We start from the raw sequence: 71,610 nt of genomic DNA on the forward strand, positions 1-71,610 counted from the left end.
AAGAGAACACTGCCACTATTTGACTTTAATAATATGAATCACTGCACCATTAATATTCATAGTGGTAATATTAAAATGAATTGACCCATTTCCTTTTTTGTGTACATAACCTCATCTGCTTTGCTCATACTGTGAAAGTTGGTCATGTCTGAAGGTTTTAAGGCTGGGAAAAGTTTGCAAAAAATAACCTAATCCTTAAGAGCAATCTTAGCATTTCTGTGAGCAGTGCTTTAGCATGCTAACATTCTTACAATGATGATACCATGCTGACGTAGCAAGTATAATTTTTAACCTGTTCTCCTTCTAAATTTAGCGTTTTCGTGTGCTAACATTTGCTGATGATGGGAATGCACTTAGTTCTGCAAATATTTGGACATAAATGACAATTTTGGACTGATGATGGTGCTAAATAAAAATGGTGCTAAATAAAAAAAGTTAAGGAATTAGTACAAAATTCATCCTGAAGGGGGACATACAGTACATGTGTGTACAAAATGTCATGGCAATCCATCCAATAGTGTCAAGCCATCTCACTTAAAACCATAAATCAACCTCATGTTTGCACTCGAGGAAAATTCAGGGGATCACCAAAGTCACCAGGATACATTGTCTGAAAATCATGAATGTCTGTACAAACATTTGTGGCATCTCAGATGTTGAGATATTTCACTGGCTAAGGGAACATTCAGATCTGACTGGAAGCACTAGAGGAAAAGTCAGAGGATCTCCACTGCAAATTTCATGGCAGTCCATCCAATAGTTGTTGAGATTTTTCACTAAAAACTACAAAGGGTACAAGCGGCCGAAATGGGTTTCCTCACCCTTAGAAATAGGGTGAGAAGCTCGGTCATCCGTGAGGAGCTCCAAGTGGAGCTGCTGCAGCTCCTTTGCGTCAAAAGGAGCCAGTTGAGGTGGTTCGGGCATCTGGTAAGGATACCCCTGGGCGTCTCCCTAGGGAGGTGTTCTAGGCACGTCCAGCTGGGAGGAGGCCTCGGGGTAGACCCAGGACTAGGTGGAGGGATTATATCTCCAACCTGGCCTGGGAACGCCTCGGGATCTCCTAGGCGGAGCTGGTTAATGTGGCTCGGGAAAGGGAAGTTTAGGGTCCCCTGCTGTAGCTGCTGGCCCCGTGACCCAACCCCGGATAAGCAGACGAAGATGGATGGATGGATAAAAATGTCAACATCATAGTGGCTCAAGAGAAAATGCCTGGGATCTTAAAAGCAGACATGCTCTGGCCAAGTGTCTCCAAGTTCCCTTAATTTCAGCTGAGTAAGTACAACATTAAGTAGTTCTTACTGGTTTTAGACAAGTCATTGATTTGTCTTAAATCAAGACTTGATGTGTCATTGGAATGGATAGGAAATGCCAATAACAAATATGTTAATGTTTTGGCAAAGAGGCAATTACAACAGCGCCAACAGTCTGTACCAAACAGCTGCTATACACAAATCAAATTAAGCCAGACACATTTACTCACATTGGCACTATTGGTTTATTTAGATCAAACTACAATAAATCATGTACTCTTACACACACCTTTTAGCAATCCAAGTCAATCATCTTCTACATCTGATTTGCAGGTGAAGCACGATTATGCATAATCAATATAATAGATTTCAGACTTATTCATTTTCTCACCTTGTTCTGTAGGATTACAGTAAACAGCTGATTTGTAATTGTGAAAGTGTTGAATACATGATGTATCAAGTAGAAATATCAAGGATGGAAGATTAATTCAAGTGCAATTCTTACTCATAAGCTCTGTCTCATGTAGTTTTCTTTTCAATACGGTTATCCATTGAACAGGTCCTTTCCTCTAGCGCCACCAGCAGGTCAAAGTTTTTATGTATCCTGTAGAAATATGTACAGACGTATATATTTTCCAGAGGATAAATCCTATTGACGTTGGCGATCATCGGACTTTACCTCTAGCGCCACCATGAGGTTGACATTTGTGGTTTTGAGTGAAATGTCTCAACAACTGTTGGATGGATTGCAAGTATTTGTGTCAACATGTGACAGTAGCAACATAGTAACTTAAAACTAAACCTGAGCGCATGCCACATAACCGCAATGTCATCAGTTCAATTCCAGCTGGTGTGATGACCTTTTCTCACTTTGTCATACCCCTCTCTCTCCCCCCTGTTTCCAGTCTGCCTTTCTCAACTACCCAATAAAGGTGAAAATGCCCCCCCCAAAAGAAACTTTTTCCATCAAATACATTTCCTGAGCAATATCAAGCCATTACTGTTTCTCTGGAGGACCAGCTAAACACTAATTTGTTGTTACAGCTTTTTTGCTGTCTCTCCCTTGTATAGCCACCTCAATTTTTTCCATTCGCACCTAACAGCAACATTGTTTAGAATGTATCCCATAATGTCTTACAAAGCAGTATTTTCCCAGAAAGGCTTCATATGAAGCCATCACCCACGTCTGGTTGATTCTACAATCAGTAGAAACATTATAGTAACACTGATTGGTGCAGTTAAAGATTGTTTGACCTGAAAAATGGCTACTTTAGCTTCCCTTCATTATTCAGCATGAATAAACATAAAAAAAAAAAACTTATTTGAATCTCACTAGTACATCCCACTTTACGTGAAAGTATAATCACGTACCGTCCCGGATCTGCTTCTATCAGTCTCTGGGTAGATATAGGGATTCAAAAGGCTGTCGATGCAGGGACCTTTTTACACTTCTTTATTGCTCATACACACTTATCCCTATTCATATAGTATGTGAATGTGTGTTAGAGAGAGAGAGAGTTGTCATGTGGCGTCTCAGAGCATGGACTGATTTGATCCTCCTCCGTGCAGTTACAGATAAAAGTCTATGAGTCACTGACTGGGATCTTTTAATGATCTCACCCGCTCCACCTATTTCCACCTCCCTGTCTTTTGTATCAGTAATAAAATGTGCACTATGACTGAATCTTCTTGTTCTTAACATATAAGCTGAACATTGACAAAATGATGTAGTTCCCAGTGACAGCTGGCAGCTGCAGAGCCCAAATGACACTCACACAGAGACACAAAACCATGACATGGAATCTTTCACCGTGACACACAACAGTCTAATTCATAGGTGACATGTTTAGAATGTTTATCCATCAAACATCCTGTGCTGCTCTTTTACTTCGTTCACTATGAGTTCTTGCACCTCATCAATTAGCTCTCATCCACTGTTCCTGACGTCTCCCCTTTGCAAACCCAAACACAAGAGTGGGAAGCAATGGAAAATAGTCAAGGATCGAGTGCATTTGGCTGCTAAGGGACGTCAGAATGGGTCTGGGTCAAGAGTGTTTTTAGAGCTTCCTGTCCTAGTTATAGGCAGGGCTTAAGTGTGAGGTAGAGTCTAAGCAGTGAATTATTCAGTGCAGCTTCCTTTAGGCATGCTCACACTCAGGGGCTTTTACACACACACACACATGCACACACACACACACACACACACACACACACACACACACACACACACACACACACACACACACACACACACACACAAACACGTCTTTAAAGACATTGATGCAGGGTCACAGGGACAGCAGAGACATTGCCAGATCGATATTGAGCAGTTTACCAACTTGCACCACTGACAGCGATCTGCTTTCCTCTGATGGATTATCTGTTTGTGTAAAATGGCTCCTCAGGAGTAAAACACAAGTGACATGCAGAATGACATAATAAAGATAAAGGACATCAGGGACAATTTCTGTTGACCAGCTGCTTCCACGAAGTGAGTTGGACAGCTCTTAGTTTTAAAAGTGCTGTGAAACTCGATGTGAAGCTCTCAATTGCCACTTCAGGTTTCAAAACCAATTCCTGCTTTTGGTAGAACGACCTAACAGACAAGAGTCAAGAGACACTCAACAGTGTTTTCTGCACCTTGTGAATGAGCCTGAAACTTATACCAGTACAATTTGAACTGTGATGACTTTGGGAAAGTCAAAGACAGGATATGTAAGGGTGATGTGAAACTGAAAGCTATCAGGACTGTGACCCAGGTCAGTCAGAGTATCAGTCAGTCAGCTGGGAGTTAGGTCTCAATCCCTTAACAAACCACAGCTGACAGGAAACGCTGAACACAACAGCTAGAGTTTGTTCACGGCAGTGTATATAGGACATTTCTCCCATAGCCTAGTGAATTAAAGCACAACAATAGTTGAAGTTGTGTATTTGCCTAGTCATCATAAGACTGTGGGACATGTTTGTGTTAATGTCATTCAAAATGTCTGTGTTTCTGCTGTCATTTGGATAAATTCAGTCACAGTGGGCCGCCAACTCAGTTTTTATTTATTTCCACAGCAATCCCTGACCTCATACTTCACATAAAAATTAGTTATACGCAGTGCGTATTTTAAATATGAGAGACTCTGATAGACTTTAAAGTGAAGTTACATTATTATTATTTTTTTAATCTCCCTAAACTGCCCTTCATTCTCATATAAAATCTGCAACTCCCTAATGTCCATATCTTCGTTATCAACCCCACATGCCCACCCAGCTGGGCAAAAAAGAGAAACGTAATACTCAAATAGGGGGATTCATTTTGAATTTTTGAAGAGTGTAGCACATCCAAGAATAAAAAAAAAAGAATCTCAAAAATAATTGTGGATAATATTTCCTGTTCATTGAGTGCAACACCTTAACACACTGTACACACCTATGCAAAATAACAGGTAAAGAACTGCATGCATGACCTTGAAGGAAAAATCTTGTCTTTAAAACTTTGGTAATCCATACATTGTCTGTGCTAATTTCAGATTAAATTAAATACATTAAAGATTTTAAAATGTATTATTATTCAAATTCAAATGTATTGACAATAAAGCCATAAACCAAAACCCAGGAGCATAAACACTAAAAATAGGAAGGCTGTATTACAAAGTGCAATCTGGGGACCCTCAGGAAGATTTAATTGCACGAAGTCAACGTGGTCGCGAGATCAAATTAAGGATTAGTTCGTTTCATTATAATTTAATTCTCCTGAAAATACTCCAAAGAGTGTTAATGGGCTAAACAACACTCTCCCACCTTCACTGCATTGATCTCATCAAATCTGTCACAGAGTCCATTTATAGCTCAGAGTTTGCCTGCATGCTGCCAGGTTAGTGCCTTCGTCCAGTCACTTCCATGCGGAGCTTCCTTTGCCCAGGAGGGACCACCGCCACGGGGGGGGTCGGGGAGGACAGCCGGGCACATCTGCCTTGGGACAGGGGCTGGTGGGTGGTGGGAGGTGATCGTGATGCTGATGGATGTGTGACGTTGGCGAATTGCAGCAATTGCCAGACTGTGCGTGAGGAGAGACCAGCCAGGACGCACTGGATACAGCAGATTTGGGGAGGGAAGGCAAGTGGAGGAAGGGGGTGGGGGAATACGACGGAGGTAGAAAAAAAAGCATCAAGAGGGAGTTGCATGGATGCGAGGGGACAGAGAGCAGGAGACCGGCTCTAGAAACATCAAGGGTCCCATCAAGTGGTCTGGTGTCTGCACCAAATCAGCTTCAGGGATGTAGTCGAAGCGGTTTAGAGCTCAGCCCATCCGAGCTCACCATCATGAAGAAACACTCCGCTAGGGTTGCCCCGCTGTCCGCGTGCAACAGTCCGGTGCTCACCCTCACCAAAGTGGAAGGTAGGGAGAGTTCATATCTATTTACAGCGCCTGCAATCCTGTAAACTGGAGCTGGTGTGTGTGTGTGTGTGTGTGTGTGTGTGTGTGTGTGTGTCTGAGTGAGTGAGTGTGTGTGTGTTGGGCAGCCTGTTATGTCTTTTCACAGAATAACCTACTCTACATTTAGAAGCATCCCTCTGTTAATCTGAGAGAAAGGATTTCAGCTGAAATATTTCTCCCAAGGCTACTCCCGTAGGCTATCTCATTCAAGAGGCAACTTTAGAACTGCGAGCAAGATAAAACAACACGGGGATCAATCAAGCGCGCAACTTATAATAGGCTATAGTTAAATATATGATACAACATTTATGCAAACAATTTGACATCAGACAGCATCCTGATTAATTCCATGCAGGTCGTCACTATTCGCATTATTTATTTATGGTTTTCTTTCATCGTGTGATGTTGCTGAAAACCCCAAAATGTAGCCTAAAATAGACCTGCATTGCCATGTTATTGACGCATTAAATGCACTGCTCCATTGGTAGGATCTTAAGTTGTTATTGCAGCAGGGATTCCCCCTCACACTCTACACCCTCCACCCATCACTGGCTGCAAGAGTCACAGCTAGTGTGTGTGTGTGTGTGTGTGTGGTTCTGTGTGTGTTGCTGCATCACCTGCCCTGCCATCTTGAACAAGTATAGTCTCATATCATGTCTTCCCGACTCTACAATGTTCTCCTAATGACTCACGCTTGTGCAAAGGAGGGGTGTTATGCATTCTTTAATCCGCCTTCAGCTCAGAGGACTAGTGCATGTCTCAGTGTTTGGCATGAGACCAGAGAAAACTAAATTGGCTGCTGATTTCACAGCATTTTAGTGCCTTGCATCTGAAGTAATTCCCCACACACCTAAAAAATAGACTTACTTACTTACAAACATACACTTATGTCTTCAACTTTCATTGTTTTATTAATGTTTGCATGATTAAAACACATATAAACATGTCATGGTGCATGAAAAGAGTCCTCAGAGGTTGTGATGACTTACCTATATAATTACTTTTTGATCAGCTTAATGTTACACTGCTGGTAGCTGTAGTTTGTGCAGTGCAGTAATGTAGTGCTTGACTAAACAGTGCAGCAAGTGGAGGTAATTTGCCAAAATGTCAGTGTAGCCTCTAAAACAAGGTTCAGTACAAAAGTTAATTATGAAGACAATAATATAAATAATTGTGGAATTGTGTACCTCTCATATTCTGTTGTAAAAACCTGAGCTGCAGAGCTTGCTGACTCAAACTTGTCAGTGAAGCTTAACCTATTCCTCCTATTGTTTGGGAGTTCACAACAGTTTTATTAATGTGGAAATATATGAAAATACTTATAATATTATATATACTTACATAATTTAGGACAAGACCAGCAGCTAGAATATAAATGAGGTATTTTCATGCAGTTTCATATGTACACTGCAGAAATCAAATTAACTAACCAGATGCTATTGCTGTTTAAACTGTGTTGCATATATTCGGTAACTGTAAGGCATTCTGGGTAACCTCAGAATCACTGCTGCTGGATTACCAACGATTTTTAAGCTTATTAGTGTGAATGTCAGCTCAAAATATTTTATTCTCAGAATAGCTGAGATGGTGGGCTGTTATTTGAAAAGCTTATATATACAGAATTAACTAAAGCTATGCTGTGGATGGAAAGGGATGTAAATGTGTGTGTTGAGGGTGATACAGGATTGTACATTTTTTAAGGAAGTCAAAGCTATAGCGTTTATCACTTGAACGTTCGGCTTCCCATTTCAGCAGCTGCTTTGAAGGAAAAGGGAATCACAGGGGGCAACAGCGGATTGACACACCGCTTTTCTCCACTCCTTATGTAACCGCAACTCCAAAATCTCTGTTCTCCCCACTAACAACCTGCACCCAACTGTCAAAGAGTTATTTTTTTTCAGTTTGGGATATTCAGTTGTCTTGTTTTTTTTGTGTGTGTCCAGTAAACATCCACGGTGCCATGGAGTATTAGTGGGGCAATGCCCAGTCTTCAAACAGCAATTACAAGACCTGAAACCAAATTCAGAAGTCTAATTTGATTTATTTCGTATTTCAACATTAAATTCTAGTTATTTTTACATTTTGTACTTAACGTCTTTTCTGGAATTATCAAGTCGGAAGCAGTGATGCTTCTTGCTTTGATGCTTCTCGCTTTGATGGAACCAATCAATTTTGACATCAGACATAGTATTGGTTTCATCATCACGAGAGGCTAGGCACCTCTTCCTATATGTGTTCTTGTGACAAATCAACCCAACTAATGGCCCATGGATGATAATTATTGATTTTTCTTCAAATGTGTTTCTAATGGTGATGTCTTTGGGGAATGTCTGTGTTGTGTCATCAGAGGCAGGGCTAAGAAGTTCATAAAAATCCCTTTAATCTCTGTAATTCCATCACACACTTTGAAACAGAACAGGCGTATTTGAAAAGTGATTCAGATACATCCCCGAGGACACTGGCCATATTTCACCAGCTGCTATTATCAGCACACTGAACCTTTTCTCCAGGGCTCCGTGCACCTTGGCCACAGGCTACTGTACATCAATCGATTCATAGCAAATTATAATGAAGTAGAGGTTTAAATGTACAGATAATGAACTCATTTAACACAGTATAGGATCTTCAGTGTTTCCCGGTGAGATGGATTTAGCGTATCCTGTCCGCTTCAAGATTTTAAAGATGTATTAAAGAAGTATTATACTAATTACTTTGTGTGGATATTGCCTGAAGTGATTGATGAAAAAAACCTGAATCATCATCAATGTTAAAGACAAAAATAACAGGATGTGTTTCCTTCAAGCGCACTCACAAAGGACATAAATAGAATCTTGCATCTCATACTTGTTTGCCTCTGTCTTATTTGTATGCAAATGTACATTCAGGCCTGTGTGACTAGCAATAACCTCAGCATGGAGATGAGGCTACATCTGCCGAAACAAAAGTATACATATACGTGTGCATGTTTAACCTTCACCAGATGTGTTAAAAGATCACCAGAAGCAGCTGTGACGATCATTTTGGAGTTTTCCTTTCCAAGCTCCATTAAAAAGGCACATCTCACTTTGATCCTTTGAAAGTAATTGGAGTTGACTTTAAAGGTAGTCAGAGGAGTAATGCTTTCAAATACAAAAAGCAAAAGCAAGTAAATCAGGCCTTTCTCACTTGATAGGTGTGTTATGAATACACAATGACAGGGCTTTTGTTTTATCACAAGGCCAAGCTTTTGCTCCAGTTTATTTACATAAATGCAGAGTGTGGGTGCAGAGAAAGCCATAATGAATCATATTAAACTGATTAGATGGATTGATGTTAGGTGCTAAATTGATTGATGTATATGTTCATTTGATGTTTGCTGCCATGACTTCCTTGCTGCATATCTCATTTGTACGTCTTATAAAAAAATGTGTTCTGTGTCGTAGTGTCTTTGAGAAAAATCCTAATTATTACAAAGCTCAAATAACAAAACATTTCCACCATCCCTACAGCAGTTGTGGTAACTAATTGTGACCAGCCTGAAAATAATGTCAGCAAAAAAATATATCCGAAAATAGAAAAGTCATAAGTCAGGTGTATGTAAGTCTAATAGGGTTCCTGTATTTTAAGCGGCCTTGGGGTGCAGGGAAAACTGCTGTTTGGGCAGACACTCAAAGTGTACACCTGCGGTGGTTGCTTATCCATTACTTCAACGGGGGCGCTGTGGCCAATCTTTTTAATATTGATTTGTCGCAGAAAGTGCTGGGACTCTTGCCAGTCTAGCCTAGTCTAGTAGTTAAACTGCAGGTCCATCAGGCTATCGTCACTGTTGTAAGGGACCGCAAGAGAGAGGGAGGGATGCTTCAGGACTGGGGGATATACTGCTGGGCAGTGTACCCGCTGCCAAATATGAGTAATTGCTATTGCTCTGCTCTAACACACAGTTCACGGACACAAACACACACTGGCCTGCTTGCACCTGTGTTTTGTCATGTCACTTACCAATGAGGCATCAGAGGGCCACAGCATTGACCTGTATTGTGAGCATCTGTTGAACCAGCTGGGCAGGTCAGGGCAGTGACAAACAAGTTTGCAGCTCAGTGAGAAAGTTGCTCCGTTGTCCTTTGAGGTTCAAGGAGAAACCGGTCGGGAGTTAAGGAGAGCGGGATCAGTAACAGTACCACCCTTGTCTGCCCTCCTGGGCCTTTGTCCCCTCAGCCCATGTGGTCCCACCTATCAGCTGGTTGGCGCGGCAGGGCGTGTTTGCCACCTGACTCTCTGTTGTGTTATTGAGCGAGACAGGCCTGTCAGATGAGCCTGCTCTGTTGTGTTTAAAGGCCTCTGACTGTCAGCTTGGCCTGACCAAACTGTCACAGCCAAGTATCACAGACTCCCACTGTCTGTCAGACTTAGAGATTATAAAGACACTGAATGCTGCCTGTCTGTCTTCTGCCTGTCTGTCTGACCTGCTAGGATGAAGCTACCATCCTTCTCTAATGTGAAGATCATACAACTTCACAGATTATGCCTTACTTTTTAAACAAATAAAGACTGTAAGGCTCAGACTTTGACATGCCAGGAATGACAAACTGCATTAGTCAACATGGGATTGAAGGATTTATTTTTATTGAGACTACTGATGCAATGATTGATGTTGTGTGACAGCCAAAGATTGACAGAACAAGCATTTTGCATTTTCACCTTGCATCAGAATCGCTTTCATTTTTAAAATCTAGATTATAGTAAAATGTTATATTCCCAGAATGCAGAGTTACATGTGGTTCCTAGAGTCTCTAAAAGTAGAATGGGAGCCAGAGCCTTTAGCTATCAGGCTCCTCTCCTGTGGAACTAGCTCCCAGTCTAGGTTCGGGGGGCAGACACCATCACCACATTTAAGAGTAAACTTAAAACTCTCCTCTTTGATAAAGCTTACATTTAGGGAGTGAGGAGTTGCAACGTTTGCCTAGACCGGCAGGGGAGGGTGTAGCTGTCGCTGTGGTCCTGCTAGGTGCCCTGCTAGGCGCCCTGCTACACCCATCTATGCCCTGCAGTGCACTGCTAAGCCCTGCTATGCCACGCGGTGCCCTACTACGTCCTGCAATGTCCAGCTATGCCCTGCAGTGCCCTGCTACGCCTTGCTACGCCTTGCTACGCTCTGCTACGTCATGCTACGTCATGCTATGTCCTGCTACACCCTGCTACGCCCTGCATATTTATTGTAACTATAATTGCCATTGTTCATCATACCCCAACCGGCACCGGCAGACAACCGCCCACCAAGAGCCTGGGTCTGTCCTAGGTTTCTCCCTAAAAGGAAGTTTTACTCACCACTCAAGGTTTCTGCCTAAAAGGGAGTTTTTCCTTGCCACTGTCGCACTAAATGCTTGCTCTTATGGGAATTACTGGAATTGTTGGGTCTTTGTAAATTATAGAGTGTGGTCTAGACCTACTCTATTTGTAAAGTGTCTCGAGATAACTCTTATTATGATTTGATACTATAAATAAAATTGAAAAAAATTGAATTATATTGTACTGCATATGGTATAATGTTTGATTATGAGCATGACATAATGAGTAAGTTGTACCAGTGAATTCATATTCTTCACCAAGCAGAAACAGTAAGACAAGGAAAAGAGTTCCTCTGAAGTGTCTATCGGTGATTGATCTGTTTACCCCCTTGAATCACTGAGGCAGAGCGCTGCTGTGCACTCTCACTCCCACGAAGGTGTAACAGTCAAACCTCTCCAACTTGAGGTCCCAGTGAAGCGCTCCAGACAGTTGTACAGCCACCCTGGTGAACCAACACAAGCCTGACGTTATTGTCACTGCTGCCTGCTAGGATCTCTGTTCTTGCTTTGGGAGAAGCAGGACGGCAGAGAGAGTGGCGTAGGCGGTGGCCTGTTCAGGGAGCCACAGAGGGACATAGTTGGGCTTTCACGGCCTGTCATGGCCAGGCTCTGTGAAGTGTGAGAGCAGGCAGTCAGGCAGGGCTCTGCTGGCACGTTTGGGATTTGCAGCTATCAGCAGGAGAGATCTGCACTGCAGATTCTGCAGGGGTGGGGGGGGGGGGGGGGCAAGTGGGAATGAGGCAGGTTGGGAAGCGTGGACTGAGATGGGAGAAAAACTGGAAGACTGGTCAGATAAATCTCAACACCAGTTGGGGTGCTTCGGCCTTACTTGAAGTAGGACGTATATTCAATACTCTCCCTATGATGTGCTCAGTGTACTAAAACACTATGGGCAGACAGATGAACATATAGGATTGATTTACTGTGCCTTTAGTGGTACACACAGGTGGGGAGATGTCGCATAGAACAAGTGGATTTGTATTCTAAAATGTTACTTAGGGAGAAAAGTGTTGCACTCTTCTCTCATGTTAAAGACTCAGCAGGGCTGAGATATAACATAGCAAAATCTTATTTTTTAACACTTTCTCTATCATCTTTACCGGTGCATATGGAATTCTAAGGTGTTAGTATGCCTTAATTCAGCTGAATTGTCGGGATGAATGCATTTGAGTTGGAAAAGCCATAGAGCTGTCAGAGTGGATCCAAAACTGGTCCTGCAAGGATGCCAACACTTTTTTCCTGTCTCCAGTGATTTCACAGATGTCTGTTACATTCAGTTAAGCACATTCGGACATAGACTGTGTTGAATGAGTGGAGATATTTTCATCTAGTGTTAAATTAAACATCTTTGCTATAATACAGCAATCTGCAACTACACATAATCTTAATCTGTTTTAGTATGAAAAAGGCTGAGATTAATTATGAGATATAATAAAAAAAATACACTTAATCAATCCAAAGATTGCATTGTAGGCTCTTTACTACAGTAAAGTCTGACCTTGACAGTTGCCATTTGATTACAAACAGATAAGGTTAAGAGCTATCAGTTAATCATTTAGCAGTTACAGAAGGAGACTCTTCCTGGGTGTTTCAGTCATGGTAATAATGGCTTCAAATGCTATTAGTGGAGGAGCCTTTTTTATCTCACTCAGCCACTCTACTGACCCAGCTCTCTCACACTGATGAGTTCAGCAGTGCTCTATATTGGTTATCACCGCCATTCAAGGTTGATACAGTATCATTAGTCACCATCAGGCTATCAAAAGCGTTACTTTCAAATCATTGAGTCAGTGCGTCAGTGGGTAACAAATTAATATACCTTCATGCCTCAGCATTTAATCATAGAAGCTTCAATTAATAATTTATTCATTTAATGAAAGAGATAATGTATTAAATTCAGAATATTGTGCTTACAGCTTACTGGGTGAAAGGAATATCACTACGCTTGATGTTGTCATGACACTTCACTCAGTGTGTTCACATGTGCCAGAACTGGAAGTGCTTAGCTGGGCCCCAGTGCCTCTCTGGGGGCTGATTGGCTTGGCCCATTACTGCATTTGGAAGATTAAACTGTGCTGCAGTATGGAGCAGTGGCCAGGGCCACAGGATGTGGGATGGAGGCCCAGGAAGGACAAAAACTGGGAAGCGTAAACATGAGATGACCTTCAGAACAAGACAAAGAGGCTTGGAGCTCAGAATAGAGAAACCTAATTCTCACCCTTGTGCCCAAGACTTTGACAGACATTCATCCACGTGCTACTGTCTCTTTTTTGGTATTTGCTGATTCATCATTTTATTGCAGGAACAGACAATGATCTTGAATCATCTTTCATTGCTGCCAAATGTGCCCCAAAACTGTCACAGCTGTCAAGTGCTTTTTTTTTCAGGTGCAAGAAGCATTGTTCAGGATGCCCAAATTATGCAGCATATTTTCATCTTAATTGCATCACATTTATTTTCGTAACAGAAATCAGAATCTCTTGTGCATTCAGCAGAGAGCCTGGGAAAGCCAGGGCATTAGCATGGGAGGCGATAGTCATCAGGGATGTTAATCTGTCATATGATGAGACCACCTGGCAAGGTCAGAGGCAGCTCTTCCAGAAGAATGAGTCGTCTCATTGGGCATGATGGATGCCCTTGTATACAGCTATTTTGTAAAATAGTAGCAAGGTGCTTAGGTAATAGGTGTCCCTTTGACTGCACAGATCACAATAACATGAAGGCAGACAGTGTCATCAGTGCTGACTAGATGAAATAATGTGAGATGGTTCAGTGTCCTGTTGTTGCTGAACAATGAGAATTGTCATAGTGTAACCCCAACCTAAGTTAGATTTATGGTAGTCTTGCAGAGGCCTTTTGAAGTGTGTTCTGTATTCCAGTCAGCACTGTACAGTGCAGATGAATCGGCAAAAGGCTCCCTGCGGCACATCATTACCTCTATAGGCAACATTAGGGAGATCCCTCAGTTTTAACTTGCTGGAAGGCAGGAAGCTACAGAAGATGAATGGTGCATATTATTGTACAGCCGTAATGAACAGAGCACATATAGTTGGGTGTTGTTTACTGTGTTGTCCCCTCACTTACACTGCCCCTGATTTAAAGGTTTTATTTTCTGTGGTAAAAGTTTAGCTATAGGCTCTGTTTGACTCAAATACAAATACAATTATTTATGAGGACTTTACTAATGATAGTGTTGGTGTTCTTTGTTACTGTACTGCTAATTCTTAGCCAAGATATGTTAATTCATTGTCAATACACAATGTCACTGAGAGATAAAGGGAGGCTGAGTGAATGTAGATCTCCTGTATGAATAATATATCTTTTGTTATGTTGCGTTTGAGCTTCTTTGCTTTTATGCTTCAACACTACGATTAAACAGCTGTAACTGAATTGTTTAGAGGAGACAATAATCAAAGTATCCATGAGTGATTTCAGTGACTTGAGATAACAAAATGACCTTGGTAAGGGAATCAGCTTTGAAGCACAGAGTGGGTGTGAGTGGGACAGAAAACAGCACATCAACACTTTGCTTCAATACCCACATTATTGAAGAAATATGGAGGCTATCAGGTTCTGACAGGAGCAATAGCAAAGTTAAGCGTTGCCGTGTGTGCCTTTGTGCGCTTGGGCAAACTCACGCACGCATGCACGGACGCACGCACGCATGCACACACACACACACACACACACACACACACACACACACACAGACACACCACACACCATTGTAACTCACAAGGTGGAGAGAGGTCGTCTTGGATTGGATATCAGATCTGCCCTCTTTTGTCTTCTGTTTGGCTGCAGCCTGTCACACTTGAACACCACATTTTAAACTCAGATGTCTGATTGATCACTCTATTAAACTGTGAAATAAGCTATTTTTAGCCAGAAAAAGACACGCGTGATCTGAATTCATTCACACAGAGAAAACACTCTAATGTAAAAGGTCTTAGTTCTCATTGAGATGTATAATGCTTAATTATGGTTCTAAGGGCATAACAATATTCCTCAGCTGATAAATTATTGAAAAAAAATATTCCTGATCATTGAACCCATTTCAGTGTGTTTAGTTGTCAGTCTAACACATATGTGTTCATCCACAGGAGAAGACCGCATCAGGGAGAATGTGGTGGGCACCACAGACGCACAGTCTGCTGGTGCTGCGGCCGGAGCGGAGTCCGGCTCCAACAGACGGAAGCTCCACTGCTGCATCAGAGTAACAACCGTACAGGTGCGGAAGGCCCTGTGGGGAGTCGCCATGGTGATATGTGTGTGCTCGTCCTGGGCAGGCTCTACTCAGCTGGCCAAGCTGACCTTTAAGCAGTTTGACGCCCCCTTCACCCTCACCTGGTTCGCCACTTCCTGGAACTGCCTCTTCTTCCCCCTCTACTACTTCGGCCATGTGTGCAAGAGTCCAGAGAGGCAGACGCCCAGACAGAGATTCAGGTGAGAAGACTCTTACTGCATGCAAGCGAGCAAGTAAACATTACTTACACATCACTTTTTAAAGAGAGATAATATATAAGACAAGGAGAAATAAGAATTTACATCTACAAAGTAAGCCAAACTAAAATTAGGTTTTGATTTGGCTTCTTTGAGACTTTGTGGAGGCTGTTCCAGAGTCAAGGAGCAACAACAGCAAAAGCACAAACACCTTCATTGACCTTGGAACAGCCAGAAGTCCCAGCTCTGAAAACTGGAGGCCCCTGCAAAAAAAACAGTTCCTTTAAATACAAATGAGGCTGACCACAGTGGTCGAGATAAACGAGGTAAACAAGGGGTTACAGTAGTCTAGACATGACGTAATACTGTAAAAGCATGGACGACTCTTGAGGTAAGGGTCTGCTTTTCACAGTATTCGTTAGTTGGAAAAAAGCAAGACTGAACAAGAGATTTCATATGGAGCTCAAAATTAAGGTTGGGATCAACAGCAATCATATGCAATGGCAAAACTGAATCTTAGTGCCCTGAACAATGTTGTATTGTAGTAAATCTGACAATGCATCAGTGTACCATTATAAGGGGGAGGAGTTTATGAATTTCAGTTCATAAGGGTCTACTTAACAGTGCATCTTTTCCGCCCTAAAACACTTCTCAAGTTCAATTGCTAAAAATGTTATTTTCTTATTGTCATGGCTACCAAGCCAAATACACACACATCACAAATATTTCTTCTGCAGCTACAACAGAAATGACTACAAGAAAAATATCAACCGTGTATATGAAGTCAAGTCAAAGGGAATTGTTTTCTTTCTATGCTCAGTGATGATGCACTGACTTTACATCATACAATTTCCCATCATACAAAATAAAGCAATTTCTCTCTGTCCCCATCAGCAGCAGCCTCAGTAGACCAGAATGCAATGCAGTCATTAGAAATCATTTTGTGGAAAGTTTGTTGGAACGAACAAATAGCCTCACTATTCGTATTTATACAGATAAAACCTACAGCTGAAATGCTTAGGCACATCCTGTGGAGATTGTTGAAAAGCCTTGTGGGAAATATATGAATACAGTGGTTTCAAACCTGGGGTCGGGATCTATGGAGTTATATTACTGCCATTAGTCAAGAGCGCATTATTTCAATTTGAGAGCATTTCTCACTGATATTACGTTCAGATTTCTTGCTCTCACACTCAAATATTCACTGCTCGTGCTTAGATTTGCTCTGCTTGTGCTCAAACTTTCTGCTTAGACTCAGATATGTTGTTGTTTGGACAGATTTCCTGCTCTCAGCTTTGAACCTTCTCCTCGCACTGATTCTGCTCGCTTGCAAATTTTCTGCTCTCGGATCTCTCCTGCGCGCTTGGATTTTTTTGTGTTATAACCCTGCCAAAAGTCAACAACCAATAGAATGCCAGCTGTAGTGTTGACCAATGAAATGATCCCTGCCCCGTTGAGGGTGCATCCACTTTACATTAGAACGTCTGTTGAGGGCGGCTGCACTGTAACCGATAACTGTAACCAAGTTTATATATCCCCGCGTCGTTCATTGCTTTATTATAAGTATATGTCAACAATGTGCACAGAATAGTCGACGCACTTTCACCTGCAGCCATCAGGAAACGGGAGAAAGCTTTGAAGTGGGACATATGAAGTTATGTCCACAACTACGAGGGTGAGTAACATAACCTAAGCACCTAGCTAGCTAGCTAACATATGGCGCTAGCATATAGCCTAGCTTGATGTCCATAAACAAATAGATTTTCTTTATTGTATAGCTAGATTGAACGACATACGACGGACTGTATGTGTATATGTGATGACCTCACTTTGTATTTTTTACTCATTTGGTTAACCATGTTCCTGGGATTTGGCTGATTTCATGTTAGAGCCAGAAGTAAAACCTAAACTGTAATATAACTGAAAGAACACCAGAAACTGGATTGTTTGTGTCAGTTTTTGCATCACTGTTGTGTTGTTCATCAGAATTTAGTCTTCATTGCTTCATATAGCATTAGTCTGAAAATGATGAATTCATATCAGTCTGGTCTGTGTACTTTTTCGTTCATTCGATTTTCATTTCATAAACAGGTATTAAAAAACAACTGCAGCTGGGACATTCTAACTCTTAACGTGAAAAAGCTTAATGTGGTTTAATGTACCTAAGCAATGATCAATGTTTACCAAATTTCTCTCTCATATTGCTCCTCATAACCACTGAAAACTGTCAAAAAATCTAAACCAAATCCAATTATTATGGATGTTATGTGACTGATAACTGACTGTTTAGTTACATTAAACCACTTTAAGCTTTTTCACGTTAAGCGTTAGAATGTCCCAGCTGCAGTTGAGGGAAACTGTAGCCTATAACTTCCTAAGCGACTGATCATCCGTTTTTTGCCACCCTTTACATAATAAATATGGCTATGAAATAGAACATGAAATACATAAATGAGGCAATACATATATAGGCATTAGCTAGTCATTATAGTTCAATAGCCTAAATACATATGTTTTACTTATATTTATTTCCGGGGACTTTTATTTATTCCGTCTATTTATATGCACGTTACATTTTATATTTTATTAAGTTTTGTTATCCAAATAACCATTTGTTTTTTGTTTTATAATACCTGTTTATGAAATGAAAATCGAATGAATGAAAAAGTACACGGACCCAGTCTGTTAAGTACAATTTCACCACTATAATAAAACAGATCTAGAAATGATATGCTTTATTTGCAACTTAAATATGTTATTTTTTTAATTAATACAAAGCAAACTGAGCAGAAAACAACAAGTGTTTTGTTTGTTTGTTTCTCTTCTTCTAGGTGTGACTGAAGTACCCCTGTTGTAATATAATAGTAAAATCATGTTACATACACTTATCATTTATGTTTCTTGCTTAAATTCACAGGGTGCACAACCAGGCCTGGGAGAGAAAATTACTGATATCCACAAAACCAAATCAGATAAGGTAAGGTATATATATATATATATATATATATATATATATATATATATATATATATATATATATATAGTAATGATGTTAAAGAAAGCTATGTACACCTAATATCTTATGTGTTGATGTCTTTGAATTTGTCTTTAATAGGAGCATACTATACAAAGACAACAGTGGAGAGTTGCTGGATCTTTCTGTCCTCAAAGTGCCAGAGATCTACAAGGACTTCACCCCTCTTTCTGCACCATCACCTGCATAATCAAAGTGATAAAAGAGAGAACAAACTATTGTTTTCTCTGTTGATATGAATAGGTGCCTGTAATGTCTGCCAATATATTCAATCAATTCAATAAATGTTGATAAGTATCACTGATATTTCTTAAATCATTGTAGTTTTTCAGAGCAATAAGATACAGATTATTAAAACCATGTTCATATTTGCAACAAATTAAAACCCTGATCAAGGCAAATTGTTTTTTTTCATTTTCCATAACATTTATAAAAAAAAAACAGTACAATTAAATTGACCAGAGCTGACACTTGGTAAATAGCTTTAATTTACCTTGTCAAAACAATGAGTAATTCATAACAAATTGCACAATATTTGACACAAAACCTTAAAAGTGTATGGTTCATACTACGGTGAAAGCAGAACAATTTTCCTATAGGATTTACTGTAGCAGGAACATTGATATTGGCAAACAGATGACTCAGGTTAAGGTGAGTTTGTAAGCAGGGTTATGAATAAAGATAAGATAAGCCTAGTGCTCACAAGAGGGATGATTCAGGTATTGCAACACAAATTAAGAATAATTCAATTAAATAAGAGGTATATACAACTAGTAGAAAATAAATGAACTATACAAGAGCAATTAAGGTTAAGTTATGAGGTAGTGGTAAGCTAAAGTGATGTATAATCAATAGCATGGAGTCAAGTCAACAGTGTACACCAGAATAATATATTCTGTGGTTAAGTAATGATACTTACTGTTGTCTGTATTAGAGTCAAGTCAACAGTGTACACCAGAATAATATATACTGTGGTTAAGTAATGATACTTACTGTTGTTTGTACTAATATAACAAAACAAAAAATATACTAATATAATATAGTGTGTGATGCAGTATGGAGAACAACCAAGTCCCATATGAACCCAAGAGACTTTTAGTGCAGCTGTTGATGTTCACTACAAACAAAACTTGCAGATGGTTGTAGTCTGTAGTCAGCCATACAGTAGGTAGATCTGGACCAGATGGTTGTAGTCTGTAGTCAGCCATACAGTAGGTAGATCTGGAGCAGATGGTTGTAGTCTGTAGTCAGCCATACAGTAGGTAGATCTGGAGCAGATGGTTGTAGTCTGTAGTCAGCCATACAGTAGGTAGATCTGGAGCAGATGGTTGTAGTCTGTAGTCAGCCATACAGTAGATAGATCTGGACCAGATGGTTGTAGTCTGTAGTCAGCCATACAGTAGGTAGATCTGGACCAGATGGTTGTAGTCTGTAGTCAGCCATACAGTAGGTAGATCTGGACCAGATGGTTGTAGTCTGTAGTCAGCCATACAGTAGGTAGATCTGGACCAGATGGTTGTAGTCTGTAGTCAGGCATACAGTAGGTAGATCTGGAGTAGCAGGGTGAATTCTAGCTATCATGGGTTGGTGATATGACACACACAGATCAACAGGGGTCGAGCCCCTCAGCCCCAGCTGGATGAAAAGAATGTAAAACAAAATACTTGTTTTTTCAGTTCAGTTTGCTTTGTATTAATTAAACAAATAACTGCTATTTAAGGAGCAAATAAGAAAGCATATCATTTCTAGATTTGTTTTTATTATAGTGGTGAAATTGTACTTAATGTTACAACTTTTTAAACAGACTGATATGAAGTCATCATTTTCAGACTAATGCTATATGAAGGAATGAAGACTAAATTCTGATGAACAACACAACAGTGATGCAAAAACTGACACAAACAATCCAGTTTCTGGTGTTCTTTCAGGTATATTACAGTTTAGGTTTTACTACTGGCTATAACATGAAATCAGCCAAATCCCAGGAACATGGTTAACCAAACGAGGAAAAAATACAAAGTGAGGTCATCACATATACACATACAGTCCATCATATGTCGTTCAATCTAGCTATACAATAAAGAAAATCTATTTGTTTATGGACATCAAGCTAGGCTATATGCTAGCGCCATATGTTAGCTAGCTAGCTAGGTGCTTAAGTTATGTTACTCACCCTCGTAGTTGTGGACATAACTTCATATGTCCCACTTCAAAGCTTTCTCCCGTTTCCTGATGGGTGCAGGTGAAAGTCCGTCGACCATTCTGTGCACATTGTTGACATATACTTATAATAAAGCAATGAACGGCGCGTGGGTATATAAATTTAGCCTCGTGAGACCGTCCTGATCTCGCGAGCTCCAGTTTTCCACTCGCAGATCAGTCTGGCATCTTGAGGCAGAGAAAATTTGGAGCCGTTAACCAAACGACCGGACCAATCAGTGTTGGTTTTGAGGTGGGTTAGGTGGTGATAGACAGATGGTTTATCCAATCAGCTAACCAGTATTTTCAGACAGCGGTAGCCCTAATTCTGTTAGCCGCTCGCTAATGCTTTTTTTCTCTTGGATCCTTCTTTTGGAATATGATCCGGGAACCTGAAATGGTGACTTTTATTGCTAAATTCTCGTTACAAAAACGGCAAATCTCCTTTACCGACATGTTGCTTGCATGCTGAGCTAACGAGCTATGCTTTGCCTGCAGCAGCAGGGGCGGGCTTGTGGTTGTATTTTCATACGCTTCGTGGATCTGATTGGTTGATTTGGCCCGTCTATCACCAATAGGTGATAAACAGATGGTTCATCCAATCAGCTAACCAGTATTTCCGCCCCTTCCCAAAAGTTCTCCAACGGAAAGTTCCCAGATGGATATGCCGAGCAAATGCGAAGCAATCCATCTGGCGGAGTCAGGTTAATATAAACTTTGTCACAGTTATCGGTTACAGTGCAGCCGCCCTCAACAGACGTTCTAACGTAAAGTCAACGCACCCTCAACGGGGCAGGGATCATTTCATTGGTCAACACTACAGCTGGCATTCTATTGGTTGTTGACTTTTGGCAGGGTTATAACACAAAAACATCCAAGCGCGCAGGAGAGATCCGAGAGCAGAAAATTTGCAAGCGAGCAGAATCAGCCTAAGTGCGAGGAGAAAGTTCAAAGCTGAGAGCAGGAAATCTGTCCAAACAACAACATATCTGAGTCTAAGCAGAAAGTTTGAGCACAAGCAGAGCAAATCTAAGCACGAGCAGTGACTATTTGAGTGTGAGAGCAAGGTTTTGAGCGCGAGCAGTGACTATTTGAGTGTGAGAGCAAGAAATCTGAACGTAATATCAGTGAGAAATGCTCTCAAATTGAAATAATGCGATCTTGACTAATGGCAGTAATATAACTCCATAGGGATCCCCAAAAAATGTTGCAAGACAAGCCAGCTGCTTACAATCAGAATATGGAATATCAGCATTGTCTTAATGTAAGCCTGTTGATAATCTTACTGAATGAACAGAGTTGTTTACCCTCCATGTTTGCTGGTTAGTTATGCACAGACACTCCCTGTTCATATTTGTTTTCCAAAATAGCCCACCATTAACTTAATTTGTAATATCAGGTTAATGCCATCTTTAGTTATGCTGCTGCAACAAACTTAAAGAATATAAACTTAAGTGTGTTAGAGGTGCATTCACACTTAAAACGATCCATTCATCATGGGTTTTGGGCAAAAATCTTATCTCTGCTACCTGATGTGCTACTTTAGCACAAAGAGACAACGAGAGTGGAAGTATGTGAAAGGTGTGGTGGATGGGTGAGCCGGGGGTGGTGGGGGGAGGATTGCACAAGGATCTGGGGCTCCCACTCCTCCTCTGCTGGAGCGGATGTGCTCCGAATATCAAACATTCTGTTTCCTTTATGTTTATTTAAATCCACCTGCTGGTGAAACTTAGATAATGCGGCGAAATAGAGACCAAGAGTTGACATTTTGTAATAGCTGTCCAGTCTCTTTATTTAAATCAGAGACCAAAGTAGAGGCAAAGACCTGGCGTTGATAATAGCTGGTGTCTCTCCTCATAGATACGAGATACAAAGATACTCCTTCACTGTAAAAGGCACATGCTCGTCATTACACTCTTTGCATCACCTTTTGAGATTTGCCTGACATATCGTCGCTGCAAGAGACATAAATATAAATCACCTCATAAAATCAAATCGGCAAGTTCTGCTTGTTCATGTTTTGACTTCAATATGAGGAGTAAATGCTTCTCTTTGCTGTAGTTTGAAATGGTTGGTCTGTTCTTGGTTATTAAGAAACCATTTTAAAAGTCTTTTGAATTAATTCAAAAGTTGTCAGTGTGAAGGGTGTTTTTCTCAGTTAATGAAACCTTTTGCATGAGTTTTTCACTGGGGAGCTAAAATAACAATTAGTGTGTAAGAGTTGAGCATTACATTTCATTCTTGACCTTGGAGACAGTAGTTTGTCCAAGGTCCACTTACTAGCTTTTTTTCCTTAGGCTTTAATATTGCAGACTTGGAGCTTGCTCAGTTAAGTTGCTTAATTGACTTAAAAGCTCGGAAAAAAAGCTAATAAATGGACTTCTATGGCTGATTTCAATTTTCTCAATACCAAGGAAACCAAATACAAATGATGTCCACGCTCTTTAAAATGTCTACCACCAGAGAACGACTTGCAGATTTGAAACATTTTGCTGCTGGATGCTGCTCTACAACCTTCCTCAGCGCAGTTGTAGAGCTGGAAGGCGTTCCAAAATCAATGCAGATTACAGGTCTCACAAGTGCAGCAGTACAGCAGAAACAAACCACAAACTATCCAGTGGTTTGGATTTGAAGGTGGTGTATCTAGTGTCTGTAATGAAATGATGATAGACTTTAATGTGATTGCCACTGAATCAATGTGTTTATAAAGGGGGTGTGAGTTTAGTGCTGCAGACTCAGCTTTCTGGAGCTGATTCATAACAACGCCGCTCCAGCTCATGCTGCTTCATTACTTTCACAGGGCCAGCAGCTTTCAGAGTAAACGGTGTAACTCAAGAGCACAATCAAAATGCTAGTAACTCGAAAATGTTATATTTTGACTCGGGGGGGGTGTAGTTTTTCTTGGCATCACAGCAGACTGATGCAATGTAACGTCTTACTGAGTAGAACATTTCCGAACATAGTAACAGAGTAGACAGGATCACTATCAAGTATTTTGATACTGATACATAATGTCACGCTTTGGTTCCTCTCTCACGTTACATTGTGACACATTGACTGTCAGTCAGGCAAATAGCTTTCGACTGTCTGCTTTTATTTAAGGGCATTTTCATCCTTTTCAAATATTTGACTACTTGTGTGCAGTTAAACACTTTTTAGACAAGGATCAAGTCCAGCCCTTGAAGTTGAATCACTTCATAAAGATAACAAAATGTCACCAGACTGACTCTTCGTCATCGATCACCAGTTTAAGTTTAACTTCCAAAGTATATCCAGTAAGACTGAGCTCACTATCATTCATTATACTGAGTCATCACAAACTTGCCACATATATTGAACATGCATAAGTTTGCATGAACTGTCCCTAGTGTATTTATAATATATGGACATGTTGGAGCCTCCACCTGGTAAAGACAAATCATATACCAGAGGAGGAAATAATTAGTTTACTTTCATTAATGGAGACAGATCAGAAATATTTAACTTTAATGCCTTGTGGCAGATCTGATTGTATTTGTAAATATTTACTTATTTCTCTCAGTCCCACATGCGCTGCGATGCAATGTTCTCTGGTATCATTTGTTCAGAAGGAGCTGTTTGTGTTCATAAATATTGATTACTGTAAAGTCCCAGACCGTAAAAACTCATCAACTCTTAAATTAGTCATACCACATTTTTCAATATGCTAACCCTGTGCTCTGCATTATGTATCTGCACAGGGAGTGCTGTAGGTTTTTCGGGGATGATGGACTGACACCCAAGGTGTTTTTGACCAAGATAGCTCCCTTTGGCTTGCTGTGGATCCTCACCAACTACCTGTACCTGCAGGCCCTCAGGAAGATCAACACAACAGACGTGTCAGCGCTCTTCTGTTGTAACAAGGCCTTCGTCTTCCTGCTGTCTTGGATTGTACTAAGAGACCGCTTCATGGGGGTCAGGGTGAGTACATCTGCCTGTGTGTGTGTGTGTGTGTGTGTGTGTGTGTGTGTGTGTGTGTGTGTGTGTGTGCGCGCGAGTGTGAGCGAGTGTGGTTGTTGAACATGTTGCCCGGTACATTTTTAAAAGAGAGCATGAGTCAAGCACAGGTCACAAATAAAGTTAATAGTAAAACTATTATTTAGCCTTTAGGCTACACTATAAAAACAACAATAAGCAACATAATAACAAACAAACAAGCAACCGGTAAAAGAAAGTTATTTGTGTCCATGTGCTATTACGTTCGCTTGTATGAGGTTACATGTTATCAATGTAGCTTTGGGTTTTTGGAATCAACAATATGGAGCGATATTATCTTTTAATTGAACGTTTGACCATCCTCGTTTTATCTTTAATACCACAGTCTCTACCGCAGTCTACTAAATTCAGTTAAGATTAGAGTTTGGCCAGTACTGTACTTTTCAGGCCGATTCCATTATGTATATTTAAGTTATCATGAATCATGAAAATCTGATATATGAGTAGCTCCATCAAATAGTGATTTTTCCTTCCTAGATTGACTCAATTTGAGAATATTCAAAGCCTTGTGGAGGCATATGCCATCAAAGAACCAAGCCAAGATTACGGAAAAGTCAGAAAAATAAAACATTTTGTGTAGCAGAAATATGCTCTTTCTTTTTTCGTGTCCTGTAAATCACCCCCCCACCCATCAAGTTCATCTTGTGACCCCTTGGAGGGGTAGTGAACATCATCCATTAACATAGACAAAGACAAAACTGCTGAATATTTTTTTGTCTATGTTACATGTCTGTGCTTCTATTAGCATAATATCTCTAAAAAGCCAGTATCGGGCACCCAGATAGCTCAGTTGGTAGAGTGGGCGCCCATATATAGAGTTTTACTCCCCGACCCAGCAGGCCTGGGTTTGACTCCGCCCTTGGCTGCATGTCATTCCCCCCTCTCTCCCCTTTCATTTCTTCAGCTGTCCTGTCAATAAAGGCCTAAAAATGCCCAAAAAACTAATCTTAAAAAAAAAAAGTATTGTCCAATAACTTACCAATATGTCAGGCAAATGCTCGCTGTATGTTGGATTACATTAGATAAAATGACAACCTTCACTTGCCTTTAGGCTTCTTATTATTCTTATATCTCTCTTTGCTTTGGTGGAGAGTCCACTATTTCCTCTAAGCGCTTATGGTAAAGTGTGGACCTAAATTGAGTCCTGGTGTGTATGCATCACCTCTATGTGCACTAAAGTTTACTCATAATGACACACAAAATTCAATTCAATTCAATTCCATTTTATTTATAAGAGTTATCTCAAGACACTTTACAGATAGAATAGGTCTAGACCACACTATAATTTACAAAGACCCAACAATTCCCGTAATTCCCCCAAGAACAAGCATTTAGTGTGACAGTGGCAAGAAACCCCGGGTGGTGTGGAAAAACTTCCTTTTAGGGAGAAAACCTCGGACAGACCCGGGCTCTAGGCGGTGTCTGACGGTGCCGGTTGGCGGTGTGTACATAACTCTGAATGGAACGCAAATAATATGTGTAGTGTTGCTCTGACTGAATTTGCAGCTGAATGTGTGAGCTGCACACACACAAGCAGGGTTCAGGAGTAGAGAGCATGGTACGTTTGTGACCACTTGCTTTCCCACCAGTGATCACTGTGTCCTTCAAATGGGCCTCCTGGTGTGTGTCTGTGTGTGTTTTTGTCAGATGATTTTGTTCGGATGAAGAGAGAGAAGGAGTGAGGGTTTGTGAATTGAGGTATATCCCGCTCCCTTCCCCACTGCACTCCTCAGATGCATTCATATCTGCAGCCGCCCTGCACTCTGCAGAATGGCTTTCCCCCTTTTCTCTTTCACACACTCCCAACTAGCCCATCTCTCCCTTGTGCATGCCCTAACTCCCAACCCCCATTATCTGCGATGAAAGGCATCAGTAAGAGACAAGTACTGTAATAATCTTGCTTCTCTCTGTCTTACTCCCCCAGCCTCTCTTTCTTTCTCTCTCTCTCTCTCTCTCTCTCTCTCTCTCTCTCTCTCTCTCTCTCTCTCTCTCTCTCTCTCTCTCTTTTTGCTTGGTGGTGGGGATTGCAGTGTTTGGATGTCTGCAGCAAAGCAGGGGATCTTGGACAAGTTTGTCATGAAAGGGAAGGAGGGGAGAGAGAAAGATTTGGGATGCTAAATCATCCTTATTAAACAGGGATTAAACATGTTGTTTCAGTGATATTGTGTACATACAAAAATGGCTCACTTTGGTGGCAAAGTCAGAATGGTTAGAATGTCATGAAATAAATCCACGAGCCTTTTGGCTAATGTGTGCCTTGCATTTGGATGTATCAATTGTTAAGGGAGTCAGATACAGCCTAATCCACATCTGCATACTGCAGTAATAACACTGTTATCCCATAAGCTACTCAATGTGCAGGTGACATGATGCTTTCCTCCTCCGTCGCTGTGCTAAAACATCTCAAGAAACTAAAACACTAGCACATGTGTGGTCGCTGACCTTGTAAGCAAACAGTCCATCACGAGAAGAAAGGTGTAGCTGTGATTGACAGCCAGCCTGCACTGCAGAAACAGCCATTTTGCCAAAGGTGCCCAAGGGCTTTGGCCAAGCAAAAACATACGGCTCATTTATCTTCCTGACACCTTTTTAATGCACAGCTTATCCACTCAGCTGGACGGCACCCTGTCCCCATTGCTATTCTTCAGCTGAACACTCTCACACACAAATGCACTCAAACATTAAGCAAGGACAAACGTTAAGTGCATAGAGCGTAGATGAAAGATTTTGGTATGGATTCTTCACGGCTGATTTAAAGCGGGATCAAACATGGTTTGGTGGCATTTTGAAGCTGTGATAATTGCAGAGGCAGGGAATGGGAGTGGGTGTGAGGAGTGGGGGGCTGGCAGATCAGGGGGAGAGAGGGGGGGGGGTATTTGGTTTGTAAACATGATGGTAGTGTAACGAAAATCAATGTCAGACAATCAAGCCAACACTGTAGAAGCTGCTGGCTGTGTTGAAAGCATGTGCGCTGTGAATCTGAGAACAGTTTCATTTGGAGTGTGTACAGTGGTGGAAGATGTACTCAGATCCTTTACTTAAGTAAAGGTACCAGTACATTAATGTAAAAAATACTCCACTACAAGTACGTCCTGCATTTAAATTTATACTAAGTAAAAGTACAGAAGTATTATCAGATAAATGAAGTTAAAGTATTAAAATTAGTTGGTTTTGCAGAAAATCAGCCCCTGTCTCTGATATAATATATGACATAATTATATTACTTATTACCTCACATAAATCTGAGCTGTTGTCAGATGATTTAATAGGAGAGGAAAGACGAAAACAATCTTTGACTTTACTGACAAATATTGGAGAGTTTTACTTATTTGGTACCTCAAACAGTTATTAAAATTAAACCATGTGAGAGGTTTAAAGGAGAAATATGGTTCGGTTTTTTGGTGGAACAACCAACAACTTATGTACAGTAAGGGTCACAAGTACACAAAAAAAGCTGAAACCACTAGTTACATTTTTGTATTTTATTAGTTTATTTCATGTATTAATATGCATTTTATGTAAAATCTTAATCTGAAAAGAAACCAAATAATGAATGTAGTGGAGTAAAAAGTAACATCCAATCCAAAATGCAGTCAAGTAGAAGTATAATGTAGCATAAAATAGTACAAATACCTCCAAATTGTACTTGAGTAACTGTACTTAGTTACATTCCACCACTGAGGGTGCATAAGTGCTTGTGTTTGCCTGAATGTGAGAAAACGTAAATACCAAATGAGCAGACTGCGGAGGATAAAATAAGCTCCAAATTTTAATCACACCATTACAAGCCGTGTCCCGTGATGCTTCTGCAGTGAAAAACAATGTGCCATGTGTGCCTGCTGTGTCCCTACACAGCAGGAAAGGCTCGGGTGTCTTTATCACCACACTGCGAGCAGCGTGTAGTCCATCCGTCATTCGCTGATGTTCCTCCTTCTCTCTCTGTCTCTCTGTGTGTCTCTCTCTCTCTCTCTCTCTCTCTCTCTCTCTCTCTCTCTCTCTCTCTCTCTTTCTCTACAGATAGTAGCTGCTATCTTGGCCATAGCAGGCATTGTAATGATGACCTATGCTGATGGATTCCACAGCCACTCAGTCATCGGCATTACTTTGGTCGTGGCCTCTGCTTCGATGTCAGCCCTCTACAAGGTATATTTTTGCAATAGATCAATTGTAAAAAAACATTACTAAGCTTGTGTCCTTCCATAAACCTCTCTTGTAGTGACACCTTCATTTGCACTGGAATACATTTTTTTTTTAAATAGCAATAACATAACACATAAATTATGTATACTGTAAATAGTCTTGTCTTATATAAGAAATCCTGGACTAGCTGCCTTCTACTTATGTAACCAGGTGGCAGGAGACAGGAGGAGATTATGAAATGTAAGACTCAGCTGACAGAAGTGTGTGATATGTGAGTGTTTGGTTGCTGACCTCGGGCTGCAATTTCCTGAACAAGGAGGTTAGGGGACAGATAGCTATATTTTGACTGCGCTCTGGTCTCCTCTGCCCTGCTGTCTGTGCTGTCCTAAGGTGATAAACAGACAGCAGCGACCCTGTTCCAGAAACATGGCAGGTACTTGGCAGATGCATTCCTCTGCAATATCCCTCTGCTCCTCAAGGGGGCAGATTTTGTGCATTCATGACTCTCCCACCTGTCTGTCCTCAGGTGCTCTTCAAGATGGTCCTGGGCAGTGCCAAATTTGGAGAGGCTGCACTCTTTCTGAGCATTGTTGGAAGCGCCAACTTTGTTTTCCTTAGCTTTGTTCCGGTCATCCTGTATTTTTCACATGTGGAGTACATCGGCTCACTTGGAGACATCCCCTGGGCCTACCTCTGTGGGGTTGCAGGCCTGCAGTTTGGTACGGAAAGATGACTTATGGAGCAATGTTGTGCCTAAATCTGATAATGCAATTATTATGCAACCCATGAATATCATTTTGGAAGTTTTGTGGTTTCACACCCTCGTTTTGTAGTCTGCTGCTGCTCTTATTGTGCTTCTTCCCACAGCTTTCAACGTCCTGGTGAACTTTGGCATTGCGATAACATACCCAACATTGATCTCCATTGGCATTGTCCTAAGTGTCCCTGTAAATGCCAGTAAGTCTCTTGGCTTTCCTCCCAGACCTAACTTTTTTCAATCTGGCCACCATTTAATATTTGATGGCATTAAAATCCCCCCAAAAGTTATCATCTATATTTGATCAATATAATTTAAATTTCAAATTGGTTTCCTTCTCATTGTATGCTTTGAGGTTTTCTGTGACAAACAAATTAACCATAGTGAATAACATTCCACTTTTCCACACACATTTAATATTTACATTAATCCTATCAATTCTTGTTTGTTTGGCACAATATTAGCAAATTCCTTCATATGTTCATACTAATGCCTCCTCCTAATTTTACAGTGGTGGACCTCTACACATGTGAAATCAATTTCAACACAGTGCGCCTCATTGCGGTGTTCATCATTTTCCTGGGTTTCCTCATGCTGCTGTTACCCGAGGACTGGGACCAGTGCATCATCCAGCTCAGCACAAAGCTGCGCAAACGTGACGAGCCAGCAGAGAGCAGTGGAGAGGTGGGCACCACCACAGGGCTCAACTGGAGAGGGAGAGCCAGGACCTCCATGTCAACATTTGCACATTGATTCCATGAAATATCACCATGCAAACATACACACAGAGAGAGACACAGGGAGGGAGACACGTTACCACCTCGATGTCGGCACATTTGACCTGCGCTCTCTTTCACGAAGCTCCCTGGATGAAAAAAGTATTTTAGACTGCCCTCTTATCAGTAACATTTTGGTCAAGAGGGGAGATGGTCAGGAGGCACAAATTGTGTATCATTCATTTGGCGTCCATTCCACTTAGAAATGATCAGAGTTAGTGCATGGACATGGACAATATCAATTGTAACCCCTCTTACCCAAAAGATTATCAGGTGTAGCTGATGGAGTCATGTAATCATTTAGTTGTACCTCCTTATCATTCCATGGATTCACTACATTCTTGCGCCTGGGAAGACTTGCCAACTTGCCTGATATTTTTCAGTTTTGAGAAAAAAAAAAAAACTTTTTCAAAGCACCGCGTGGACTTGCTGTCTTTAACATGTACACATTTACACAACTTTGAGATCCAAAGAAGAATGCCTAAAATGCTGAATGCCTGAAAACAAAGGGGGCCCACAGTGGTGTCCCTCAGGTGTAAACATAAATGACAAATACCTGCCTTTCATGCATTGTACATAGCTGTGTCTCACGTTGTGCATGTCCTGGAGCTGTGGACCCAATGGGCTAATCTGGTGTGAAGGGACCTGTCTGGACACCCGACGATCAATCTAGAGATGAAGACGCTTTTCGCAACACCTCTCTTTGTTAACTCTGAGAGAAGAGGTCAGGTCCTTTTTGACCACACTGATTGGCTCCCTGTGGTTATGAGCTTTCCTGGGGCTAAACTCCCACTCTAGTCAAAGCTGACACCCATTGCTCCGGCCCACCGTTAAGTCACGAGAGATCCAGTATCTCTACGTTTTCAGTGCATGAGATGGTTCAAGTGCTTTCAGTCTATTCATAAAGCACTTGCCTCGCATTTTCTGTTGCCGAGACACTGGCAGCAAACAATACTGGTAATACATGAATTTGCAGGACATGTATTGTCATTCAAGTAATATAAAATGTTGTTTTTTTTAACTGTCCATAAGCCGGTCCATTTTCACAATTAATGTTTCAGGTATAACTAACATAACAGCTTATAAAAAGACATCATGAAAACTTGGAACTACCCCTTTAATAACGTTAAACATCGACCTAGTTATCACTGAGCCTCCTTTTGAATTCCTATTACATTTAACTTTGTAGACTTAATATCCACACAAACTGATCTTCGGCAATTATCGGTTAAAAGTTTTTCCTGGAGACAATAACAGACAGTAGATGAAAACTGTCTCACTGTGCATTGAGGAGAGGTGAGCTGACACATGAGAATGGCTCCCATTTGTCCACCTCGGCTCTTTGTCAAAAAAAAAAAAAAATGTCTTAGTGTTTCTGTTTCCATCAATCACATTTCTGAGGCAAGTTAACAACTTAGATGGACCTGAGAGCGACCGAGGCACACGACTTGTAAAGCGACTGGTGGAAACTCTGCCTTGTTGTGAATGTATGAACATCACTTGACCACACATGCTCGCTACGTGCCATCTGTATTTTACAGTGCCACTACAGACTGCTTCAGAGACACTCTTTAATACTACTGTATCCTTCTTGTTCTCACCTGACCGACGTTTTTTGGAACTAACTCTTGACGCATCGCACAGGACTTTTTTATATTTTTGCATTTGGTTGCTGTCTAACTTCGAGGGCACAGTGAGTGAAATCTGCAAGACAAGCATGCACATGTACTGTATGAGCAGATACAGCTGAAGTCCACTTCACTGCCTTTTCTTTGTTTTGCAATAGAATACATTAGCACTGTTTCCCATTGTCATGCTCTATGACAATAAATTATAATATTGTATTCCTCTGGAATTATTGCTAGACATAATTGTAAACCTTTGTAAGGAATGATGATTTTTACGCTGAGATGCAACATATGATTATCACATTTGAGGAAGAAATATTTAGAGCGTGAATAAATGATGGGTTTATTAGATCTTCTGTTGGGTGTCTTCAAGTGTAATCACATGTACTATATAAAAGATTTCTTTTCAATACATTTCCTTGTCCAGGTTTGTTTTTTCCTCAGGGTTGTAGTTCTGTGCCTCACTATCACTGATCTCAGCTAGAGCTAAAACAATTAGTCGATACATCGATGGGTATAAATTATTCTGCAGCTATTTTGATCATCTTTTTAGTCATATTTCAAGCATTTGCTGGTGTCAGTTTTCTCAGATGCGAGGCTTTGCAGCTTTTCTTTGTATAATATTTTGGGGTTTTGGAACATGGGACAGACAACACAAGGTATTTGAATATGTCTTATATGAACATATGAAATGATTGATTAATGTATTTGTTAATAGACAGAAAAATTATTTCATCATTCAAGTCTTTAGTTTTGCAAAAATGCCAAAAAAATCACTTATTCTTGCTTCTCAAATGTGAATATTTGCTGGTCTTCTTTAATATTAAAGTAAATATATTTGGGTTTATGAGGTAGGACAAAACAAGCACAGTAAATATGACAACCTGGACTTTGGGAAATTGTGATGGACATTTTTTTTTATTACTTTCTGACCAAATGATTAATCAATTAAATGAGAAAATAATCAACAGATTAATCAGTAACAAAAACAACAGTTAGTCCTATAAGAAGTATTCTGCAACAACATCTGCAGATATCAGACTAACAAACATCATGCTCCACTCTGACTGTAATCTGTCCGTAGAAGAAAGTGGCCTGATGATCCTGAGTCAGAGCAGAGAAAGGTAATCTGCTGCCCTCTTGCGGCCGAGAGGGCACCTGCAGGCAGTCCACTCTCCCTTCACCACCAGCATCTTGCCACGTGGAGCATGATGGGAAAGTATTTTCATGGTGACACACTTTGCAAAGATGCTCCCTAGAGTGATGTTTGAAGTCAGTGCTAACAGTAAAAATGGAGGAGGAATACTTGGAAGCATCACAGGTTGAACTCTCAGAGGAAGGTGGACCAGGGTGGGTGGTGGTCAGAGTGCAGGGGTCGCTACTCCTGCATTCATCTCCCTCTGCCCTGAAACCCCTTTCCCTGCCCACCACACTCCCCAGACGAGCTCTTATTTTTTGCCTCAGTCCCTGAAGAGCACCCTGGAAACGTTTGCTAAGTAGAGCGTACAGCAGTGGATTGATGTCAGAGTTCAGTAACACCAGCCAGTACGAAAAGGTAACAGCAGAGGATGGGACGAGGCTGGATTGGCCTGAGATTGCAGTTTCTGTTGCCTGAACCAGGGCCACGCCTATGTAAGGTGTCCAGCAGAGGAAGAAGGCTAAGATGACCAGGAAGAGACGAAGCACTCCATGATGGTTATGGTGCTGCAGCGATGGCTGGGGGTTGCTCTGAGCCAGGAAGGAGAACAAGCGTCTGGATGCAGGGTTATTCTGCTCTGTCGCAGAATCAGGGAGAGTAGGGCTGATATAATTCCCCTCTTCTGTACTGACCTCAGACACAAACTGTCCACTTACATGATAAATCAGTCTCGAGGGGCAGTGGAGGCTCCCACAGTGCTGGTGAGATGAATCAACACGGGCGAAGCTTGGATTCCTGCTGCGCTGTACAGAGTCCTCCAATGTATGAATCCTCTTGGCATGGCTGCGGGCCACCTTGACGATGTTCACGTAGCAGAAGAGGATGACCACTGCCGGTATGAGGTAGGAGAGGGCAGCCATGAAAGTCGTGTAGCTGGGACTGCTGGCCCAGTTGACAGCACAGCTGTACATGGGACCCACATAGCTGACAGAGCTCCAGCCCAGCAGGGGAGGACAACTGGTGACCAGGGCCTGCAGCCAGATCCACAGGACCACAGCGCAGGTCCTCCACAGGGTGCAGCGGGAGCCGTAACGCAGGCAGTCCACGATGGAGTGGTAGCGATCGAGGGCGATAGCTGCCAATGTCAGTACAGAAGCTGTACAGTAAACAGAGGAGGTGTAGCCCACGTACTGGCAGAGGTCCTGTCCAGACAGGAGAAAGACAGCATGTCATCACATGTACACTCACTCCAAGGGAAATAGATGTTATCAGCTTCTGGTCATGTTAGACACTAATGCTGTAGTCTACATCGAAGACAGCTCATTTACGGGATACGGGAGTTCCGGTGCCGCCAGAAGTTCCACCGGATGTCCCTCACTTTCGGCTTTCTTTGAGTTAACTTTAAACTGCGGTCGCATCTGAGCAACGTTTCAGGCTGAAAATAGTAAGCTTTAAGCAAAATTTGGATCGTGTAACAAGGCAGGCCTGCTTGTATCGTTTTGGGAGTGATTGTAAAGATTTACAAAGAAAATGTTTATGGCATTTACTCTCCAACAAGGGCGTTTGGGGACCGATTGGTGGGGATTTGCTATGGACAAAATACACAAGGCAATACACTGGTAGGAGGATATTATGTTTAACCATGTATCCAGCTAATTTAAATAGCTCACGTATTGTGGGAACAGTTAACTTTATCTAATTTTGTACGTGACATTGTCTTTTGCAGGGTGCAAAAGTTCCACCAAAACAAGTTCCTTCCCAAGACTATTTTGCAGAGCCTCGCTCGCTGCATCCGGAGCTTGGCGCCGCCGAAGACGACTGTGATTGGTTTAAAGAGACGCAAACAACCCCTGACCGTATATTCTCCTATTCAGGAGTGTTGTGTGGCCAGACCTTACTCCGCAGCGCTGTGGAGATAGGTCTGGCAATGTGAGACTACTACTGCTGTGTTGTTACATGACTGTAAAGCATTTCATAGTACTAGACAGTGATGACGTACAGTACAATCCACCCATCCATGGTTCATGATGGACAAAGCAACAAAAGGCATCACTCCAACGCCCACCAGGAGGTCACTGATGGCCAGGTTCATAATCAGCACTGATGCCACCGAGTGGAAAGTCTTGGTTGCAGCCACAATAACAATGACAAGAATATTACCTACACAGAAACACAACATGCATACAAACAAAGAAACACAATGACACAAAGGTCAGGCTGGTTGGATTCTAGACCATACAAACACCATCTGTAACCCAGCAACAGAGACACAAATCCAAACACTCGTAAACCAGTGATTTAATAACTGAATTCAGAAAAGTGTCTGAATTAAGTAGCAAGTACCCTTTGTTTCAAATGTCAACAAAGTCAATAATAAAATGTCATGATCATCTGACTTTTTTAATTATGCATCAAGCCTGCAGTCATAAATGTTAGCAAGTCATTAATTAAGTGAAATGGGTATAACTTTTGTAGTTTCAAATGTCAAATAAGTCTTTGATGAAAATGTTTTTACAACATTTCAGCAATAAATACATATTGGTTCCAGAAGCTCTGCAGTTCTTTTCCAGAAGGTCAGAAGTCAATGTTGCATTGCCTCTTTTTGATTAAAGAGCTAATAAAAAAAAGACACTGCAAATACCATACTGGAGGATAAACACCAGCCAAAGGGATATTTCACAACTCGGCAACCCAAAAATCCCTTTATAGCAAGACTGATCTTTAGATCATTAGTAAATGGTTTATTAACCACTTGAAAAACAATAATTAATTTATAAAGGGTGCCTTATTAGAACTTTGGCTAAGATCCCATGAGCTACCAAAATACAATTATTGCTTGCCGAATTACATCTGAAATGATGCAAGATATGAAGAATTTTCCATTTGTGCAGCCATGAAAAATGGAGTCAGTCACTGTGTTATTCATGTAATATCATTAAGGTGCTGAACAAGAAAGTATAATGTTGATTTTATGTGCTTTTCTTTAACAGTATGGATCCAAGATGAAACTTTAAATGGGACATTGTGTTTAAATAAGTAGAACATAACAGAAATTAGAACAAGTCAGACGTTTTGTTGATGCTTTAAAAACTAAATAAAATGACAGCAGTTTAATTGTGTACCTGTCACAGCGCCCAAACACATCAGCACCATGAGGATCTCCAGGAGCAGCTGCGTCTGCCTGGACACGCCGAGCCTCGCGCCCTTTGGCCAGCTCGCGTTGGCTGATGCTGCCTGCAGGGACACCGACCAGGAGCCATCCATGTCCCACCCAAAAAACAACTGCTATCCTCACATGATGAGCCACGTACAAGCGTGGCTTGACGGAAAAATAAGTGTGATCAAATGTACTCCATCTGCTCCCCCTCTGGTCGGACAGTCTCCAGGTGAACCAAGTCATTTACTCTTTTAAGAGGAGGGAGGAGGAAGCTCAACACCTGATGTACCTTATTTAACCCATTCAGTGCTCCCTATTGACGCAATCTCTAACCACAATAAATGAAAGAAAAAAATAATGTCAAAGTTTTATTTATTCAACTGCATAAAAAACATACAAATTACAAACTGCAATAAAAACATTTATAACACAGACAATTTATACATTATGTAAAACAGTTTCCTGGGCATGGACATTATAGTCCAGTCCTGGTGCCATGAGGGGGAAAAACTAATTGCTCACATAAACAAGACCATTCCTCCTCAAAGGGGAAGATTTCCATTAATGCTTCTGCTCTGCCAACACAGAGATTGCCTCCATTAATATAAAAGCATGCCCAGTGGTATATTTAGATGTAATAACCAGAGCCCATCTCTATTCATGACTCTAATTAAAGGCACAAGAGCAGCACTGATGACTGCTGACCACATCAAAAGCTAAAAGAACAACAGTCCTATCTAGACAGAACATAAAAATACGTAAGGTCCTGGCGTTAACTGTATGGAGCGTCTTCATGTTCCCCAAGAGGCTTTTTAACACTTGCGGCCAGACAGGAGCAAGTTAAGCTCAACATTTGGAGGTCAGATGTCACATTCATAGGGCTGCACTGCTGGTTCCTTCTTCAGTTTTCAGGTTTTGAGTTGACCTTGAGCCAGAGGTGAGATGTTGCCGTGTATATTCCCAAATCAGCAGGGCAGCGCTTACGTGCACGTTTAGTGAACGGGTGACCCCTTGTTGAGGGATCTCCACACACACATCAAACATCTGGAGTAAATTGGCAGGGATACCTTCTCGTTCGTTGCTGTAAGAAGGAAAAGAGACAAAAGATATACTATAGCTTGGGACAACAGAAATGGGATATTTCATGTTTGGTGGCAGTATTTTTGTAATTAAGCCACTAAGAGCTAGGTTATTAGGTGCTGATATTCAATATCTTTAAAGGAATACTTTACTTTCACATTTTGGGAAATATGCTAATTTGCCTAGATTTAGATGAATGCCACACTCCCCACATAGGCCTAGAGCCAGCAGCTGGTTAACTTGTCTTTGTTTACCTTTGTTTTGGTTTAAACAAAAATATATAACGTGTTCATTATTCAGCTTTAGAGGTGCTGGTTATCTTTGGACAGGGGCTAGCTGTTTCCCCCCCATTTCCAGTCTTTATGCTAAGCTAAACTAACCAGCTGGCTCTAGCTACATACAGTATGTATCGTACAGACATGAGAGTGGTATTGATATTGTTATCCTACAATTGGCAAGAGAACGAATAAGATGATTTTCCAAAAATATTTTTATACATATTATTATTATTATTTTAAATTTGACAATTTTCATGACTACTATGGAAAGAATTCAGTGTTTTCCTCAAACTTTTTAATAATTGAGAACATTTGGGATACGATACAGTGCTTTGTACATTATTTTACAGAAGCAGTTACTAAAAATGTATTAAATATCTAAAAGGAAATTAATTCCACTGCAGGGTTTACACTGGAATGTGCAACCTGTGAGCAACAACCTCATGATATCTGGTATATAACATCACCAGATCATCTGTTTTCTCAGTCTGACCTCTGATGTGTATCATATACCACCATAATCCACTTACTCCTGTTGTGCCTGGATGTTGCTAATTTCAGCTTTCATCTGACGTAATGGTGATATCAAGTTGATTTACTTTAAGAACCCTTAGCATGAGCAGCCAACTTAATTGTTCAACATTTTTACAATTATAAGGAATAAGCTTTTCATACAGATGACGCATGAGCTCAAGTCCAAGAGCAATTCAAACTGTAATCAACTGAGTATATACTGCGATCCAGCAATATGGGCCATGCAAAGCAAACATAAAGAGGTAATGAGTTTGGCGTTCAATGAGTCTACAGAGGGGTGCCACACAGTAAGAAAGCCTGATTTGATGAGCCACATTTATGGTGAGTGCAACATGGGTGAGATAATAGCAACCTGATGAGAGATTAGACCTGGGCCGTGATGTGCTGGGGGAGAGCACAGCTGTGTGAGAACTCGAGATTCAAATCAAACACGCAGGGTGTTTAGCTAACAGCACAGCTCACACCTCTGTGACGGAAAAGGGTCAAACAAAACAGGACACCTACAAAGACGTGATACATATTAATCTCCCCCGCCTGCGAGGCCAGCTGCACTACTGCAGTACACAATTAGTGGGGAGAGTGAATCAGGCTACTGTTGCAAACTGCACAAGCTTGGAATTACATATTTACTTCTGAGTAGCTACAAAAGGGTTTATTAAAGCAATTTGTTTGTATCCTGACTGATGAAAGCCACAGGGCAGCATCACAACTCAAACTAATCTCGACGAAGGTTAAAGTGTTTCTGCTGTTGTCATCACACTGCTTGCATTGGTTTGTATAATTTATTTCCTGCGTTCTCCTCCTTAGGGAGACCCAATTACAGTCCAGCATGTCCCGACAGGTACACCATGGAGAGGAGAGGAGAGGCGCAGGTCCCGCGGGGAAACACACTTAACCAGTGAGATAACATTAAATAGCCTCGTCAGCTCACACATTTATCTATGTGTGAGTCACAAGGGCAAGGGAAGACAGACGCATGCATGCATTTTATGCATAACTGGTTGTGTGTAGGTTACCACATTGATGGAAAAATGCTGTCATACCCCAGCAGTAGCAGGGTCTTCTCAGGGAACTGGTAGTCCTGGAGGCTCTGACTGTTGGCCGTCTGCTCCACTCCAACAATACAGTACCCTTCACTCTTCTTTACCTGCAGGAAGTCAGCGAGCTCCATTGGCTTCACCTGATGGGACAGATACAGTTTATAATCTTAGAGATGACGTAAATGAACTTTAACAACAAGGATTCAAACTATTCAAGCAAGGTGAAACAAAACAGTCAGTACACATTTTAAAGGGTGGACGGTAACGGACCTGCAATGTGTTTTGAGACTTTTTTTACCTATGTGGACATCTACTACAGCATTGTAACATTATCAAAAGCAGATTTGGAGCGACACCAGGGTATCAGCAGGTTTAACAGAGTCTAAGATGACTTGAGTTTAAATTGAAGATTTAGATACATTTTTTGAGTTTTGGTTTACTGCCTTTTCCATCTCGGCAGTTACTAGAGCCAGAAATCCCAAAAAGGAGGAGCTTGGGTAGATGGAGCATTCACCAGCTTCCACCACTTTTAAATGAGACTGAAGATTGCTCCCAAACATGCACCTCTTTAAACATTAATGCGTCTGAATTTTATAGAAAATTATATTGCTGTTGCATTATATATTAATTGATTTATTATCCAAATGGAATTGACAGTCTTCCCTTTCTCTCTCCACAACACATCCCATAACCTGCCCTGTTCCACACAACAACCTGTCCAAGGATCACTCCCTCTCATGCAAACATCCACACTCGCACGCAGGTCACTAGCCCACTGGAGACAGAGTAGACATCATGATCACTAGAGTGAAAGGTGAGACTGTTTTATTCACTTTACCTCTAACAGAGGAATCCAGAGCTCAGACGAGACACTCAGGGACTGAAAGTGTTTGTCACTGACGTGGCGAAGGCTATCCAGAACCAGAGTGCTGGCACCAAAGATCTCACAGGTCCTGCACAGACCTAGAGCAACAACAAACAAACACTTGAGGACAAAGCCTAAATGAGACATCCAAATATGAACTTCGAATTGCCATGATATCAACCTGTGGTTAAAAAGAAGGCTCCCTTACATATAAAAGGGAGAAAAGCGACTTTTCCTTTCTTTTCTTTTTTTTTATTAAATAATTTGATTTGGTGAGTGATGACTCAGCAAAAAATGGCTACCAGTCTACCATCATGGGCCGATATAAAAAGATATAAAAAGCTACACCTGTAATGGCAATTTGGCCATTGGCAAAAAGTAATACATTGACAGACCGGCCAAGCTAATGTTCTTGTTTACGTCACCCAGTATCAATATTGGTTTTGAAAATGGGTCTTTTTCTCTATAAACAAATTCTGATTGATTCAGCTCCTTATCATCTGAGACAAAAGCATTGGAGTACACTTGCAGAGAACACAAAATAGGAGTGTCTGTGATTAAATCTGGGCATTCCCTGTCTAAACTCTGATAAGGGAGCTCAAGTGATTGGTTTTAGCAGCAGCTTTGTTTGAACTCTTTGCCCAGACCATCATTGTGAAACCAAACAAAAGCCTGTCATGTTAATTCTTCAAAATATTACACAAATCAAGGAGCAATTTGCTGACATTTTACATAATTTCCAGGCAAATAACAAGTATGATAAAAATGTGAAGTAATGTAATTTGTCGTGCTACTCCTGACCTCCTAGATTGGTGGGCTTGTCTATAAGTGAGGCTACCACCAGCAGGGCACCATGCTGTTTGCCCAGCCGAGCAGCCCTCTGTTGTGGAACAAGCTGAAGTTCAGGCTCCTGCTCCTGGATCCCCAACCTCCAGGGAGTGATCTTCTTCTGCACCTCGGCCCAGCGCTCCTCTTTATTCTGCTCGCCTGGGAGATAACAACACAACCACTCAAATCAGAGATGAGGTAAGATTAGGGTATATGTATCAAGTAGTCCTGCTGCTTGTGAGAGGTGCGACTATACCTTTGTCTTGCTGAATCCAGTCTCCAGGCTGGAGTTGACTCAGGTCAGGAGCAGGATTTCTCAAAGGAAAAGATGGACTTTCAGAGAAACACAAAAGTTTCTCAAACTTCGAGGGTGGAATCCATTCCTCATCAGCCAACTCTGACAGACTGGGGAACGTATAGAATATGGTCTGGAAAAGCAAAATAAAGACAGAAAACAAGTTAGTACACTGTGTTCCTGTATTTTAGGGGGCTCCATCTGTTTAGCAGAAACATACTAGCAAACCTCAGCACTGTAATCCCTGATAGGATGAAAGGCGCCAAAAAAGAAGTGCTCCTGAATCCTCGTCCAGTTCTTGTTGGCATTTCTAAATGGTGAGACAGCAAAATGCATACTCAAATAAACACATTAGCACACCACAACAACGTTTTTGCAACTGCTGTAGCTGTCCTGCTCTCACCCGGTGTTCTGCATGGCCTCAGCCTGGTTCAGGCAGGCCTTGATCACAGTGGAAAGCCCTCCGAAACCCTCGGCCCCTTCCTCTGCCCGGACCCCAGCCAAGCTCCACACCCTCTTCAGGGCCAGTAATGCATACAGGCGCACGCTGAAGTTATGGTTGAAACACCACTGCAGGATGATGTCCAGCGCTTTACGCAAATGCACATCCTTAAACACACAAGGAGAGAGATTTTGTAGATACAGAGAAGTGATGCAAGAAGAATGGTGTGTGTGTGTGTGTGTGTGTGTGTGTGTGTGTGTGTGAAGAAAAAAACATCAAAGACTTTACCTTATCCTTAAGATTAGGAACGATGACATTGAAATGTACCAGGACTGACAGGAAGGTGCAGATGCTTGTCTTGGTCTTTTCGTGATCCTGTACAGATAACACAGAAATTGGTCAATAATGTAACTATTTCACTCATAATACAGTATTTTCTAGTAGGTAGGTATCCAGAGTGGGAGCTCACCCTGTTGAAGCAGGCCCAAAAGCTGTCCATGTGTTGTGGATAGTGTATGAGGATCAGAATCATCATCCACTCGATCAGGTATTTGACTGAGGCATGGTTACTGCAGAATCCAGCTTCAAACACACAGTTAAGCACCGTGGCGACAAACTCCTGCCACGCACACATGCACACGCACACACAGAGTGTTACTTTCTGAGTGGTTATTTCCTGTGCGATTGCAAGTGTGAGTGTAATTGTCTTACCTCTCTGATTTTGGGCAGCAACAGCAGCAGTGTTTGCCATACTCTGTTTTTGACACGATGCTGCAGGGAGTTGCTATAGTAACGCACTTTTGACTTTGATATGTCATTATCCTGGAGAGAATGAGGTGGAAGGAGATTATGGAAAATGGTGTTAAGTGTTGTTAAATTAGCTGTTACTGATGTTTAACTTGTTATCTTAATGGAAAAATGCCACGCCCAATTCAAAATAGCATACAGCAAAACAGGTATTTGTTGCCATACATAAACACAGTGCAAACTAATTATATATTGTTGGAGATCAAAAGATTAAAGGAAGGCTTGAGATGTTTTTTAGGTTGCAATAAGAAATGTCATGATCAACATATTTGAAAACTATTCTCAGATGAAAACAAAAAACAAGACAGACTGGACACAAATGCTTAAAACTGATCTTAGGGCTTGGAAAATAACGGAGTGCTCTTGTTTATTGTCTTTTAGTGGAATTATGTCATGATAACAAGATTTGGGATTTTGCTTTAAAAAACTGTGTTCAAATGAATGTATTCAAGTGAAGTAAAAATAACATTTTCTTGGGTTACGTTTTGTTTAAAGAGTTGAAACTACATTACATTATGGGTGATGTTGCATTGTATTTGGGATATGTTGGGAAAAATACTAATACATAATTTTGTTTCACACAACCCAAACTAGTCAAAGCCTACCTTTTTCAACAAATCCATAACTAGTTCCTCTATTAGTCTTTCATGCTGCAGATTAGAGGGATCCAGGCGGCTAAGAAAGGCCAGTACACATGTGCGGGGCAACTGGTCATCCCGGTTATCACTGGGAAATAAAAGCAGTAGTTTATGTGTGAAAACATATGCACAGCAAGAGAGACCTCTAGTGGTACTATCTCAAATCACAGCCATAAAGGAGAACGTTACCGCAAAAAGAGAACTGCAGCTCACCTTGTAACTGCAACATTGGCAGCACACTCTTCACCAAGTTGCTCCACATATGTTTGGACATCCTGGATGAGCCTTTGAAAAAGAGTAAGATAAAACAGTTAAAATAGCACAGAGAAACAATTAAAGAAATCAGAAAACTGCTGTTCAGAGAGTTACCGCTGATCTCTCCTGAACACTGGTCCGTAGACACAAGCCTCAGTGAGTATGTTGATGTGGCTGAAAACACTAGAAAATATGCCGTCACCGCTGCCTCGGTCTGTGGGCAGCCATGTCTGACAGCAGTGTGGAAGCAGCACGCCGAACACTCCACTCTTGGACTGAGACAGCTCCATCAGCTCAGTGGCAATCTAAAAAAACAAAACAATCGCACCACATATATACATGTATAGATTATAGAACATGTTGAAAGTGCAAACCACAATAGTCCTTCCTTTCCAAGTCAACCAGCCTGATTTAATCACCAGTTTCAAGGTGGCCAGAAGTGTTGGAGCAGAACTATCTGTCAGCTCCAGCAGTTTACGGTGGAAGGCCATGGAGATGAAGCCTTTCAGGGACGGCCAGAAGTCATGGGCGTTCGTGCTCAGCCCCCGCACCAGCTCCCAGCTCAGAGTCACAGCCTCGGCACACAGGGCCTCCTCATGAAGTAGTAACTGTTGGGATCAAAACATCACCAAACCACACTCATTAAGAAGCACACTTTACCAGATAGTACCTTAGTTTTTGTGAGAAATTCCATTATATCTGCAAGGAACTCCTCGTTATACCTTTGTTACACCTGACATCAATTGCTTAAATTTGACCAAAATTTACTGAAACTCACTTGTGGCAGCACGCTCTCCATAAAGGTGAGCACGGGCAGCACCAGGTCACTGGGCAGCAGAGCCAGGGCCTCCACACTGCAGCTCAGAGCAGCCTTGAGAGTCTCAGGCACTATGGAACTCTCGACAGACTCCGGTATCCCAACAGCCTTAATCAAGGAGCTCAGACAAATCCACTGGTCCCGCATAAAACTGGCAGCGATGCGTCCCCAGTCCTGCAGCAGACGACCCTGCACTCCTACATCACTAAAGAAAAGAAAAAAAGGCTGGACCATATCATGCCAGGCTGGTGTTTTTTTTATTCATCATATATACTAAGGCTTACTGAGTAGTGAGTACTCTAAGCAGATTTTCACTGACCATGAACTGTCTCCTGTCTGTGGTTTTTGCAGGCACTTATTGAAGTTTCCCAGAGAGGACTGACTTTGGGAGGAAGATGACACTGGATTGTAGAAGTAGTCATTCACTGATTTCAGAACGGAAATGGTCTCTGATTGCATGTCAATCCCTTTCTGCTCCACGAGACCACATACCGTAGCCAGGGATGCCATAGCAACCGCTCTAGCCACCTGGTTTGCCACAGAGTGGATCTGGCAATGGAAAAACAATCAGTGTGAAACAATCAAGCAACCAAACTGATGTATGAAATTCCTGTCTGAGCTTTGTACCTGCTGGCTTGGTTCTTGCAGGACCTTGAGGCTGTGCCTTATGAGTTTAGGGAAATAGGTCTGCTGAATTTGAGCGTGGTGCTGTGGTGTAGAACTGTATGTGACCACCAGCTGTCGCAGGACACACAGATACAGCTCTGCCCGCTCCACATCGAACAGCTGTAAAGGAAACAGCACGTCGGAGCTAGCCACGAGGGCAATCTATGCTAATTTAAGTGATGGTGACTTGCGTAACTTGTTTACCTCTTGCAGCTCCCCAAGTAGCTGCCTCAAGATAAACTCCTGGATTGGATCAACAACTTTAAAAATTAGCCTCTCCGTGGCAACCATCACGGTGTTCACTGTGAAAAGCAGTGAGTGAGAAGAGTTGAAGATCACACAATCCTGAGCCACTTAATATATGAACAATGAAAGGAAATACCAAAAGCACGCTGCTACAAGAAGAAATAAAGAAAAGTTAAGTTTTACTTTTTTATATTTGAATATTAGTGCCTAAATTTCCCTTATAATGTTAGGCAAAAATCTAAATCTAAATTTCTGAGGGCCAAGATCTGTTCTCACGACAAAATTATAATTGAATAATTTCTTGATGAGAATTTCTGGAAGCTAGCTTGACCAAATGATGTTTTGAAGGTCTTTAAGCTAAATCTGTAAACTACTAATTGTTCTGTTGTAGACTGAATACAAAAGTAGAGATTAAATCTGGTGCATGAGTTATTACATAAAGGGATTTATATTAGAGGGTACTCTGTAAAATCTCAGTCTAAGATGCAAGAGAAATATGACACCAAAGAACAAGAATCCTTTGATTCCTTAAATGTTGTTCCTGAGTAGTTTTGTAAAATATCAGACAACACAGACACTTTTCCATGGGTGAAAAATATATCACTTACCACTTTGTAAGATAACCATTAACCAAATTAAAGGTCCCATGACATGGTGCTATTTGGATGGTTTTATATTAGACCTTAGTGATCCCCTAATACTGTATCTGAAGTCTCTTTCCCGAAATTCAGCCTTGGTGCAGAATTACAGCCACTAGAGCCGGTCCCACAATGAGCTTTCCTTAGTATGTGCCATTTCTGAGAGAGGGGGGTGGTCAAGGTGGAGGGTGGGGGTGTGGCCTTGACCAACTGCCACTTTGCTCGTTTGAAAGCCATGATGTCTCTCTCTCATGGGTGGGCCAAATTCTCTGGGCGGGCAAAGCAGACAAAAGGGGAGGTAACCTCCAGATCGGCCCATCTGAGCTTTCATTTTCTCAAAGGCAGAGCAGGATACCCAGGGCTCGGTTTACACCTATCGCCATTTCTAGCCACTGGGGGACCATAGGCAGGCTGGGGGAACTCATATTAATGTTAAAAAACCTCATCAAGTGAAATTTTCATGCCATGAGACTTTTAAGGGTGAGGTTTACAAGGATAGTCTGATATTGGTTTCCAATAGCGCACCAAACGAAAAGTAGTTGGGAGGAGAGGTATAACAATTTGTTATTTGTTGTATGAAAGCACTTATCCGTCTGCTGAACCTACTGCATATGCATGAGGGTGGACTTGACAGCGAAACAATTGAATCAGTATTGTCAATACAAACCTTGCTCCTCTCCACCATGCTGGCAGCTTGGTGTTCCTCCAAGCTGGAACAGTCGGAGCACGAGCTGCAGGCTCTTGTCGCTCTTACGCAGAGGCAAGTAGATATTGGTGCTGACTCGGCTCAGGGTGTCCAGCAGCAGCGACAGTAACGACTCCAGAGAGTTATCGATCTCTGCCCCGAGTTGATTCCTCTCCATGTCCACACACAGCAGAATGGCCCTGGCCAACTTGTCGGCTTCTCTGGAGTCAGGCAACCTCTCAGTGTGACCTGCGGAGCAGAGAAACTAACTTAAACCAACGTATCTTGTCTACAGATTGAATCGTTCACTTTATCTACGGCCGTCTCTCCAGACTTACCTGTGCTAGCTGGGACTCGGAGATAGGCGTGAATCTCGCTTTGAACATAGCCTCTTACAGTTTCTTCCTTTATGGCAGCACCAGTGCAATCTCCATCCATAATCCTGGACTTGAAACGGCCTTCATTGTCCAACAGCCAGACACACAACTGCAGCAATGTCACAAATATGTAGGGTAGCAATTAGTCCATCGTACAACGTCCATAATGTCTCACTTTACCACGTTAGGTCAAATGTTCCTTTTAAATCTTCCAAATGTCTCTAATACATCATACCTGATTCCAAATCTGCGTCCCTCTACACAGTGACTCATCTGCACGAAAATGCACCAGGAAACTAAAAACATCATCGAGGGTCACTGTGCTCTGAAACGAGATATTTCAATTATGCAGCTCACTAACTTTAAAGCTGTGTATGAAAGCACAGGGGTTGGACAAAATAACAGAAACACCTTATGATGCAGCACAACAGCCCTGATCTGAGTTCAGTGGTTTTTGTTGAGATTTAACTTTTGAATACTTTCGATGCTGTAGTTAATTGTTGTTACTGAGCAAATATCCCACTAAGTGTTAATTAAGCGTCATTTCTGGTGAAGATTACTGTGTAACCACTGATCCTCTTTGCCACGGCACATTTCCTTTGTTTGTCATTTGTTTTCAGATTTGTACCTTAACCATACCGTTTGTATTTTTTATTTTGGCTTGATAAATGACTTCAAAGTAAAAATTGTTATTAATTGATTTTTTGTTAATCAATATAAATGAACTGTTAAAACATTAATGTATACGGTACTATTGCATCAGCACCTTTGTGGTCAGAACTAGACCCTCACCACCATTGACCAAAATGAACTAGTATATTCACTTAAAACAATAACATGTTTGGTACTTTTAACAGTCAAAGAGAAAAACATAATGAGGTTTGATCAAAATGTTGTTTAGAATAGAGCTGTCATATAGTAATGTGTTTCAGTTATGTTAGCATTATGTCAAAGGTACACTAATTGCATCTTACCACTTCTGTGAGACAGAGGACACTATTTAACAGGAAGCACTGAGCAGCGCCTCTCAGCAGGACTTGATGAGTGATCATGGTGCAGCACAGCACCTCCCTGTAAGACACAGCAGATCAAATGAGCTTCCATACCAAGCATAACAAGCTACCACACAGCCTGTCTAACTGTAATCATGATTAGGTACCTGAGAGCAGTGAGCCCATCGATCCCCAGCAGAGGGTTCGGGGGGAGTTTGGATAGAGCCTGGGTGAGGAAGAGAAGGGGTGCCGCACACCAGTGCTTAGAGCACAGCTGCTGAATCATCTGCAGCAACATACGGCCTACAAAGCAAACACAATGTTTAGAGTGACAGGCATTTTAACCGTGAGAAGTGAGTCAGAGCTTTGTTTAAATGTGTTCTCGGCGGCTTCTGTTTTTCTGTACCTCTGTGCTCTGATGGCAGGCTGCTGAAGAAGGTGGTCATGAAGACTTGGAGTTTAGCCCCGAGCTCAGGACAATCGCCTACACTCTGCCCAACTGACCTACATGTGGACAGAAGGTGGGTTCATGAGGCCTGATGCCCGAACTACTTAATAACATAGTAATTCCTGTTTTGATTTTAAACCTCACTTGTGGAAGAGCGACGTTTCAGACAGAACATCCATAAAAGGGCCAACGATGAACTGAGGAGCAAAGCAACAGAAGAGGAAACTTCAATGCACAATGGTAAATTTAAATAATTTCAGTCAAATGGAATGAATAACCCTAAAGTCACGTTGAATAAATTGTGTCTGAGCCTGTACCTCAGAAAAGGCCAAAGCAAAGGCTGGCTGCTGGAGGACACGCAGCTCGAGTAGATGACACACTCCCTCTCTCATCAAGGATTTATTCTCACTGTGGAACATCCGCTGGTACACACACAGCAGCCAGGAGGGGTGGAACAAGCCTTGATCTGAAGCTGAACAAAATGTTTGCAATTTTGAAATGTTTAAAAGATAAAAACAAATTCGCTGAAAAAAAGGTGGAAAATTAATCTTTCCAAACGTTCATAAAAAAAAAAAAAAAAGATTCAAAAGCAACTCCCTAATTTGCCCAGTTCTATTGTTACCTTGACTGTCATTCACTGTTGTTTGGATCAACGTGTCTATTCGGTTTAGAACTGGCCGGACGACATGAATCTGCAAAAGAAAAAGAGACAATCCACATTACAAAGCCAGTGTTTCCCATACATAGACTTTACTTGGGCGCATTCTTTCTAAATTATCGGTTAATGTAATGTAGTAGTTTTCAAAAAATAGTTCATAAACCTTCATTTGACTAGTTTATTGCTGAACCCAGCCATCACGTGCGGTCACATCCTGTGCTACCCACCACTACAAGTAAATTCTCAACCTGTGGGAAACACTGCAAGCTGTATCATGATGCCCACCTCTGAACTGACAGTGAACATGTGGGGGTTTCTACCTGGTTTTCCTCCAGGGTCTCCATCACCAGCGCATAATCCTCCCAGAACTCTCTAAGTAACTTGCTCCTGTTAGAGGCCCATTTGAACAAGATGTCATCTGCAACAATTTAAAAAAAAAAAAAAAAAAAAAAAGTGAGAAAACAAACCACACAATACCAGTGAACATAAAGTTGTGACAGTGTCAACAAATCTGAGCACCTTCTCCTGATGAAGAGAGAGGACAGTCCACCCCTTCCTCCTCTGATAGGGCCACGCACATTTTCAGCAGGTACAACGCCCTTTTACGAGACACGCTGTCTCTGTGCGTCAGTCCATCCTGAACCATCCTCCAGAACTGGAGGGACAGACGAGGGTCGGGCTCACAGGAGGAGGAGGAGGAAGAAGAAGAGAAAGGGAGGCTGTGAGGTTTCAGCATGTGGTCTGACAGGGCGGTCAAACACAACAGTGCCCGCTCTGTGACCACAGGTGTGCGGTCAGTGGAGTGCCAGATGCACAGATCATCCAGGACCAACTTGAGGATGCTCGTTGACCTCGCACCGCTGCAGCAGTTCAGGACAGTTAAGAGAAGCCTGACTGTGATTTTAGAGACCAATGCATCAGGGAGTGTTTTGATGCAGGACAAGGCAGCTGACAGGGTGGTAAGTGTGAGCTGTTCATCCAGAGACGGTAGAAGAGCAGCCATGACTTCACTAGCAACCTCCACACTGAGTCGTCCCGGGGCAGGCCCCTCCTCCTCTGACAGCTGGAGCGACGGCAGGACAGACCGTGCTACTCGGCCCGGCACAGCCTCGTCACATAGCGGGACACAGACACTCACAAGTCTGCAGGCAGCGGCGGTACTCTCCCTGCACCGCATGGCTTCACCGGCTTCAGCTGATATTTTGGAGAGAAGAGGTAGAGACTGGGTCCAAATCACCGAGTCGATTTTATCTGTAATACATTTTCTTTTCGCAGCTGAAAACAGAGTCGTGTCCGAGTCAGCCAAAAGTGGTCCGAGTCCTTCAATGAAAGCTGTCAGCGCCTCCACTCGCTCCGTCCCCGGCCATGAGTCACTCGGCCAGGTTAGAGACTCAAACAAAAGCTCGTAGTCAGGAGAGCTGGACAAGACCGCGTTAATTAAAACGGAATACATCGTAGAGAGCTGCTACACTGCCACGAACAAGCAAGCTGAAGATACCCCGCAACCGGCTCTTCTCACCACTTCCATGAGCAGCAACCGGCAGCAACACGTTTTTTCCAAACCGAATGTAAACTTCCGCAAACGTAATCTGTCAAACTCTCGCGAGAAATGCGAGAAGGCCTAAAAAAAAAAACTTGCAACCTAAAAAGTTGTTTAACCCTAATCTTTGCCATGACCCAAAGATTACGTCACGCCCAATTTTAATTTCAAGCACAGAAGATTTTCTTTTTATGATAATCAGTTTTGCTCTTTGTACCTCTGGTACGGCTGCCAACGCGACTAGACTTCACTGCAGATCACTTGTTTTCAAATGACTGACCTGTCTGCTGATAAATTTCATAACGTTATACTGGAAGATATGTACTACTAAATGAGCCCAAACTTATTAACATTTAGATGACTGAGTCACGCCATTTTAACATTACAGTGGTGAAACAGTACCAAAAAAAGACACATGGTTTCATTTAGTAGCATTAAGAATTTATTTTCACCTTCATAAAAAAGCATTGATTTAGATAAAAATGAATTGTTCAGTATTGTGAATTAACACTGGAAGACGTTCATACATTATTGGCTTTGATAAAAGCTTTGTTTAATGACTTACAATCTTTCCAAGTGAGTTAATATTGGCTGAAGACAAGTTCTTCTGCATACCAATTATCATTTACAAAACAGTGGAAATAATGTTGGAGAAAAAAATCACAGAAAGGCTCTTTGTTTGGGGATTACGTAACACAAAAATACTGCAGATTCATTATACAATTACTGGTTACAGAAATAGTGCATTACAAAGAATGCTTTTCTGTTGTAATTACGACAGCAGGGGGAGAGTATAGAATGGAGAAGCTTTGGATGAATGCATTATCAGCTGTAAAGAGGTTCAATTTTCCACATCAGCAGCTACATTGCTGTGGCAGACTAATAGAAAAAGCACCACAGCGCACACTATACAAAAATAGAGTATATTATATAATAGGATTTAAAAAAAACATGATGAAGGAATACAGGAGCACAAACATTAGCACTGTGGCTTCTGGAGATTCTCATTAATAAAAACATGGACATATGCTAATTGCAAGGGAAGTAAGTCCCATCTTATGAATGTCCAATACAGAACACGACTGCACGGCCTTAAAACGTCAAAATATCAGTTATTATCAAACATTTTGTCCCAACATTAACCTATTCAGACATTTCAGAAACATTTCAACAGTGTGAACTTTATAAAAGACAATACAATTGATTAGAAATGTTTTGTTCAGAGGCCTTGATATGTAATAAAATAGTGCAAATAGTATGTACACAATATACAACATTAATAAATATGCTCGGTTTACTGACTGAATGTTGCTGAATTAGATCTCGGTTCTCTAATTCACAGCTTTTCTAAGAGGAATAAGGGGTCCCGCCATTTTAATAATGTTTCTCTGCAATTTGAAACACACACATCCCACGTTGTCATCATCATACAGTAGAAAACACTGAGACATTTGTGTGTTGGCAATCTATGAGTTAAGCTGCGCTGTAAATGAAGGAAGAGAACGGGCGTATTTGTGCACATCAGCGTATTCAAAGTATGAATTCCATGAACTGTTCATCACCTAACATGTCCAAGGAGAGGCAGTTAGTAGACCTGCGGCCATAGAAGGAAGGTTTGGCTTGGCAGTGCAAAAGGGGGTAATAACTGTGATCAACAGGGATCTTTGTGTTTGTTGAGGCATCTGGGAGGCCAAAGGTATAGCTGTGGGAGGAATCAGGTGGCAGTGTCGTCCCCAGGCGTGCCGGAGGTGGGGACAGACGTACATCATCTAGACTGTGGCTTTGCCGATCTACGCAAACTTGTGCCCTAGATTTCAGCATCTAGAAGAGAGACAGGATGTAAATATAAAAGCTAATACAACAGAGAAATCCAAAAGGAGTCAAAGAAGAAGAAGGCAATTGAAGAAGATAGACAACCAACCTGTTTTAACATATCCTTGTTACGCAATTTCTCGAGGTCTTCATCACTGTCTGGGGGAAAGGTTTTGTTTTCTGTAGAGAACAACACATTTTATTAGTGTTTAAGAATAGAGCCAATTTTGTTTTCACTAATGGGATGAGAACAAATAAAATATTATTTAAATAATAGCTTGTTTTTCACTTATTATTCATACCTGGTGAGCGAGTCTCTGAGGAGAGTTCGGAACAATCCACAGACACTCCTTCAAGTAGATCAGCCAACTGGAACATCTCATCAGGATCATCCACAAGATCCTCATTTGGATTTTCAATATTGGTCTTGATCTCTGGAGAAAAAATAAATAGAAATCTGATTATGAAAAATCTGAAAATCATGTCTCTCATCTGCAGTGGCCATATATTTATTAATATCACAATGAAACAAAAAAGAAAATAGCTTTGCACACAGTGTTTACTTGAGCTTGAGGTGCAGGCTACTAAAAGAACACAGATAGGCATACAAATATGGAATAATGACATCACGTTATCTTTATTGAGCAATGTGTTTTGCATAGTGCATAGCCTGAGGAAGCACTGTGTGAAACAGTGTAATTATCTCAACTGTATGGAACTGCTAAAGTGAAAACACCGGCACAGATTAAACTGATGTCTCAGGGATGCATTGTGAATATATTCCTTATTGAAGGTTAAAAAGGTCCCATGGCATGAAAATTTCACTTTATGAGGTTTTTTAACATTAATATGAGTTCCCCCAGCCTGCCTATGGTCCCCCAGTGGCTAGAAATGGTGATAGGTGTAAACCGAGCCCTGGGTATCCTGCTCTACCTTTGAGAAAATGAAAGCTCAGATGGGCTGATCTGGAATCTGCTCGTTATGAGGTCATAAGGAGCAAGGTTACCTCCCCTTTCTCTGCTTTGCCTGCCCAGAGAATTTGGCCCACCCATGAGAGAGAGACATCATGGCTTTCAAACAAGCAAAGTGGCAGTTGGTCAAGGCCACATCCCCACCCTCCACCTTGCCCACCCCCGACTCTCAGAAATGGCACATACTAAGGAAAGCTCATTGTGGGACTGGCTCAAGTGGCTGTAATTCTGCACGAAGACTGAATTTCAGGAAAGAGACTTCAGATACAGTATTAGGAGACCACTAAGGTCTATATAAAAGCATCCAAAGAGCACCATGTCATGGGACCTTTAGTCTGTATATACTGTACATATACTAATATATACTTCTATTAATCATCAACATCCCTATTCCACATTCGTATGGCAAAATTACTTACTTTGAGACATACTCATCGATAAGGGTGAAAGCAGGCGATGATAACAACAACAACATAGTTAACCTCTCCTATTCTCAACGGATCACCAGTAAACCATTATTCCCAAAAGGTAAATACAAGATCAGCATGGCATACAGCTGCTTTCCTGTCTACCAACTGACTAAGTCATTCAAAAAAATTAAGCATCAGTTTACTCCAAACAATATGCAGAGGGATGAATAAAATGTCCTGTACAAATGTTTCATTATAAAAACCCTCTCACCTTCCTCTTGCCACCCCTCATCTTCCATTCGAGCCTTACTGCCTATGTCAAACCCAGAGGTACAGGAGCTGCTGTGGCTGGCTACTGAGCTGAAACATTTCTCTGCTTGCCGTTGACCTTCCTCCTCCATGGAGGCCATCTCTGTGGAGATGCTGTGCTGGCGGGCGTCAGCTTCAATTCCAGAGCTGCTGGTGGAGTGTCGCGACAGACCAGGGCTGCTCTCGCTGCCTGGGGGGTCCATGTCCAGGTCATCACTGATGTACGACTCTCTGTAGCGCTTTTTATCTAAAATTAAGAAAAGAGCATAAAACATCTAAATAAATTGAGGTTGGCTGTTTGTTAAGAAGATGATAGAAAGTATTGAAGATATAACAAGAATACTAGTAGTCTTCGCTAAGTGGAAACTGCCAGAAGCTGCTTAAAATGCTGAAATGAATATTGGTAACCCTTAAGGGTTGCTGATCAATGAAAAACTCTTGACTCCCACAGCTTATACAGTACAGGCCAAAAGTTTGGACACACCTTCTCATTCAATGCGTTTCTTTTTTATTTTCATGACTATTTACATTGTAGATTCTCACTGAAGGCATCAAAACTATAAATGAACACATATGGAATTATGTACTTAACAAAAAAGTGTGAAATAACTGAAAACATGTCTTATATTTTAGATTCTTCAAAGTAGCCACCCTTTGCTTTTTTTATTAATAAGGGAAAAAATTCCACTAAAAAGCAAAGGGTGGCTACTTTGAAGAATCTAAAATATAAGACATGTTTTCAGTTATTTCACACTTTTTTGTTGTAAACGGTTGTTTGGCAAATTCCGTCTGCACGCAATAGGATAGCGCTACAACCAACCAGAGCAACGAAGAAGGTATCCGGTCGGCAAAACTCCGAACACATCTTCCTTTTTTAAGAATGACTTCAGGGCCGTTCTTTGTTCTTTTCTCAAAGAAAAGCTTAACTACAAGTCTCAGAGAGTCGTGGCCAAGGCCAATTTGAAAGACCGCTGTTAGCGAGTTTTATTTTTCCAGCTTGCAAGCCAACGGAGAGTTGCTAGACTGACCCTGGCTGCAAATTACATTTGCTGCCGCTAGGGTGCGTCTAGATTTCTAGGTTACATTTAACTTTCGGTGGCTGCAGAAGTGTTCTGCGGAGTACAAATGGCCCCCAGCCAAACTGGTATTATCACTGATACTAATCTTGTCCTTCTATTCTCCCTACCTTTGCTCTCCTCCAGCTGGCGTAGGTGTTTGAGGGCAGGCTGGAGGCTGAGGTAGAGGCGATGGCTGCTGCTCAGGTGCAGGAGGAGGTGGCGAGAGCGAAATGATGACCCAGTGTAGTAAACCAGCTTCCTGGCTGATGGCAAGCCATCTGGCTGGATCTCAAATTTCTTACCCTGAATGGGACAACATATTATACACAGTGTACAAAGCTAATTACAACAATTCCAACTCATCTCAACAGAGAATGGTAATGAGCAGTGTGCTTACCAGGAAAGTGAGACGTCCCACATTTGACCAGGGGAAGTCGTACAACAGCTGTCGTGTGTTGTTCACCTCCTATGAATAAAACAGACACACACACACACTTAAAAGTAATACCTCATACGTTTGTGAGCTTTTGTGTTTCAGCAGCAAGAGATTTCTGGATGTGTAATCTACTAGGATACATTTTAAAATTAGCAATAAATAATCCATTGTATTTTGACAGAAGACATCTGGACTTGGCAAAGAGCCCAAGGGCTTCTCAACGTATCTCATGGTCTGTTAGCTCTTTAATCAGCCAGGCCTGGAGCCCTAATCCCCCCAGATGGCCCCCGATGGACAGATCAAACAACTGACGGGCATGGCAGACAGCTCCTATCTTCTGATCCACTGCTGTTGGTGGAAATCCCACACATTCTTCACACGTCTAGTCAGAGGTTTTATAGGGTTACAGATACAAAGACTGAATCTTGAGCATACACAGATTCACTCCTATGTACGCATGTGTTGATACATATACTGTACTATGCATCAATAACACACATGCACATGCACATACCTGATAAACCTGCATTCCTCGTAGGGTCAGGCCGAGCAATGCCGATCCTCTCTCTTCCTTTTTGTCCTGGACAAATGAATGATGAGATGTCAGAGAGGCATGTGAGCGGTTCAGATAAGACAGTTATCCCACAGTTGAGCCCCTCTCCTACTTCAATGGGAAACACTGGGCTGCTGCTAACAACAAATTAAAAGTGATAGCACATTACGCAATGGATGGGTCAGCCTTCAAAATTCACTCAGTAGATGAGTAATCTTGGAATGGGGAGGACAATAAACTGGATTAGATGGAAAGTTACGTAACTGCCCCATAGTCATTTGTCTAGCACAGCTGAAATGAAGCCAAAGTAAGTGTATTTGTGTTGGAAAAGACTACTAGTACTTCAGTCAGAGGGAAGGAATACATCTGGAATGGCTGTAGATAATAATGTGCTGAAAACAAATTCCACTACCCACCAGCCTAATTAATTAACATTTCTGATTTTAATGATATAAATCAATCATGCAAATAAACACACCCTGCAGTATTGTGTGTGCTACAAAAACTCAACTCAATTTATAATACTAAAAAACTAAATAGACCTTTTGCAGTTTATAAAACGTGACAGGTACATCCTCCAGTCGACATGACTCCCTGATGAAGAGCAGCATGGCATCACGAGTAGACATCCCCCACAGCTCCTGATGCACCTTGGGCCCATGGCAGTGGAGATAGTTTACTCCACGCTTAGCTACAATCTGCAGAAGGATGAAGGGACAGGCATGGATTAAGGCAGATAGCGCAAAATAACTTCAAAATATAAAACATTAAAATCTAGTAGGGACAATAGTTTTTTAAATGCTGCTGCAACACGATAACTCCTACCCAGGGGGGAAAGTACTCCTTGGGTTCAAAGTAAGGAGTGACCTCCATATCCTGCCTGGGCAGCGGGTGGTCACCGAGATCAGCCTGCAAGGCGTAACCTGCCAGCTGGAAGTACACTTCCTCTTGCTGACGACATTCAGAGCGAAGCACCCGCTCCCGCAAGTCAGAGTAGTATAGATGCCGTGCCTTACGTTCACTGGTACCACACCAAAAGAAAAAGATGTCAGAAAGGAGGAAAAAGATGGATGGACAAAAAGCAAGCTTGTCCAGCAGTGAAGAGGATGCATAAAGAACATATATAGGACATACCAAATGAGTCTACCGTTTTCTATGTAGTACTGCACTTTGAGACAGAGCACTAAAGGCAAGGGTCTCTTCGGTAATCCCTGTATGCAGAAAGAGACATGTTAGAGAAGGCCTGTGCTCATTTTTTTGTCATGCTAAACGAAAAAGTTGGTGCATGTAGGCCACTGGACTGTACCTCCCAATTAACCAAAAATCTACAATAGTGTGGAGAGTGGGTCACAGCAAAAATGCTCCTAATTTACTCATCGAAAATGTTCCAATCTTCACAACAGGCTGCCTTACCTTTCCTGAATCTTGCTTCCATTCCTTAGAAAAGTACTTAATCAGTTTCTCCTCCATGTCTAAAAAGATGTGCTCATTGTCTGGGATGGAGAAAGACAATCAGGAAACAAGCAGACAGTTAGCAAGCAAACAAAACAATAATGTGACCAAGCGTAAAATTTGACCAACAATGGGATTCATTAGGGTGAAAGAAAAAAAAAAAACCTTGTTATTCCTTTTGTGAATGAGGCTACCAGGAACAATGCTAATGTTAATGTATCCATTTTCTAATTTCAGAGTTAGCATGGCAGCACAGACCAAACACTGCTGGCAGGAGCTTTGTCAGCCTAACATTCTGTAAATGTGTAAAGGGATAGGTAGATGCACTCAACCTAGCATAGCTTTGACCTTGATAATTAGCTTTTTATCCATCCTGCACTCCCTTGAATATAACCATTTGCCAACGTTAATGTTACTTTATCAAAAACTAATTTGAATTCTATTTCAGAAGAGGGGCTAAAAAGCGGTTTGCAACCTGCGCTGAGAATGAGGATGTTTCACTCGCAGCCTGGTCCTATGAGTCATGACATGGGCATTTGATCCACCTTATCTCTTTTGTTCAACTTTGTGTAGTCAAATCATGCTCGCCGAGCTGTTTCACAACGTGTTCCTTTAACCATCCATCTCTCCTTTCAGCCTGTCCGTACTCTGACTCATTCCAACTCCTACCTCTCATCCTTCATTGACGTCTTTAACCCTCGTATTATGTTGAAAAAAAATTACATTGATGATGTTACGGGTCAAAATGACCCGTACAGTGTAAATACACTCAAAACAAACTTTTTTTCCTCATCACAAACATGTTTTCCCCAAAAACTGTTTTTACCAATTATTTAGTGAAAATATTTCCGGTATACACTTGCATATTCCATGCATAGCTAGATTTGGCATCCTAGGATGCCCATATTTTGATGCCATACTTGGCAGGCTTGTTGGGCATGTACTGTCAGAAGGGACACACCCCTGAATGGAACAAGGTGTTCATCTACAGTGACATGGGGACCAGGATTGTACAAGACAGGTAAAATTTCGACCCATTTATCCCATACATCTCAGATCTCAACTAGTTTGTCTCTTTCACGTCGACCAGCTCTAGTGTTGTGGAACACCCAAGCTTTTGTATGAATTGACTCCAAAGACATTGTTGTTAGAAAGATTGGCCTTCCACTCTCGTCATTCCACAGACTGGCAGTTGCTTCTCCCTTTGACTTGTACACTCCAGCTAATACTATTCAATTTAATTCAATTCAATTTGATTTATAGTTTCAAATCATAACAAGAGTTATCTCGAGACACTTTACAGATAGAGTAGGTCTAGACCACACTCTATAAATTCCAAAACCCCAACAATTACAGTAATTCCCCCAAGAGCAAGCATTATCAGTGGCTGTTGCGACAGTGGCGAGGAAAAACTCCCTTTAGGAAGAAACCTTGGCAGACCCAGACTCTTGGTAGGCGGTGTCTGACGGGGCCGGTTGCTGATGTGATGAACAGTGGCAAATAATAGTCACATTAGAGATAATGTGTATAATAATAACAGTGACTTTGAGGTAGTCATGGAAGTTCATGTCATAGCAGGGCACATTGTGTCGTACTGAGTAGTGCAGTCTCCAATACCGGATCCTGACTACTCTGTGCGTATGAACATCACAGCAGGGTGTTGCGGGATGTAACGTGGCACTGCAGAGCATGGGTGGATGCTGCGGACGCAGCACGACTAGGATTTCAATGTATGCATGCAAGTCAATCTGATCCAGTGGCTTCCATTTCTCTTGAAATACACACCTCCCCTACAAGTTGGTAATGTCCACTATGATCCGATCTGTTGGTTGGGATATGAAGAGATGAAATGGTGATTGAATATCATCAACTAGTGTGGCAGAAAATCTTGTGGGGCTTGGAGTCATTTTGATGACAGTCAGTCTGTGTGGTGATGGTGATGTTGACCATTTTATGTTACCATCTTTAGCTGTCCATGTTGAGGATGATGGCTGTCCATTGTTTTCAGCTAATGTAGAGACTACACCAGACTAGTCCCCTGAATCCTCTTCATCATAGGAAAATTCACAATCCGGATTGTCAATAGCATTGTTCTCGGTCTCTGAAAGATCCAGTTGCAAACCTTTTGGAGCTCATTTTGTAGTGTGCGTGTCAAAGAGATGACATTACAACAGAGAAGAGGACAAGCGCGTGAAAGCTCCTTCTCACACACACACACACACACACACACACACACACACACACACACACACACACACACACACACACACACACACACACACACACACACACACACACACACACACACACACACACACACACACACACACACACACACACACACACACACACACACACACACACACACACACACACACACACACACACACACACACACACACACACCTAAATGGGTGTTGAAAGTCTCCGGGTCAAAATGACCCGCAACATCATCTTTGTATACAAACTCTGAACAGACATTCCACTACACATCAGTGTGTCCAAATTTTATGAACAAGTTCATGACCCTAAATGAGGAAATGTCATACAATTTCATGAAGAAATAGATAGGTTAACCAGTATTTTGGTCAACACAAAAACGGAAATGGGTCAAATTGACCCTTAACATAATACCAGGGTTAAAGGAAGGCGGCCTGTGTCATGATGGGTCCCCCTACCTCTTTTCCCTTCCATTCCCACCCTTCTCTTTCCATCATCAATCCATCCCTCCCTTCAGTGAAAAGGAGGAATGCAAGGGTGCATTCCAGGCTTAATGAAGTTAATATTGCAGGAATCCAGGCCTAAGTGATCGCTGAACCAACACCACAAAAACAAAAGGCTGCTTGTTCAAGTGGTGAGCTACACAAGATTACCAATGCATTTTAAAGTATTTGAACAGAATGAAGGAAGGAAGAGAACAGAAACACAAGGAAACAGAAAGTTCAGAACTTTGCTCAGTGGCTAAAGTGGATTACACCATTCATTTACTGTATGTAGACTGGGAGGGTGCAGAAAACATTTTCCACAATATTTAATAAACAAGTGCTTAGTAAAATAGTGGCACTGCAAAGCCCTGCAGTAAAACGTTATAATCGTCTAAAAACAAACATGATGCTCTTGTTTCCAATCTAACTGATTGACTGCTGAAATGTGGTATAGGCACTGTACTGTATGTGCATGAACTGGTCAACAAAACATAAAACTGCTTTGTACTCTAGCGTGAGGCTGAGGTGTCGATGAGGAGTGAACTTACCTCTCACCACTGTGAGGCCAAAGAAGTGCAGCTCTTTGATTCCAAGAAGCTCTGCCACTCGATTAAAAACATCCTGCCCTGTGGGCTTTGGCTAGAGCAGGTGAAAAGACAAAGAAGTCAGTATTCAGAATTCAATAGTATGTGGTGCAGTTGTAATGATAAACAGAACTGTGACCATCTGTTCAAGACCTCTTGGTGATCTTCAAGAGGACAGCTAGAGACGTACTGTATTAAACACCCACCCCGACAGTAATGTCCAGCTGGTCTTTGTTGGGGAGGAGAACACAAATGGTTCTCTCCTGCTTTATCGCAGTGGACATGATGTCTCGTGTAAGTCAATGATAAGTACTTTCTCTCTGTTAAACTGCCTCTGTCTTCTCTTGCTTCTTCTATCCTTCACTTTTTATCTGTTCCAGGGCAGTACGTCCATATTGCATCTGAAAAGATAGACGACATCAAAGTAAGATAGGCAAAGACATTAAAAACATGATCCAACAACAGTTCAATGTGAATGATGACGACAGCAGAATGGAATTTAAACAGATGTAGGTTCTGCTGTGTAACGTGCAACCTTCTTCATTGAGGTTGAATCAGTATACTGTCAATCAGTCACAGCATAAACAATCCCAATCCCAGACATGGCTGTCTCCCATTATCCCACAACCAAGATTAACTCAACATGGCTTGTCCCTTCTGAGGCCAAATGTTTTACCATCACAATAATCTTCCAAAGGGATCATCCAAAAAATGAATCAAAAAAATGACATGTCATTTAGCTGACACTTTTATCCAAAGCGACTTACAATTCCTATATATCAGAGGCCACACACCTCTGGAGCAACTAGGGGTTAAGTGTCTTGCTCTGGGACACATTGGTTGATGGATCGCAGTGGGAATGGAACCTGGATCTCCCACACCAAAGGTATGGATCACATCCACTGCGCCATCAATGGTATTAGTCTACCTTAAAAAAAACAACTATCTAACAGGGATATAGTTTGGCAAATTCAATGAGTTATAATATAAAAAAAATAATTTTAATAATAATAATAATAATAATAATAATAATAATAATAATAATAATAATAATAATAATAATAATAATAAGACAATCCTTGTGCATACCTTTTCTATTTCTATTCTAAACAACGGCAACACTAAATTATAAAAACTAATTGTGTTATGCAGATTCTGCTTAGTGGCCATGGTGGACAGCGGCAGTGTACTTGCAACCAAAGCTCATCTGAAGCTTGGCCCACTCTGCTGACCTGAAGCCCCTACTGGTACGTGGCTCATCTGATTAACGTCTCAAAATCAATTAATCAGGTTAATTACTGCCGCACGCCGACTCTGATCCCCTTAAATCCTGCTCTTGACGATAACCAGTAAAAAAAAAAAAAAAACAAGAGAAAAAAAAGTACAAGGGACCAAAAACAAATGATCCGTAACTGAAGCAGTCTGGATTTTGTGCCAATCTCCTCAAAGTAAAAAGTAGAAAATAACCAGCATGGTAAGACATTCTTGCACAAACAAACTGCTGTTTCTTTGCGTCATACTTGTGTCTTTTTACATGCAACTCTTTAGGAGTTTGGCATTCACATAGAGAAAAATTATGTTACATATGTTTAAAAGCACTAGCAATAGGCCTCACTGTGAGACAAATCATGAGAAAATAAAACATTATAAAAATGTGTAATGTACAATACAAGTTGTGGGAACTATAAAAGTATATGTTGTTGGCTCAGAGAGCAAAACATTTTCATAGCAAATGTGATTTATGGACATGTTCAAACACAGCCAGACTCACATCTGTGTGGCAGTGCAAACAGACATGAAAACCTGAAATTCCTGTAGCTTGAACTTCTGACTTATTTATGAGTCTAACTATACTGTACATTTACACTTAAGCTGTAGCAAATGACACAAAAACTCAACAGACCCAATTATATGTTCAGACTGACAATGTATAAATAATTCATCATTCAAAAAGTGTCTCGAGATAACCTATGTTATGATTTGATACTATAAATAAAATTGAATTGAATCTACTGTGTGAGTCTTGGAGTGCTTCTTCAATATAATGTATACCCATTATGTTGTACCTCTCTACTCTGGTTAGTCAATATTCTATAATGTGATCTATACTGCTTACAATATTACAATACTTCTGCACTTAAACAATAGTCTCATTGACAAAGATGTATTTTTATTCAATAATCATAAACATATAGCCTATACTGAAGCAATACAATTAAATTTGTGATAATGATAACCAAATGATAAGACACTATATTTGATTTTTTATTTATTACTGAGATATTAAAAGAAGAGGTTGCAGACATACAGTATGCGAGGAATTTGGATGGTCTTTTTTTTGCATCTGCCCTGACTGCTGAAACCTGTTTTACACTGTACAGTTTAAAAACAAAAAATGCTTTAAGAAATAAGTACAAGCCTTGTTAGATATCTGAACTATACTTGCAATGTAATGTTTGGCCAATTAGCATTTCAGCATTTGGTTTGTTTATGTTGAAGACTTTTTCCACGTTTGACTTAAATGCAATATACATTTAGCTCAGTTTAAGAATAAACTGGAGTTTACACAACAGATGCAATGAGTTTAAATGCACCCTGACATTCACATAAATAAATAAAACCTTTATAAAATGGAATTTATTTAGAACAAATAACCTGTTATCAATAACACAGTGCAAACATAAGATTACTTAAACGAATAAGCGGTGGTAGTTATCAATAAGGCCATATTTCATCAAAACAAAAGTCTAACAGCTGGTGTAAAGCATGAAAAATACTGAGTAACTAATGAATGAGGTGAAGCTATACCAACCTTAAATCAGCCTTAAATCCAGAGTACAATTAGTTATAAACTACACTAGTCTCCACTGCATCCCACCTCCAAAACAAGTTTACTATCAGCCCAAACAGTGCTGGCTGACGTCTTCAGACATCCCCTTGCTGGCATCACATGAGAGCAGCCATCTGTAAACCTTAATTCCCCTCCAAGACTGTCATAATCCCTACTTCAGAGCACACTGCTGGCTATTGGAAAAAAAACATCCCCTCTGCACTGTGCACGCTCTCTGAGGTGTAAGGGATCCCCACAGCCCACTAAAACCATAAAGGAATAAAATAAAGAGGGGGTATCAGAATAAACAGGGGAACACCAATTATACTCATAGTACTCAGTGAGCCAGCTTTCCAGTTTAAACTCCCATGTTAACTGTTTATATATTCACCATATTACCAAACGCCTGATACGGTATTTACATATCGGGCGATGAAGTTAGCTAGTTAACGCAACACGTCCTTAGTTCTGCCAAAGTTTCGGTGTAACGTTAGCTTATTTAATTACACGTAATGTATAGTGAGCTACCTTGAATCAGAAACAAAGCAGGAGCTAGCTAAAGTAATTGTGTTTTTTAAACTTCGGTGGTAACGTTAAACATGTCCCTAAGGGAAAGATATGTTTGTTTGGATGGGATGGTAACGTTACAAACCAACGCAACAAGTGCATCAGTAACTCTGGCTAACGTTCCTCATTTAGCTAGCTAGAGCTGAAGAAGTAAGTTACTTACCATCACATTATAGGAGAGGCAAAGGAGTTCAAAATGCAGTCGCAGAACTTCTCGGTATTTGCTCAGACACAATCTTTTTTTAATCCAAATAACGGCATGACAGAAGTGAGGAGACACCAGTTTTTCCCCTCCTCATTGCGTGTTGCAACGTCTTCAACCACCGTGAAGCCATACCATTTAGGATAGTTGTAGGGGTAATGTGTTGTGATTGAATTCTGATTGTAACTGTTCTTACTATTTCCACGTTCTATTTTAGTTTTAATCGCGTGTATATTAACTAAAAATAAAGATATTTCTTTTTCCATATAGGGATATAAACATCGTAATAGTTTAATACAGTACCAGATAGACATGTCCCCCATGTTTTGCGTTGGTATAGCGACCCTGTGCTAATTGGAGTTCCAGAGCACATAGCGCTGAGACCGGTTGGGTCTTTATGTTCAGACTCGGGACCGTTGCTGTTAGTGATGAATAGCCTATCAGGTCTGAAACGTATCGCTAATTAGTTTGCAATTACTGTATCCTGTATTTTGACCAATATGTCTGCTCTGAATCGGAGACCCATCTCTGTTTCCAATAAAGTATAATCCACTTTTAAATTAGATAAGGTGCACGGCGGTGGACTTCTCTGAGCGTCAAACCACACCCATGACCAATATGCATTTGTTATGGTACATGTGTTTCACCCCATGTTAAGTCATTAGGCCCCTCTGTATTTTTTCTTATTATGTTGGAATTAAAAGAAGAAGAAATGTTTCTCCTGGACTTAATGCTGCTTTTATTTTATGTGTATACGTGTTTATGTAGGCTTGATATTCCAATAAAGACTTGTGGTTCATCATCTTTACCGTCTATGTTCCCTATACACCCCTCTTTGCCATTAATTAACGTGTTAGCCTCTCATCTATCTTTTTATAAACATTACTGAGATCATGCACAGGCCTATAGTATGCAGAATATTATCAAGGGATATTTAATCATTGATAAGTATATATATATATATATATATATATATATATATATATATATATATATATATATATATGTGTGTGTGTGTGTGTGTGTGTGTGTGTGTGTGTGTGTGTAGATGGACTGTATTTATACAGTGCTTTTCTAGTTTTAACAAGTAGCCTACTAAATGCACTTTTACATATTACAGGAACCATTCACACATGTGTGTGTGTGTGTGTGTGTGTGTGTGTACCTTATTTGCATGTGGACCATGTGTGGCACTAAATACATTTTTCCAGTATAGCACAATGATTAAGGGGGGGCCTCACACAAAGTGCAGCCTAGGGGCCCCTAGGAAGGGAGGCAAGTGGAGGCCTCGAGGAGGCAATTTAAGCAACATGAGATGCAGCTCTGGTTGTCGTCCCCTGCCTCTCCCTCCTACTCCCCTTGCTCTCTGTCTGTTGTCGGCATCCTGTTCAAAGCAGGTAACCTATTTATAGGCCTATAGCAGTGATTGGTTAGTGATCAGTTAAGCAATTAGTGTTTGCATATGTGAGGAGAGTGTGTGACCTGGTGAATAAGTGTAGCATTTTGATTGGTTCAGCCTTCCCTGAAGCTGTGCACATCTCTCCCGTGACTCCTCGGTGGGAGGGACTGAGAAGTGAGGAAGGGAGGCAAGTGGAGGACTTGAGGAGGCAATTTAAGCAACATGAGATGCAGCTCTGGTTGTCGTCCCCTACCTCTCCCTCCTACTCCCCTTGCTCTCTGTCTATTGTCGGCATCCACTGTTCGAAGCAGGTAATCTGACCTTTGACCTATTTATAGGCCTATACTAAAAAGCAGTGATTGGTTAGTGATCAGTTAAGCAAGTAGTGTTTACTCGTGTGAGGAGAGTGTGTGACCTGGTGAATAAGTGTAGCATTTTGATTGGTTGTGTTTGGAAAAGGACAGCAAGTCACTTCCTGTCAGATTTTTGTGTCTTAGGTAGAGAAGCGTGTGTAGTGTGTTTTATGCAATTGAAAACTGAGTGAAAGGCTGAGAAATAGCTCATGGTCTTGGAGATTTGGTGTGTAGTTTTGCTCTTTAAATGAGAGGTTTCAAAAATCAGTTGACATGTAAAGATTTTGTGTGTAAGCTAGTTGTAAAAAACTGTAACCTATTATGAAGCCTGTTCTTTTCATCTTCTGCAAAGTAATTACTTACGCAAGTTAGGCTGCCCTAATTTTGAACTCTAGACTTTTCAGGATTCAGAAGACACTAGGTCACTATGTCAAGGAAGGATTCTTCAAAGCCAGAATTTCGAGGATGCTACATCAAACTAATGTAACGTTAACATTATACCATCCACAGCATTATACTGATAGCTTTCTCGTCTTTTCTGACAGAGACTAAGGAACAAACGGAGACGTTCATACGTCTACGTGTAGGCAGCAAGCAGCTGTTTACCAGGGGGAGGGACACCGCTGCGAACGGATATCAGTGAGAAGCTACACTATTGTTTAATGTTCACAAGTAATAGCTGTGTAATCTGCTTTTTATTCCCCCCCTCATTCACATAGGCTTATTTTGGAGACGATGGGGATCGGAGGGAGGGTCTCCCACGCCCAGGCCAAGAAGAAGTGGGACAACCTAAAAACGAAGTGGGAGATATTTACTTTGGGGGTATTAATGTATGGACATAATTGTTATGCACATCTTAATGTAACTTGCGATTTTTGAAGTAAGCCTTGGATGTTAACCTGACAGACTTGGGCCTACTGACAGTAAGTTTAGATGTAGTGATGTGTACTATAGTAGTAGTAATACATCATCACAACAACCTTTTGATCTTCACTGTTGTATGAATGAAAGTGTCCTGCCACAGGTCAGGGGACAGAAGATGGGAAGGCACCGGCAGCAACTTGGCCCTGGTTTGCCCTCATGGACGAGGCATTAGGGCAGTCTGCGGCAGTCATGTCCCCCCTGCCTTATTGCCTCGATCCAAGAGGACAAACCAGGGCCAAGCACTGCACAAGAGGTAGAGGAATGGATTGATGAGGAGGAGGAGGAGGAGGAGGAGAAGGGAGAGAGTGGATCCATTCCTCCAACTCATCAAGGAGGACATAAAATATCAGAAAGAGGCAGATGAGAGGAGGGAAGCAGAGGCCGAGGTCAAAACGTTTTTTTTTTTTTTTTTTACTGTTGGAGAGGTTGGCGGAAAAATAAAAAAATAAAGTAAATTAAATGTAACTGGTTGTCTTTGCCCCTTTTTTAATTATTCAATATAAACTGTATATGTCCATTTAAAAAAACAACCTTATTGTTCTTTAGACTGCAGTAGAAAAAACTTGGTAAGTAACAAATAACTAGCATGTGAAGCCTAAAACAATGTATTGAACAATATCTTCACCCTTATTTACATTTTGTGGTTAGGTATTCCAAGCTCTACAAAAACCTTCATTTCATCTTGGTTACAAAAAAATATTTATTTAAACATTTATATATTGACAACTGTATACATGAAGCAAAACATTAATTCAAACAACATTCTCATATCTACAACTATATACAACAACTTAAACATTTACAACTATATACAACAAGACCAACAACAGAACAACAACAAGCGGCCATCAGCTACAGCTGCCGGTGCTGCTGCTGCTTCAAGACTGCAGACAGAAGAAGAAAGTTTAGGTTAGACCAGTGGTAATCCAATCTGTCCTGTAAGATGATAATTGTATCTAATGTATCTAAAACAGTTGCAGTATATTTAATATTGTATCAAGAAGGTAAATAAAATGTACTTAATGTACTAGTAATATACTTTATTATGGAACTGACCATAATAAAGTACATTAAGTTAATTTAATTTACCTTCTTGACTGTGAATGGGTGTTTACCAATGGTGTTGTTAAATGACTTTTCATATGTTGGTTACAGCGTTACAGTAGTTTAAGGATAATTGCTAGCTGGTAACTTTGAAGTATGTATTGTAAGTATTGTCTTAAAGGTCCGATGACATGGTGTTCTTTGGATGCTTTTATATTAGACCTTAGTGGTCCCCTAATACTGTATCTGAAGTCTCTTTCCCGAAATTCAACTTTGGTGCAGAATTACAGCCACTAGAGCCGGTCCCACAATGAGCTTTCCTTAGTATGTGCCATTTCTGTGTCTGTAGCTATTGAGGAGGAGAGAGGGAGGGTCAAGGTGGAGGGTGGGGGTGTGGCCTTGACCAACTGCCACTTTTCTCGTTTGAAAGCCATGATGTCTCTCTCTCATGGGTGGGCCAAATTCAGCAGAGAAAGAGGAGGTAACTTTGCTCGTTATGACCTCATAACAAGCAGATTCCAAAACGGCTCATCTGAGCTTTCATTTTCTCAAAGGCAGAGCAGGATACCCAGGGCTCGGTTTCTAGCCACTGGGGGACCATAGACAGGCTGGGGGAATGCATATTAATGTTAAAAAAACCTCATAAAGTGAAATTTTCATGCCATGGGACCTTTTAATAGTCATAGAAACAAAAAACTTTCTTTTATGTAATAAAATAATAATTCACCTGGGAAAAATAGTTATGGTCCAGAGGTGTCCCATGCAGTGCAGACACCTCGTTTGGTGTGATAAGGGCCAGGTGGAAATACCCAGGTGGAGGGTAAGTCCCCCTAGTGTAGCTGGGGCTGTTCTTCAGGATGCCTGCATCATGCACTCAGAGGTGTCAAGTAACTAAGTACAAATACTTTCTTACCTTACTTAAGTAGAAATTTTGGATATCTATACTTTACTGGAGTAATTATTTTACAGGAGACTTTTTACTTCTACTCTTTACATTTTCACGCAATTATCTGTACTTTCTACTCCTTACATTTTAAAAATAGCCTTGTTACTCCTATTTCAGTTTGGCTTGTTTTCATTCATTGGGGCAGTGGTAACCTAAAGGTTAACGAAGCGAGCTTGTGATTGGGAGGTCATCAGTTCAATCCCCATACCGACAGGATAAAACTCTGGGTGGGAAAAGTAAAAGAGCAGCGCTTGACCCCCATGTGACCTGGTGAAGAAAACCAGTTCACACACTCTCCTCACACAAGTAAACACTACTTGCTTAACTCATCACTAACATGTTGTTATCAAAATTATCATTATTTAGTAAGGATTGTGAATTTAATTGCCATTGTCATTTTATTGCCCAGTAATTCAGAGCCCATTTTCCAGTTCTTGATGTGATAAAATCTCCAGCATGTGACCAACATACCACCCTATCCTGTCTGACCATTGTCCATTGGAGCTGGAGAAACAGAAACATTGACCCTGACGTGATTTGAACACTCAACCTTCTGATCTGGAGTCAGACGCGCTACCGTTGCGCCACAGAGTCTGTAATCCTCTTTACCAAACTGATGACAAGTCCAACACTGGGGGGAGACATTGATTAAAAACATTGTAGTAGTCAGTTTAAAGGTGAGTTATAAAGGCTATTTTCAGGTTCATACTTGTGTTTTGTGTTTCTTCTAGGACATGTTTATATACTTGGATATTCAAAAGACACTTTATTTTTCATATACGGCCCATAGGTGCAGCACCTGAAGTCTCAGTTGTAGAGCTGTCTCTTCAAAATCCTTCCTAAAAATCCCAGTTTGCTCTCATTGGTCAGTGTTTCCAGGTCTTTGCATCATTGGCATCTGAAGCTTTTAAACCAAAAACTAAACAACCAGACAAGTTCCAGCAGGAATGTGATTTGAAATTGGGGAGAAATGAACATTATGTGTGTCTACCACCAGTCTAGACGTTGTACTGCCCTCTACTGTTTAATATGCGGCTATAAGCTCCCCTCTGCCTTTCTGCACTAAATCCAGATGGGTCACCAAAGAAGCTTTATAAAGCCCTGAAGGTAAGTTATGGTTAACATGTCTCCAACAAATCCACCAGTTAACCATAATGTTAAAGATTCAGTAGCGTACCATATATACATGGCAGGGAAGATAAATTAGGTATTTTCTCCATATCTCTTAGGAAGTTGTGCCAGATTGTGCTCTATTTTCTGCCGTGTGTGACAGCAGTGAGACAGACACAGCTTCGGAGTCAGGCAGTCAGATTTTCACCAGCAGTCAGGGAGAGCAGGATGCACATGGAGAGGAACCAAATGTGTTCAGCAGTTTAGCTCAGCCCCGCAGTGAGCATGGTAGCACTCTAAAGTGCACAGCATTTTATGATACATTCATTACTCTGAGACCTGATCAAGTGGTGAAGCTAGAGAGAAACACCAGAAAGCAAAGTAGAAACCACTATGGCATGATGCGCACAAGCTGCGCATAACAGCAAGCACAGCCAGCAAAGTGCCTCAGCGTGACACAACTGACACAGATATGTTTCTTGCTGAACACCTGTATCCAAGGTTCCAGGGGAGTCGGGCTACAAGGTATGGGAAGGAAAGTGAGGGACTTGCAAAGGAGCGTATTAAAGAGATGGGCTGCACAGTGATTGACAAAGGGTTGGTGGTGTGTGCAGGAGACCCATGGCTGGCAGCTAGCCCTGATGGTATCATTGATAATAAGCTAATAGAAATAAAAAGCCCCATCACCCTCAGTGCATGCACATCCATCAATGTTTTTAATCAATGTCTCCCCCCAGTGTTGGACTTGTCACCAGTTTGGAAAAGCAGATTTCAGACTCTGTGGCGCAACGGTAGCGCGTCTGACTCCAGATCAGAAGGTTGCGTGTTCAAATCACGTCAGGGTCAATGTTTCTGTTTCACCAGCTCCAATGGACAAAGGTCAGACAGGATAGGGTGGTATGTTGATCACATGCTGGAGATTTTATCACATCAAGATTTGGAAAATGGGCTCTGAATTACTGGGCAATGAAATGACTGGACGAGCAATTAAATTCACAATCCTTACTAGCACGTTAACAACAACTGGTTAGTGATCAGTTAAGCAAGTAGTGTTTACTCGTGTGAGGAGGGTGTGTGACCTGGTGACAAAGTGTAGCAGGGGGGTCAAGCGCTGTTTCACTTTCAACATTCAACATTCCCTGACGGGCATTTTTATGAAAGATTCAGCGCAGGGAATTACGTATAGGTTATTTGTCGGCTTGTTGAGCCGTGTGTTGCCAGTTGCGCACATCGGTTTGAATTATGTTTTTTATTAGCTCTCACAATCGCTTACCACTGCCAGAGTTGCAATTGAAATAATAGGATAAAGCAACTGCAGTTTATGGAAAGCACAAGTGAAATTTTGGTCAGATCTTGTGCCTGACTGATTGCGTTGTGATTTACAGCGTCGGCTATATTTTCTTTTTTGCCAGCTTTCCTTTTCTGTTTTAGGAAGCAGCGACTGTATTGCGTTTTGCTTGTCTGTATTCTTCATATTTATGTAGAATTATAGTTTACTCTTCTTATGTAAAATATGCGGCTCTGGTAGATG

At 41.3% G+C, this 71,610-nt stretch overlaps 3 protein-coding genes, 1 long non-coding RNA gene and 2 other non-coding genes across 6 annotated transcripts; 3 read left to right on the plus strand and 3 right to left on the minus strand.

Annotated features, from left to right (window-relative positions):
• Window positions 1-5,402: 5,402 nt before the first annotated feature.
• On the plus strand, window positions 5,403-32,400 carry slc35f3b (solute carrier family 35 member F3b). The gene is made up of 7 exons (XM_028603611.1): window positions 5,403-5,636; window positions 15,103-15,445; window positions 24,395-24,614; window positions 28,707-28,832; window positions 29,356-29,548; window positions 29,697-29,786; window positions 30,098-32,400. Exons 1-7 carry the CDS (start codon window positions 5,561-5,563, stop codon window positions 30,337-30,339), a joined length of 1,290 nt encoding a protein of 429 aa, XP_028459412.1. The 5' UTR covers window positions 5,403-5,560; the 3' UTR covers window positions 30,340-32,400.
• LOC114572148 (uncharacterized) lies at window positions 17,078-18,598 on the plus strand. The gene is made up of 3 exons (XR_003694738.1): window positions 17,078-17,117; window positions 18,360-18,419; window positions 18,558-18,598. It is a non-coding gene; the product is annotated as an uncharacterized LOC114572148 (long non-coding RNA).
• Window positions 32,401-36,640: 4,240 nt separating the features above from the next.
• tarbp1 (TAR (HIV-1) RNA binding protein 1) lies at window positions 36,641-50,452 on the minus strand. Its single transcript, XM_028604067.1, has 29 exons — window positions 49,394-50,452; window positions 49,195-49,292; window positions 48,839-48,908; window positions 48,534-48,688; window positions 48,361-48,413; window positions 48,175-48,272; window positions 47,936-48,071; window positions 47,751-47,847; window positions 47,012-47,101; window positions 46,738-46,885; window positions 46,382-46,648; window positions 45,035-45,132; window positions 44,792-44,950; window positions 44,484-44,713; window positions 44,126-44,369; window positions 43,767-43,955; window positions 43,462-43,652; window positions 43,306-43,377; window positions 43,060-43,180; window positions 42,359-42,469; window positions 42,117-42,266; window positions 41,936-42,022; window positions 41,609-41,814; window positions 41,434-41,515; window positions 41,167-41,338; window positions 40,884-41,069; window positions 40,056-40,180; window positions 39,221-39,357; window positions 36,641-37,366 (listed from the first exon to the last, which is right to left on the minus strand). Exons 1-29 carry the CDS (start codon window positions 50,325-50,327, stop codon window positions 37,159-37,161), a joined length of 4,914 nt encoding a protein of 1,637 aa, XP_028459868.1. The 5' UTR covers window positions 50,328-50,452; the 3' UTR covers window positions 36,641-37,158.
• Window positions 50,453-50,833: 381 nt separating this feature from the next.
• On the minus strand, window positions 50,834-64,416 carry zgc:172136 (FERM domain-containing protein 6). The gene is made up of 14 exons (XM_028603311.1): window positions 64,265-64,416; window positions 60,911-61,105; window positions 60,669-60,759; window positions 57,377-57,456; window positions 57,098-57,174; window positions 56,789-56,984; window positions 56,506-56,661; window positions 55,925-55,990; window positions 55,372-55,440; window positions 55,103-55,277; window positions 53,879-54,163; window positions 52,529-52,660; window positions 52,336-52,406; window positions 50,834-52,235 (listed from the first exon to the last, which is right to left on the minus strand). Exons 2-14 carry the CDS (start codon window positions 60,986-60,988, stop codon window positions 51,945-51,947), a joined length of 1,767 nt encoding a protein of 588 aa, XP_028459112.1. The 5' UTR covers window positions 60,989-61,105; window positions 64,265-64,416; the 3' UTR covers window positions 50,834-51,944.
• A 5,075-nt stretch (window positions 64,417-69,491) lies between these two features.
• On the minus strand, window positions 69,492-69,563 carry trnaw-cca (transfer RNA tryptophan (anticodon CCA)). The gene has a single exon. It is a non-coding gene; the product is annotated as a tRNA-Trp (tRNA).
• A 1,290-nt stretch (window positions 69,564-70,853) lies between these two features.
• On the plus strand, window positions 70,854-70,925 carry trnaw-cca (transfer RNA tryptophan (anticodon CCA)). Its single transcript has one exon. It is a non-coding gene; the product is annotated as a tRNA-Trp (tRNA).
• Window positions 70,926-71,610: the final 685 nt, after the last annotated feature.

Source organism: Perca flavescens, chromosome 17, assembly GCF_004354835.1.
Source record: "Perca flavescens isolate YP-PL-M2 chromosome 17, PFLA_1.0, whole genome shotgun sequence".
Lineage (NCBI taxonomy): Eukaryota > Metazoa > Chordata > Actinopteri > Perciformes > Percidae > Perca > Perca flavescens.

Bases quoted from the DNA above. Each gene is read 5' to 3' on its own strand.
- slc35f3b (XM_028603611.1), top strand. From the start codon at position 5,561: ATGAAGAAACACTCCGCTAGGGTTGCCCCGCTGTCCGCGTGCAACAGT. The intron at 15,446-24,394 runs GTGAGAAGACTC...GTATCTGCACAG, and splicing joins ACGCCCAGACAGAGATTCAG to GGAGTGCTGTAGGTTTTTCG. The intron at 29,787-30,097 runs GTAAGTCTCTTG...CTAATTTTACAG, and splicing joins AAGTGTCCCTGTAAATGCCA to TGGTGGACCTCTACACATGT.
- tarbp1 (XM_028604067.1), bottom strand. From the start codon at position 50,327: ATGTATTCCGTTTTAATTAACGCGGTCTTGTCCAGCTCTCCTGACTAC. The intron at 48,689-48,838 runs GTAACAATAGAA...CATTTTGTTCAG, and splicing joins AACAGTGAATGACAGTCAAG to CTTCAGATCAAGGCTTGTTC. The intron at 39,358-40,055 runs GTAAAGTGAATA...CTGTCCCATCAG, and splicing joins TCTGGATTCCTCTGTTAGAG to GTGAAGCCAATGGAGCTCGC.
- zgc:172136 (XM_028603311.1), bottom strand. From the start codon at position 60,988: ATGTCCACTGCGATAAAGCAGGAGAGAACCATTTGTGTTCTCCTCCCC. The intron at 56,985-57,097 runs GTATGTCCTATA...GTGTGGTACCAG, and splicing joins GAAAACGGTAGACTCATTTG to TGAACGTAAGGCACGGCATC. The intron at 55,991-56,505 runs GTCTATTTAGTT...TCATTTGTCCAG, and splicing joins CGTTTTATAAACTGCAAAAG to GACAAAAAGGAAGAGAGAGG.